Here is a 66,746-nt window from a genome sequence, read left to right on the forward strand (position 1 = left end):
GCAAATCACTTTACTTCCCTGCGCCTCAGTTACCTCATCTGTAAAATGGGGATTAAGACTGTGAACCCCACGTGGGACAACCTGATCAGCTTGTATCCCCCCAGCGCTTTGAACAGTGCTTTGCACATAGTAGCTACTTAATAAATGCCATCATTATTATTATTATTGCTTAAAAAATCAGGAAAAAAACATCGCTGTCTTTGCACTTTAGCTCACATCAATCCCATACTTCCAGTGAGTTCGTATGGTGTTGTCTTTGACTGGATCTCTCTCATCTCTGGAATCCTGTATTTATTCCTTCCTCTAGGACATCTCTACTTGAATTCCCCATCTTGAACTAAATATATTCAAAACTGAACTCTTCATCTTCCCTTCCAAACCCTGTCCATTACCTAACTTCTCCATTCCAGTTGATAACACTACCACCTTCCCGGCCTCTCAGTCTGATAGCCCTATTGGCATTTTACTTGACTTCTCCCATAGTGTAACTTTAACTGTGTAAAGTTACACAGGCTGGGAGTCAGAAGGTCTTGGGTTCTAATCCTGACTCCGCCACTTATCTACCATGTGACCTTGGGCAAATTACTTCACTTCTCTGTGCCTCAGTTTCTAAAATAGTGATTCCCTCCTAAGAGGAGTAGCATGGTTCAGTGGAAAGAGCATGGGCTTTGGAGTCAGAGGTCATGGGTTCAAATCCCTGCTCTGCCAATTGTCAGCTGTGTGACTTTGGGCAAGTCACTTCACTTCTCTGTGCCTCAGTTACCTCATCTGTAAAATGGGGACTGGGAGACCCCCATGGGACAACCTGATCACCTTGTAACCTCCCCAGTGCTTAGAACAGTGTTCTGCACATAGTAAGTGCTTAATAAATGCCATTATTATTATTATTATTAAGACTGTGAGTCTCATATGGGACAGGAACTGTGTCTAAACTAATTATCTACATCAGACCATAGAACAGTGCTTGGAACAGTAAGTACTTAACAAATACTACTATCATTATTATCATTATTATTATTTAAACCAGCTGAGCTAAGGCTAACCACAGTCCTGACCTCAAGGGTCCTGGAATCAGATGCCACAGTGGAGTCAGAGACCCAGACAGAAGCAGTCAACACCAGAACATCAGAATATCAGTAAACAACAGAAAAGCCCCCTCTAGGCTGCAAGCTTGTTGTGGGCAGGGAATTTGCCTGTTTGCCTGTTTATTGTCATACTACTACTACTACTACTAATAATAATAATAATTAGAGAAGCAGCGTGGCTCAGTGGAAAGAGCACGGGCTTTGGAGTCAGAGGTCATGGGTTTGAATCCTGGCTCTGCCACTTATCAGTTGTGTGACTTTGGGCAAGTCATTTCACTTCTCTGTGCCTCAGTTCCCTCATCTGTACAATGGGGATGAAGACTGTGAGCCCCCCGTGGGACAACCTGATCACCTTGTTATAATAATAATAATAATAATAATAATAATAATAATAGCATTTATTAAGCACTTCCTATGTGCAAAGCACTGTTCGAAGCGCTGGGGAGGTTACAAGGTGATCAGGATGTCCCTCAGGGGGCTCACAGTCTTAATCCCCATTTTACAGATGAGGGAACTGAGGCCCAGAGAAGTGAAGTGACTCGCCCAAAGTCACACAGCTGACAAGTGGAGGAGCCGGGATTCGAACCGATGACCTCCGACTCCAGAGCCCGGGCTCTTTCCACTGAGCCACGCTGCTCCCCGAGCTTGTATCCTCCCCAGCGCTTAGAACACTGCTTTGCACATAGTAAGCACTTAATAAATGCCATTGTTATTATTAATCCCCATTTTACAGATGAGTCAACTGAGGCAGAGAGAAGTTAAGTGGCTAGCCCAAGGTCACACGGCAGAAAAGTAACGGAGCCGGGATTAGAACCCACATCCTCTGACTCGCAAGCCCGGGCTCTTTCCACTAAGCCACGCTGCTTGCTCTGCACACAGTAAGTGCTCAATAAGTGCGATTAACTGACTGACATCAGCCAACTGTGGGGGTTCCCTGTAGAGAAAGAGGGAGAATGAAGGGTGGAGCAGTGAGGGAACCAGACTGCCTGATGCCTAGCCTAGGAGATAGAAAAAGACCTCTCCCGGACATGTCAATCAATCAATCAATCAATCAATCGTATTTATTGAGCGCTTACTATGTGCAGAGCACTGTACTAAGCGCTTGGGAAGTACAAATTGGCATCACATAGAGACAGTCCCTACCCGATAGTGGGCTCACAGTCTAAAAGTCCCCTCTCTTCCTGTCACCTGCACCAGAAGCCTGTCCCTGCAGCTGGCTGAGCAATTACCAGGCCCTCTGCTGTCTGAGACAGCCTTCATTATTCATTCATTCAATCATGTTTAATAATAATAATAATAATAATAATAATAATGGTATTTGTTAAGCACTTACTATGTGGCAAGCACTGTTCTAATCACTTGGGGGAATACAAGGTAATCAGGTTGTCCCACGAGGGGCTCACAGTCTTAATCCCCATTTTGCAGAAGAGGTAACTGAGTCATAGAGAAGTTAAGTGACTTGCCCAAAATCACACAGCTGACAAGTGGTGGAGCTGGGATTAGAACCTATGACCTCTGACTCAATCAATCAATCAATCAATCGTATTTATTGAGCGCTTACTATGTGCAGAGCACTGTACTAAGCGCTTGGGAAGTACAAATTGGACTCCTAAACCCATGCTCTTTCCACTGAGCCATGCTGCTTCTCTATTATTATTATTATTAATAATAATAATAATGGCATTTATTAAGCACTTACTATGTGCAACGCACTGTTCTAAGTGCTGGGGAGGTTACAAGGTGATCAGGTTGTGCCATGGGGGGCTCACAGTCTTAATCCCCATTTTACAGATGAGGGAACTGAGGCAGAGAGAAGTGAAGTGACTTGCCCAAAGTTACACAGCTGACAATTGGTGGAGCCAGGATTTGAACCCATGACCTCTGACTCCAAAGCCCGGGCTCTTTCCACTGAGCCACGCTGCTTCTCTAAGTGCTTACTGTGTGCAGAGCACTGTACTAAGCACTTGGAAATGTACGATACAACAATAAAGAGTGACAATCCCTGCCCACAGTGAGCTCACAGTCTAGAGGGGAAAGACAGACAACAGTACAAGTAAATAGACATCAATACAAATAAATAAAATTACCGATATATGCATCATCTTTCCCCCAGAATGCCTCTCCCAGGAAAGGGAAGTCTGTGATTGTTGTAGCATTTGTTAAGCACTTACTAGGTGGAGGGAGAACAGATATGTAATCCCCATTTTGCAGCCAGACCTCTCTCTTGTCCCTGTAACAGTCCCTTGCCGCCACTCAGGAGGTCCCCCTCTGGACTATAAACTCCCTGTGGACAGGGGCATGTCTACCAACTCTGTTATATTGATTTCTCCCATGTGCTTAGTACACTGCTCTGCACACAGTAAGTACTCCATAAATACGATTGATTGATTGACAGAGTCCCCAGTCAGCACTCAGATCAGCTACACCCAGGGGAGCATAGCCTAGTGGAAAGAAACAGGTCCACGAGTCAGAGGACTTAGGTTTTAATTCTGACTTCTCCACTCACCTCTTGTGTGACCTTGGACAGGTCACTTAACTTCTCTGTACTTCAGTTACCTCATCTGTTAAATGAGGATTGAGACTGCAAGCCCCTCACTGGACAGGGACTGTGTCCAACTCCATTTGCTTGTATCCACCCCAGCACTTAGTACAGTGTGAGGCACATAGTAAACACTTAAATACCATCGTCATTATTATTATTATATCTCACTAAACTCTCTTTTACTTGTTTTGATGTCTGTCTTCCCCCTTCTAGACTGTAAACCCTGTGTGGGCAGTGATTGTCTCTCTATTGCTGAATTGTACTTTTCAAGTGCTTAGTACAGTGCTCTGCACACAGTAAGTGCTCAATAAATACAACTGAATGAACGAATGAATTTCCCCTATTTGCCCTCCCTTCTGCATCACTCCCTCTTTTTGCCCTCCCTTCTGCTTCACCTAAATAATAGTAGTAATGATTGTGATATTTGTTAAGCACTTATGTGCCAGGCACTGTACTAAGCTTTGGGGTGAATACAAATAATCGGGTTGAACATAGTCTCTGACCCCCATAGGGATCACAGTCTTAATCCCCGTTTTATAGATGAGGTAGCTGAATCATAGAGAACTGAAGTGACTTGCCCAAGGACACACAGCAGATGACAAGTGGCAGAGCCAGGATTAGAACCCATGGCCTTCTGATTCCCAGGCCCATGGCTGTGCACTTGGGTTGAACCCCTTAAGTATTTTGATTTTCACCCCTCCCTCACCCCCATAGCATTTATGTACACATCCATCTGTAATTATTTTAATACCTATCTCCCCCTCCAGTTTGCAAGCTCCTTGTGGACAGGAATCATGTCCAACAATTCATTTGCATTGTACTTTCCTGTGCGCTTAGTAGTGTGCTGCAGTCAGTCAATCATATTTACTGAGCACTTACTGTGTGCAGGGCACTGTATTAAGTGCTTGGAAGAGTAATACGCAATAGAGTTAGGAATCATAATTCCTGCCCACAAGAAGCCTGCAATATGTTTGAGTCTGTCTCCCCCATTAGACTGCAAACTATTTGAGGGCAGAAAATGTGTCCTTTATCTCTTTTGTATTCTGCCACGCACTTAGCACATGCTCACAAATAATAGGTACTTAATAAACACTGTTTTAAAAAATGAAAGGCATTTCATGCTTTAATTTAAAACAAAAAAAGCAAAAATGAAATCAATTCAAAGGGGCCAACTAAGGGAACAGTCTTATGTTCAAGGCACGGGACCAAAATCAAATCTTGAAGAACAGAAAGAACCTAAGATGTTGATTTACTAATAAATTCTTAAGGAAAAACAAAACAGCCTAATCCAACTGCACATTAGCGAGACGTATTTCTAGATTGCAAGTTCCAGTAGAGACTGTGTACAATTCCCATTTAGTGTGCTTTCTTCTTCTTCAAACGTCGAGTCATTTCCAACCCATAGTGACTCTACGGACAAACCCTCTTCAGAATATCCCATCTTCTGTCATAAAGTCATTCTGGTATGTGTATCTATAGCATTTTCTTGGTAAAGATATAGAAGTGGTTTACCATTGCCTTTTTCCGTGAGTCTCTGCCATTGTCTTTGATCAACGTTTTGATCACTTCATCATTTGCCTTTGACTATTTCTAGTGCCACTGCTGCCCAGCACAGGTGAAACTGTGTTCTTTCTTAGCACTGAGTAAATACAAGAAAATGCAATTATTAATACTAAACTTTCTACACGTATGGACCGCTTAGCATTGCCCACATTCTCTGACATTGTTTTCTCCAAAGAAAAGAATGTTACTTAGTGATTGGGCCTACCTTTTTTAATCACTAACTCCAAGAACTTCAAACTGCTCAAAAATGAATGTTAATAGTAAAAACAGAAGCAATCTAATTTTGACAGATATATCAAAAAGGATTAGCAACTGCTCACTTTTATTATCATTTTCATGGATCACCTGAAGCCATTGGTTTGAGGCAGGCCTGAAACCTATGTTTTCCCATAAATTTGTGCCATCCTACACCTTCCTCAAACCAGAATCTGAATCTCCTGGTTTGACTCACACTATAACCCAACCCAAATACTTCACTCCATTAACACAAACCCAGGGAACTGTGTCTACTTAATCTACTGTACTCTCCCCAGCACTTAGTAATGATAATAAAAACAATAATAATAACAATAATAAGGGTACTTGTTAAGCACTCTTACTATGTGCCAAGCACTGTTCTAAGCTCTGAGGTAATAATAATAATAATGATGATGACATTTATTAAGCACTTACTATGTGCAAAGCACTGTTCTAAGCACTGGGGAGGTTACAAGGTGATCAGTTGTCCCACTGGGGGCTCACAGTCTTAATCCCCATTTTACAGATGAGGTAACTGAGGCACAGAGAAGTGAAGTGACTTCCCCAAATTCACACAGCTGACAACTGGCGGAGCTGGGATTTGAACCCATGACCTCTGACTCCAAAGTCCGTGCTCTTTTCCACTGAGCCATGCTGCGTTGCAAGGTACATACAAATTAATCAGGTTGGACACAGTCCCTGTCTCACATGGACTCTTAATCACTTAATTAATGAGATTAAGGTCCCACATGTTCCTTTTAATCCCCATTTTACAGATGAGGTAACTGAGGCCCAGAGAAGAAGTGAAGCGACTTACCCAAGGTCACACAGCAGACAAGGGCAGAGCTGGGATTAGAACCCAGGTCCTTCTAACTGGGTCCCTCTAACTTCCACGCCCATGCTCTACCCACTACCCTGTACAGCGTAAGTAAAGTGCTCTGAACAGAATGAGTGCTCAATAAATACCATAGATTGAGACACATTTTTCTACTCTATTCCACTCCCTCAACAGAAAGAATGGGTGCAAAACCTGAAATCATTGTTCTGTTCTTCCTGCATTCAAAACAAACCAAAACTTGGCTTGCACCACCAACCCGCAGCCCTGGATCATCTCCACAGTATGTTTCCTCCACACAAAAGGGATATTTCTGCTAGCAAAATTATCTCAGGACATCTGCCAGCCCCAGAGAAAAAGGTTCCTTCAAAAATCAGGCCAGCATTTCCCACGGCAGAGTGCTTTTTAAGATGTTCTATTGGATTGTCTCCAGTCTCAGTGGCATATTCCCTAGCTCTGGGAACTGCTCTTCAGAAATGATGGCACTGACATTGCTCCTCTCCCAAAACCATCTACTAGATAATAATAATAATAATTATGACACTTGTTAAGTGCTTACTATATGGCAGTCTCTGTTCTAAGTGCTGGGGTAGATACAAGTTAATCAGACTGGACACAATCCCTGTCCCACAGTGGGCTCACACCCTTAATCCCCTTTTTACTTGCTGAAGGTCACACAGCAGACATGTGGCAGAACCAGGATTAGAACCCAGGTCCTTCTGACTCCCAGGCTGTGCTCTATCCACTAAGCCACTCATGTTTTCATGATGCAATATGTATTCAGCATTAAGCTTCACTTGCCTCCAACCTTGGCTTGAAATCCATTCATTTATTAGCTTTACTAATTGTAAGTCTCCATTGGTTCGTCCTGGATCTGATCATTCTTTTCTTGTTTTCTCTAAAACACACTTCACTGCATAAAAAGAAGAGTCACTTACCTGATACTTATGAAAATAGATTTTCAGTGGCCTGAGACATCAGTGTCCTGAGACATTGAAAAGGAGATTTCAGGAGGAATAGCACAGAGATTCCTGTAAAATCAGGTCCATAAGGACGGACAAATTCTTCAGGATCCCTCGATGTTCTTGACATTGTGTTTATCCAAGGATCCCCTTCCCCTCTGATGAATCCCTCAAGATCTTGTTCCAGTAAACAGCAGCCAAGTTAGGCAGCAGAATGGAAGAGGAGGCACTGAAGCAAGGGTGGTAGAGAAAGAGAGGACCCATTGTGAAACTTATCGGTGACTATTTTAATTAGCACTGCCGAAGTTTCTGAACTGGCCAGAGGTGCAATCTGATCTACCACAGATCGAGCTGAAGATGTGTGCAAGAGAAATCCCCATCTAAATTTTGCTTTCATATGCTTCATTTAAGGGGGAAGAGTCTTTTTAATAGTATTTGTTCAGCATTGTTCTAAGCACTGGGGTAGATACTAGTTTATCAGGTTGGACACAGTGCTTGTCCCACCTGGAGCTCACAGTCTAAATTGAAGGGAGGACAATTTAATCCTCATTGTAAGATGAGGCAACTGAGGCACAGAGAAGTTAAGTGACTTGGCCAAGGTTACACACCAAGTAATTAGCAGATTCGGGATTAGGTCCTCTGATTTCCAGACCCGGGTTCTATCAACTAGGCCATGCTACTTCTCCATTTTAGATTCATCATCTTGTAATATGGTGATATCAAGAGGATAAATCTCAGCTCGCAAAAGAGCTCAAAATGCCAATCAGTCTCAGTGGGTCCAGGAGATCCTGTGAGAATCAAGCCAAGCACAACCTGAAGGAAGCCAAAAAGAGTAAGACTTTACCTTTCTTCCTTTGGTTTTCTTCTTGATTCAGAGCTGGTCAGATGGATATGACCACCTGATTTCAGATTCTGAGAAAACACATCTCCCTCATTCACAGTTTGGCCCGATTCTTGTTTCCCATCTTTTGGAGAAACACAGACTCTGCTCAGATGTGAAGAACATTTAGCTACTGGCTAATAGAAGGAATTCCTCTCCCCTCATGAAGTCTATATCACTAAGGAACAAGACAGCAATGTAGTATTCAGAATTCTTATAAAGCTCTATTCATAGTCCCCCTTTACACTGCAAACTCACTGTGGGCAGGGAATGTGCCTACCAACTCGGTTATATTGTGCACGTAGTACAATGCTCTTAACACATCCTGAAAGCATAGAGAAGCAGTGTAACAATGGATAGATGGGAGTCAGAAGGATCTGGGTTCTAATCTCAGTTCCACCACTTGCCTGCTGTGTGACCTTGGGCAAGTCAGTTAACTTCTCTGGGCCTTGGTTGCCTCAGAAGTAAAATGGGGATTAAGAGTGTAAGCCCCATATGGGACAGGGACTGTGTCCAACCTGATTCAATAGTGCTTAGAACAGTGCTTGGCACATAGGAAGCACAAAGTCGCATGGCTTAGTGGAAAGAGCACGGGCTGCAGAGTCAGAGATTGTGGGTTCTAATCCCGACTCCGCCACTTATCGGCTGTGTGACTTTGGGCAAGTCGCTTCACTTCTCTGTGCCTCAGTTACCTCATCTGCAAAATGGGGATTAAGACTTGTGAGCCTTGTATCTATCCCAGTGCGTAGAACAGTGCTTGGTAAATAGCGCTTAACAAATACCATTATTATTATTACTACTATTATTACCATAATTATTATTATTAAAGCAAGTTATCACTCTCCGATGGCACCCTCATTCAAATCTAGCTCACAACTAGTTCCCACAAAGACAATATTTCTAGTAAAAAAACATTTCGGAAGTAAAGTTCCAGTCTTGGGGATTTTCTCGTCAGGAACTGAAGTGAGTTTCACAGGACCAGCTAAATTGGACAGTCAGGCTATTTATCATCATCATAAGGAATGAACTGGTTTTTCCAGATTCCAGTCTTTGTTTCCCCTGGGCTGCAGTTATCTGGCTGGGGCAGGCTAGTTGGGTCCACATTAGATCCATCCTGCTCTGGTTGTTGACACAGCAAACCTTGTGATGTGGTGATGACAAGAGGATAAATCTCCCTCCAACCCTCACAGCTCGTAAAGGAGCTCAAAATGACCAGTCAGTCTCAGGGGGTCCAGCAGCTCCTGCAAGCAGAGAAGCGGGCCAAAGACAAACTGGAAGAAGCCAAAAAGCGTAAGGTTTTACCTTTCTTCATTTGATTTTTTTTTTCTTGATTCAGTGATGGCCGGAGATGATATTCACCCCAACCTCAGCCTGCAGCACTCATGTACATATCTATAAATTACTCATTTATATTAATGTCTGTCTCCCCCTCTAGACTGTAAGCTCATCGTGGGCAGGTAAATGGGCCTGCCAACCCTGTCTTATTGCATTCTCCCAAGTGCTTAGTACAGTGCTCTGCATATAGTAAGTGCTTAATAAATGCTACTGATTGCTTTTTGTTTTTTTAATGGCTAGTGGTGCGGCTGAAATTAGAAGCCAGGTCCTCTGACCTCCCAGACCTGTGCTCTTTCCACTAGGCCATGTTGCAGCGTGGCTCAGTGGAAAGAGCAAGGGCTTTGGAGTCAGAGGTCATGGGTTCGAATCCCGGCTCTGCCACATGTCTGCTGTGTGACCTTGGGCAAGTCACTTAACTTCTCTGAGTCTCAGTTACCTCATCCGTAAAATGGGGATTAAGACTGTGAGCCCCACGAGGGACAACTTGATCACCTTGTATCCCCCTCAGCGCTTAGAACAGTGTTTTGCACATAGTAAGCACTTAACAAATGCCATCATTATTATTATTATTTATGGATGGTGGGCAAGGTTATTCCTGAATGTAGAGCTGAAATTGTAAGCTTGTTGTGGGCAGGGATTGTATCTGTTTACTGTTATATTATACCCTCCCCAAAGCTTGGTACAGTGCTCTGCACACAGTAAATGAATACAATTGAATGAATAAATGAGTGAAGGTAGGAAAAGATGTAAGCCCCACAGAAAAAAATCCCAAAGATAAAATCGGGCGATTACCTAAAATGTCTTTAAACTAATTTTGAAATTATCATGGAAAAGTGTTACGGGCTCTGTGAGGACTTTATTTCATTCATCAATATAAACATCTCCTTTTTTATGGTATTTGTTAAGCATTTAATATGTGCTAAGCACAGTACTAAGCACTGGGGTAGATAAAAGTCCATATCCCACATGGGGCTCAGTCTTAATTCCATTTTGCAGATGAAGTAACTGAGGCACAGAGAATATAAGTGATTTGCCCAAGTTCACACAGCAGATGCGTGGCAGAGTGGGGATTAGAACCCAGGTCCTTCTGACTCCAAAGCCCGTGCTCGAACCCCCAGGCTTTACTGCTTCTCTAAATTTCTCTAGGTTTCCTTTAAAGGCACACATATATTTATCCTAGTCTTACTTAGCAGAATTTGATTTTAAGCAGAATTTTGAACTTTTGATTGTTGATACTATAATGCCGTGTTTATTTGAAAATCTAAATATGACAGGAAACTGCAGGAAGCCACAGATAGAGGAGTGAATCAAAGTCTATCCATTATATCTCCTTATGGAGCAGACATTTGAGTTAATGATACAATTAGACTGACAGAGTCCTGAGTTCCTCAGGCTCTCCCCTATGTAGTGCTTAATTCATCTGCAGTACGACCTTCAGGGGAAGAAAGATTCCTCCTGACCAAGGGATTTCCCGGGTCAGGTTATATCGTGACATTTGAACCTGAGTTATTAACTTTTAACCTTTCATAGCATAGGGCTACAGAAAAAAAATCTTCAGAACCAGATCCAATCTTTGAGAGTGAGCACTAGATCATCCTTAGATATGAGAATCAAAACTGCATTTAGCTTATATCAATTTGATAGCATTGTTCAGTTAAAAGAATGATTTTCCCATTTTTTAAATTTAATGGTATTTTTAAAGTACTTACTATGTGCCAGGCACTGTATTAAGCACTGGGATAGATACAGAATAATCGGGTTGGACTCAGTCCATGTTCCACAAGGGGCCTAGAGTATTAATCCTAATTTTACAGGTGAGATAAATAAGGAACAAGGAAATGTAGTTACTTGCTCAAGGCCACACAGCAGACAAGTGGCAGAGCCTGGATTAGAACTCAGGTCCTCTGACTCCCGATTCCCAGGTCCATGCTATTTCCACTAGGCCACGCTGCTTCTCCTTCAATCTGTTTCAAAGATTACCCAAAATCATTGCTCATCAGTTTGTTCATTTTGGAAAAAAGTACAATTCTCAAATCATTTCATATGTGAAGGAAAAAAAAGGAAGATAGTTCTTCTGACAGAGCTAGACTGATACATGAGTCTTGTGACCTAGAAAAGTGGGAAAATGTACGTGTTGTGTGTACTTACCCACAGATGATGATAATAATAATAATGATGGCATTTATTAAGTGCTTACAGTGCGCAAAGCACTGTTCTAAGCGCTGGGGGGATACAAGGTGATCAGGTTGTCCCATGTGGGGCTCACAATCTTCACCCCCACTTTACAGATGAGGGAACTGAGGCACAGAGAAGTCAAGTGACTTGCCCAAAGTCACAGAACCGAAAAGTGGTGGAGCGGGATTAGAACCCATGACCTCTGACTCCCAAACGCGGGCTCTTTCCACTGAGCCACGCTGATGATGGGATTTTTAAAGTGCTTACTATATGTCAAGCACTGATTAAGCATCGGGGTAGATACAAGGTAATCAGGTTGGACACAGTCCCTGTCCCAGATGGGGCTCACAGTCTTAAACCCCATTCTACAGATTAGGTAACTGAGGCACAGAGAAGTGAAGTAAGTTTCCCAAGGTCACACAGCAGACAAGTCTGTTTCAACCAACAGATTTTTATTTCCACACTACTCTCTTTGGTAATTTTATGGTAGCTGAGAAATACACTCAAGTGACAACAGAAGTCTCTCAGAAGCACCTCCAGAAACAGCTTTCTTTTTTCTGGTTAATAGCCTTATTTTGACATTTATCAGGACCTCCTTTTCATTTCATCCTGCAGAGAGGTTCAGCCTCCTCTGCTTGGGTTTAGAAACTGCCAGTTCTGAGGCAGTTTTCACTTGCAGATCCCACTCATAAATTAGCCAACAACCGCTTACATTTGCAACACAAAATACAAACTAACCTTTCCCTGCCCCTACCCCCACCCCCACTGGAAAGCAGCTCATTCCAATTCCACCGACACATAGAGACTACCTGTTTCGGTTTTCGATACCAGGTATCATGTAGTTGGCCTCTTTATATTGCTTTTATTAGTAATCTTTCGTTTCAAGGATGATGAATTTCAAAATAGCTTCACTGATCAAAGAGAAACGTTGGCTCTGCACTCACACATCTTAGGGTGGCTCTGAAATTTACCTTTCTGGCCCTAGGTGGGTTCTGACACCTCATATTTCTCATCCGCCTCCAGGACTCTCCATAGGGATGTTCTGCCAGCAGTTTAAGATCAACACAGCAAAAACAAAATTCAACTTTCCTTCTAAACCTACGCCTTTTCAATCAGCACATCTCTTCATGCCTGAGAAAACCACACTCATCCACTTTTTGAGTCAAGCAGAAATCTTGCCCATCAGCTGTGAGTCTCCCGATCAGCTTTCTCCCAGATACTTACCAGCTCTCTTCTCCAAAAACTTTCCAATCCTCATGCCTTGTTTCTCCAGGGCTCACCTTCTCACTGTGCTTCCCTCTCAACTCTTCCACCTCCAAACTCTTGCTCATACCATTCATTCTTCCTGGAATTCCCTCTCCTTTTCATTCATTCATTCAATCATATTGATTGAGCATGTACTGAGTGCAGAGCACTGTACTAAGCGCTTGGGAAATACATAAATTCACCAGACTAGCACTCTCCTCACCTTCAAAGTCCTCCTCAAAGCTCAGGAGACATCCCCTGGTTATCTCCACATTTACAATGCCCCCCTAGGGTTTATGTAGGTTCATTCATTCATTCAATCATATTTATTGAGCTCTTTCTGTGTGCAGAGCACTGTACTAAGTGTAAAAGTAACATTTCTTGCCTCTATTTATCCATCCAGAGGTTTTCTCTTTCTTTCTTTCAATCATATTTATTGAGCGCTTACTGTGTGCAGAGCACTGTACTAAGCACTTGGGAAGTTGGCAACATATAGAGATGGTCCCTACCCAACAACAGGCTCACAGTCTAGAAGTCTATTATCAATCCTGCTGTTGGTCTTGTGGAAAGAGCATTGGTCTGGGATTTAGGAAACCTAGGTTCAAGTTCTGGTTCTAGTCCAGGTTTGCTGATAGCTAGTTAATATGGGTGAAGCTCTGACATACACTTTGCAAAGTATTTCATGCCTAATCACCTACCAAGCAACATGACTTAGTGGTAACAGCATAGCCAGGGGGGGCCAAAAGACCTTGTCCCCATCCTGGCTTGGCCACTTGCCTAATGTTTGTCCTTGGTAAGTTGCTTATTTTTCTCTGTACCTCAGTTTCCTCCTCTAGAGAAAACTGTTTTCCCTCCTAATTAGATGATTATCCCCTTGGGGAACAGGAAATGTATCTAACCTAACTTGTATGTGCCCCAGTGCTTAGAACAATACTAGATATGAAATAAGTGCTCAATAAATACCACTATCATTGTTAATTCATTGCACCCTCTGTCCCAGAGGAAACATAATTGTGAAGTCGGTGCAAGCTACTAGCACTATAATCAGTTACATGGCCCTACAGGACTCATTTGTCATATGTGGTGTAGTGGCAGACTGCCAGTCTGGATGCTGGAGGATCTGGGTTCTTGTCAAAGCTCTTCCACTGCCCTGCTGTGTGACCATGGAAAAGTTACTTCTCTGAATCTCTGTTTCCTCACCTGTAAAATGGGGATAATAATACTTGCCTTTCATAGTTACCTCACAGGGTTGCTATGAGGGCCAAAATGAGGAAATTAATATGAGAGTGCTTTGGAATAAAAGTGCTATACAAAACCAATATTTTTTTTAATCATTCCTGACAGGAGATTCAGTATAATTTGACTAGTAGCATTTATCAGCAGTTCATTCATTCATTCATATTTATTGAGCACTTTGTGCAGAGCACTGTACTCAGAACTTGGGAAGTACAAGTCAGCAACATATAGAGACGGTTCCTACCCAACAAGGGGCTCCTCCATCTCCTCTATTAGAGGGCTCTCCCACTTTCAGTCTCTGGCTAGGGAGGAAATATCTTGAGGGTAGGGACCATGTCATCTGTGAAACTGGACTCTCCCAACTGCTTTACACAGTACAGGGGGTCCACCTCATAAGGGCAACAGCAGAGATTGGTGCCACAGCTGGTTTTGCTCAGGCCACATCTCTGAGAAGATTTGAGTGTTCCCAATCAAGGAAAACTCCAAAATGATGGCTTTTGGGCCCATTACCTCTTTAAAGCCTATACCTCCACAATCTTCATCCCCATGTTAAACTCCTGTGCCCTTTATCCAATATATACTTCACTTAGTTGCCTGTATCATTTTCCTACGAAAACATTGAGTCCATGTTTTCCCATTCCTCAAGAACCTCCAGTGGTTGCCCATCTACCTTCACATCAAACAGAAACTCCGCATCGTTGGCTTTAAAGCACTCCACCACCTTGCCCCCTCCTACTTACCTTGCTACTCTCCTACTACAACCCAGCCTCCACACTTCACTTCTCTAATGCTAACTTCTAAATGTACCTCGATCACATCTATCTTGCTGCCAACCTCTCGCCTACCTCTACCTCTGGTCTGGAATGCCCACCCACTTATATCTGACAGACAATGACTTTCCCCACTTTCAAAGCTTTACTGAAGGCTCATCTCCTCCAATAGGCCTTACCTGACTAAGCTCTCCTTTCCTCTTCTCCCAATTCACTCTATGTCACCCTGACTTGCTCCCTTTTTTAATCCCCCCACCAGTCCCACAGCACTTGCGTACATATCTGTAATTTATTTATTTATATAAATGTCTGTCTCCACCTCTAGACTGTAAGCTCACTGTGAGCAGGGAATGTGTCTGTTTATGTCACACTGTATTCTTCCAAGCACTTAGTACTGTGCTCTGCTCACAATAAGTGTTCCATAAATACGATTGTCTGAATGACTGACTGATTTTACCCCATCTTCAAATTGAAAAGTTAACAGCACTGTTGCCTAGTACTCTGAACACAGTAGGACCTCAATTAATATTATCAATTGATAGATTATGTCCTTGACGTGGTCTGATGTTAACTTAAACAAGGCCACAGTGTTTCTCTAGAAGCAGCAGGGCCTACTGGATAAAGCGTGAGTCTGGGAGTCAGGGGACCTGGGTTTTAATTCTGGCTCAGCAGCTTGTCAGCTGTATGATTGTGGTCGAATCACCTAACTTTTTCTGTGCCTCAGTTCCCTCGTCTGTAAAATAGGGATTAAGACTGTGAGCCCTATGTGGGGAGGGACTGGGAGTCAGAGGACCTGGGTTTTAATTCTGGCTCAGCGGCTTGTCAGCTGTAATATCGTGGTCGAAGCACTTAAAATTTTTTCTGTGCCTCAGTTCCCTCGTCTGTAAAATAGGGATTTAGAATGGGAGCCTTATGTGGGAAGGGACTGCATCCAACCTGATTATCTTATATCTAGACCTCAGAGTCTAATACAATGCCTACCACAGAAGTGCTTAACAAATACCATAAAAAAACCTCTAAGTGTGACAGCCATTACCACCCCACATCAACCTGAAGCAGAAACAGAGCATTAATTTTTTTCCTAAGCGGTTTTTCCTTCAAAATATCCAAAAAAGACCTTTTTCTTTTTCCAATCAATAGACAGAGCCCAAGCTGCCAATCCTACAAAGTGAAACAGCAGTGCCTGCAAGAACAAAGTACAAATACACGTCCATCTTCTGCTTTGTCTGAATGCATACATTGTCAGTGCATATTGTCCTGAAGGTATCCTAATGAGATCTGAGTCTCTGGTGTGTCCATCCTTCTGAACTCCTTAGGAAGTGGGGTGGGGAGAGACACTAATATGAACATATTGCTTTCCATGATATGCCTGCCGGTTACTTCCTTAGAGAAAGTAAATCCGATTGTAGAGTGTGTAGACCTCCTTGTACGAATAAGAAGAAGCAACAGACTAACATGGGCAAACATGATCCATTCATTTTGGGTCTGCTACTGGTTGGAGGGCAGATATAGAGTTATTTTCTGCCCTGGGAAATAATCAGGTGCAACGTATGCGCTCTCACACACATCGGCAGCTGCTGAGTTTATCCAGAAAATTGCTGCCCCAGAGGCTATGTTCCTTTAACTTTCTTATTTAATTGAATGAGAAACAGCAGGTGATTGTCTCTGATACCACCAGTCACGGCACAGCAGTCACGATAAGGTGAATCGGAAGCCTGGCTAGCTATTCATCTCCTCTGGTGTCCTGGATTTTGCTGTCTGATAGGGGCACACTCTTTCATCTCAAAAAACTTTAGTTGGTTCAGCCGCTTGGCTTTCAGAACTTCAGAAACAATATCCTTTGTCGATGACTGTTTCTGAGCTATATTCTCTATCCTTTGTCTAATACACCTGGACTGTGAGCCCCATGTAGGACAGCGTCTAGGTCCATTCTGATTCTCTACCACCGTGCTTGGTATATAGTAAGCACTTAACAAATATGTGAATTATTATTCTTATTGCCATTTGGGTTCAGACTGTGAGTTCCTTGAGAGCCAGGTGCCGTGCTTAATTTCCATCTGGGGTATTCTTTCTCAGCATGCAATCACTTTATAATAGTGATGGCATTTGTTAAGCACTTACTATGTGCAAAGCACCGTTCTAAGCACTGGGGAGATCACAAGGTGATCGGGTTGTCCCACGGGGGGCTCACAGTTTTAATCTCCATTTTACACATGAGGCAACTGAGGCACAGAGAAGTGAAGCCACTTGCCTAAAGTCACACAGCTGACAATTCGCAGAGCCGGGATTTGAACCCATGACCTCTGACTCCAAAACCCGTGCTCTTTCCACCGAGCCACTAATCATATTTATTGAGTGCTTACTGTATGCAGAGCACTGTAATAAGCACTTGAGAACATACAATAAAACAGAGTTGATAAACATGCCCACAAGAAGCTTATAGATTAAATTAAATTATGGATATATACATAAGAGCTACAGGATTGAGGGAAGTTTGATTAAGCATGCAAATTCTAGTGCAATGGTGACACAGAAAGGAGTGGGAGAAGAGGAAATGAGGGCTTAGGGAAAGTCTCTTGGAGGAGATATGTTTTTAATAAGGCTTTGAAGATGGGGAGAATGAATGTCTGTTGGATATGAAGAGGGAGGGTGTTCCAGATCAGAGGCAGGATAATAATAATAATGATGATGACATTTATTAAGCACTTACTATGTGCAAAGCACTGTTCTAAGCACTGGATGTAAGTGAGGATCGGCAGCAAGTTGAAAAAATAATATTACTACTACCAAGCTTTAATGAGTGCGTGCCACTAAAATAATCATGATTCGAGTAACATGTCTGTGTCTTTTTTTGGTGTGGTATTTGTTAAGCGCTTACTATGTGCTGAGCACTATATTAAGCGCTGGTGTAGATACAGGCAAATCAGGTTGGACACAATCTTGTTAAGCACTTACTATGTGCCAAGCACTGTACTAACCGCTGGTGTGGATACGGGTAAATCGGGTTGGACACAGTCCCTGTCCCACATGGGGCTCACAGTCTCAATCTCCATTTTGCACATGAGGTAACTGAGGAACAGAGAAGCGAAGTGACTTGCCTAAGGCCACACAGCAGACAAGTGGTGGAGCCAGGATTAGAACCCTTGACTTCCTGATTCCCAGGCCCGTGCTCTCTCCACTCTACCAAGCTGCTTCCCTCTCACTATATCACCAAGTAGTTGCTTTCAAAATCATCCACTTTTCAGGAGTGCTGTGAGGGCAACGGCCTGAAAGTGGAAGGGAGGTTAACAGAGAATCAGGAAACCTCATCCCCTAACTGACGTTCTCTGTTCACGCTCAACCTCTCCACAGCTCAGTTCCATCATCTAAAAAGAGGGGCCAAATGGAAAGAAAACGGACCTAGGGGCCTGGGGATCCAGGTTCGAGTCCCAGATGTGCCACTGCACTGGCCTTCTTTTTTTATTTCTTACGGTACTTGTTAAGTGCTTACTATGGGGCAGATACAAAACTTATCAGGTTGATCACGGTCCCTGTCCCATGTAGGGCTCACAGTCTTAGTCCCCATTTTACGGATGAGGTAACTGAGGCACAGAGAAGTGAAGTGACTTGCCCAAGTCACAAGCAGAAAAATGGAGGAGCCAAGATTAGGACTCCGAGACCTGTTCTCTACCCATTATCTTGGGCAAGTCACAACCTCTCTTCAGACTTCAGCTTCCTTACCTGTAAAATGGGGATGATAGATTGTGAACCCCATGTGGAACAGGGGCTGGATCCAATCTCTTAACCTTATATTGACCCCAGTGCTTAGCACATTGTAAGTGCTCAGTGAAGGTGATAATTACAATAAATGATGATAAATCCACCATATAATTCCTTAGGACTGTTAACAAGATTCATTGAGAAGCAGCATGGCTCAGTGGAAAGAGACCGGGCTTTGGAGTCAGAGGTCATGGGTTCAAATCCCAGCTCCTCCAATTGTCAGCTGTGTGACTTTGGGCAAGTCACTTAACTTCTCTGGGCCTCAGTTACCTCATCTGTAAAATGGGGATTAAGAAAGTGAGCCCCCTGTGGGACAACCTGATCACCTTGTAACCTCCCCAGTGCTTAGAGCAGTGACAGTGCTTTGCACATAGTAAGCGCTTAATAAGTGCCATTGTTATTATTATTAGATAGCTTTAATCAATCAATTTTGACTGTACTTATTGAACACTTCTTGTATGCAGAGCACTGTACTAAGCATTTGGGAGAGTACAGTATGAAAGAGTTGGTAGACACATTCCCTGACTACAGTGAGTTTAAAGTCTAGAGGGGGAGACAGACATTAATATAAATAAATTACAGATAGGTACATAAGTGCTGTGGGGCTGAGGGAGGGGTGAATAAAGGAGTGCAAATCCAAGTGCAAGGATGACACAGAAGGGAATTGGAGGAGAAAATATTTGTGTAAATATTTACACAGTTTGTGCAAATTGCTTTTAGTTCCTGAGGAAAGAGGGTTATATCCATTAAATACTCTATCTTTCAAATATTAAGGTTAAACACCATGGCTTAGTGGAAAACACACAGAACTAGGAGTCGGGAAACCTGAGTTCTAATACCAGCTCTACCACCTTGTCTCTGTATGATCTTGGACAAGTCACTTAACTTCTCTGTGCCTCTGTTTTCTCATCTGTAAAGTAAGGATTAAATACCTGTTCTCCATTTCTCTTAGGCAATACAGCCTAAACAAGACAGTGATTGTGCCTAGTCTGATTATCTTATATCTTCCACATAGTAAGCACTTAACAAACACTAATATTATTAGTAATAATAATTAAAAAGTTAAATCCTCGCTCTTCCAGAAAATCCTTTGTTGCATGGTACTTTCCCCAGCACTTGGTACAGGGCTCTGCATATAGTTAGTGCTCAATTAGTACCACTGATGATGATGATAAAGAGACCAAAGTTATCAGACACCCCAATTTCAGTGGCAAAGCAACAGACTGTGGAGTCTGCCTTGCCTCCCATGGCCCGAAGAATCTAAGGAGGGAATTGAGGTTAGGTATTGCCAGCAAGCATACATTTTGGCAGAGGGAAATAGTTCCACGGAGAATGGGCTACCCATGCTGACACCCATCTCCCTCCCCATTTTTACTTGTTGTTTATTGTGGTACTTGTTAAGTGCTTACTATGTGCCAGACACTGTACTAAATGCTGGGGTAGATAGAAGTTCCTCGAGAAGCAGCGTGGCTTAGTGGAAAGAGCACGGGCTTGGGAGCCAGGTCATGGGTTCTAATTCCGCCTCCGCCACTTGACAGCTGTGTGACCTTGGGCAAGTCACTTCACTCCTCTGGGCCCCAGTTACCTCGTCTGTAAAATGGGGATGAAGATTGTGAGCCCTATGTGGGACAACCTGATTATCTTGTATCTACTCCAGCGCTTAGAACAGTGCTTGACACGCAGTCAGTGCTTAACAAATATTATAAAAAAAAAATTCATCTGATTGGACCCAATCCCTGTTCGACATATCTAAGTCAGAGGGATGAGGGGAAGGGGGAAGAGAGACGTGGAGAACTGCCATGACTGCTAAGCGAACCCTGGCCCGTGGGTTTAGTCAGTCAGTCCTATTAATTGAGCGCATACCATGTGCAGTGCACTGTACTAAACTCTTGGGAGAGTACAATATAACAATAAGCAGATACATTCCCTGACCACAGTGAGCTTACAGTCCAGAGGACAAGCTTACAGTATAGAGGTTTAGGACTTTAGCAGCTCTGAGGTGGGGGCCAGGAGCCGGTTATGGCAGCACCACCGCTGTAGCCTGGGCTCAGTCCATGCTGGCTCCCATAACCTGGCCTGTCATGACCTGGGACACGCTTCTGCCAGAGCTGTGTGAGGAAGCCACAATGGCACAAACATGGGAAGCCGCAAGGGAATGATTAAGTGCTTTTACTTGCTCCACTGCTTCTCTCTCTCTCTTCCGTTATCCTTTTCTCTCCTTTCACTCTCCCATTCTCTCTATCTCTCTCACCCTCCTTTTCCTCACTTAAACCTTCTCTGTCCTCCCTTTTCTCCTCTCCCTGCTCTGGCTTGATCATTTTTCAAGACCTGCCGCTTTGGACGCCACTTCCATCCTGCCCTAGGTTACAGGACTCCTGGTTACCTATAGCTATAACTCGAAGCTTGACCAGATCTTGGATTTTAAATTCCTAAAGAGAGTGGAAGGGCTGTATTATTTCAATGTATGAATGTATAAACTACGGCTCTATGGAGCTTTAGAGTGTTTGAGGCTTTGTGTGGAAGTATACACTCTCTAGACTGTAAATTCATTGTGGGCAGGTAATCTGTCTGATTACTGTTGTATCATACTCACCCAAGAATTTAGTACAGTGCTGTGCATGAAGTAACTGCTCAATACACAATCAAAATAATAATACTAATAATAACAGTACTTGTTAAGTGCTTTCTATATGCCAGGCATTTTTCTAAGCACAGGGGTAGATACAAGGTAATTAGGTTGGACACAGTCCCTTGTCCCACATGGGGCTCGCAGTCTTAATCCCCATTTACAGATGAGGTAACTGAGGCCCAGAGAAGTGAAGTGACTTGTCCAAGTTCCTACAGCAGATAAGTGGCAGAACCAGGTATAAATCTCATGACCTTCTGAGTCCCAGGCCTGTGCTCTATCCATTATGCCATGCAGTGTTTACTAGTTTTATAGCTCATGGTTGGGGTTACAAAAATTGGGCCAGAAATAAATTGCACCTCAATTTTACTTAATGCTGAATTCTTAGACTTTGATTTTAATTTAAGAGGAAGCCACTTTAGTGTGGCTCAATGGAAAGAGACTGGGCCTAGGAGTCAGAGGACCTGGGTTCTAATCCCGGCTCTGCCACTTATCTGCTGTTTGACCTTGGGATAGTCACTTAACTTCTCTGTGCCTCGGTTTTCCCATCAGTAAAATGGGGATTCAATATCTGTGAGCCCCATTTGGGACAGGGACTGCATCCCACCTGCCAATTTTGTATCTTCCCCAGCATCTAGTACAGTCTTTGGCACATAGTTACTTCTTAACAAATACCTCAATTATTATCATCTTTGGTTTACCACCACTTCCCAGCTTGCCAGAGCATAGCAAGCATTGGAAACCTACTTTGACAAGCTCAATGCTCAATCCTACTCATCTCCATTTAGCTGATTTTTTTTCCTTATAAGCCAATAAACTGCAGAATTGCAAGTCATTTTGGTAAAGGCTGAGTTGTTAGTGTGCCTTGGAGTTTGGCCAATGTTCAACGGGATCTGGGTGATGTTGTCCACAGGGTTGCTGACTGCAAATCAACCTGAAAAATCTGATCCACCAATGTTTTTCTCAGCAGCAACAGCTAAAATCAGGCCAACGCAGTGTAATGAGAGAGGCTAATTATTTTACTTAAACCTGGAACTATAATAGAAAATTGTTTCTTATGTTACATTGAGGGAATTCGTTAGAAAATGCCTCTGGCTTTCTTTCAACAGGACTTCCACCTTTCAGGTGTGATTTGTAATAAGGGCTGTAATGGTAGAAATACAATCTTCTACAGGAGTCAGGAGAGACCAGAGCAGAGACACCATAGTGCCACATCTCCTGGACTGGTACTAGCACTGTTTGGTCATGTAGCTTTGAGCTGTGGTTGCCATGGAAGCGGCTCAGCCCGAGGCTGTGAGGCCATACCCCGGACACAGGTGTTTGAGCAGGAGCTGCAGACACCCACAATAACAATGATAATAATAATAATAATGGTGTGTGTTAAGTGCTTACTATATGCCAAACACTGTACTAAATGCTGGGTGGTTACAAGCAAATCGGGTTGGACACAGTCCCTGTCCCACATAGGGCTCACAGTCTTATGCCCCATTTTACAGATGAGGTAACTGAGGCAAAAAGAAGTGACTTGCCTAAGTCACACAGTGGACAAGTGGCAGAGCTGGGATTATAGTAATAATAATAATAATTATGGTACTTGTTAAGTGCTTACTATGTGCAAAGCACTGTGCTAAGAGCTGGGGAGGTTACAAGGTGATCAGGTTGTCCCATGGGGGGTTCACAGTTTTAATCCCCATTTTACAGATGAGGTAACTGAGGCCAGAGAAGTGAAGTGGCTTGCCCAAAGTCACACAACTGACAAGCGGTGGAGCCGGGATTTGAACCCATGACCTCTGACTCCAAAGCCCGTGATCTTTCCACTGAGCCATGCTGCTTCTCCATGACCCATGACCTTCTGGCTCCCAGGTCTGGGGTCAATCCACTATGCCTTGCTGCTGAGTTCTGACTTCCAACTGCGCCCCCAAACTTCTGGGTTGAGGTTTGAGGAGGTGAGGGGAGTACAATGAGAAGGTGGTCCCTCCTTTCAGGGCCACAGGGCGGAGGCAGGGGGGTGCTGCCCATGCCTGGCACTAGTAAGAGCCAGAAAAGCAACAGAAACAACCTCTTTTTTTCATGGAATTTGTTAGGCTCTTACACTACGTCAAGTGCTGTTCTAAGTGGTGGGGCAGATTACAAACAAATCAGATTTGACACAGTCCCTGGCCCACATAGGGCTCACAGTCTTAATCCCCATTTTACAGATGAGGCACAGAGAGGTGATGTGACTTGCCCAAGACCACATGGCAGACAAGTGGTGAAGCCGGGATCAGAACTCATAACCCGTTGACTCCCAGTCCTGTGCTCTAACCACTTCGCCATGTATTGAATCTGAATTAGTACTTCCTAAGTGTTTAGTACAGCGATCTGCACACAGTAAGTGCTCAGTAAATACGATTGAATGAATGAATGAATCCCCATTTGACTGTTGAAAAAACTGAGGCACAGAAAATGATGATGATGATGGTATTTGCTAAGTGCTAACTATGTGTAAAGCACTGTTCTAAGCACTGGGGGGATACAAGGTGATCAGGTTGTCCCACGTGGGGCTCACAGTCTTTTAATCCCCATTTTACAGATGAGAGAACTGAGGCACAGAGAAGTGAAGTGACTTGCCCAAAAGCACACAGCTGACAATTGGCGAAGCTGGGATTTGAACCCATGACCTCTGACTCCAAAGACCGGGCTCTTGCCACTGAGCCACACTGCTTCTCTAGAGAAGTGAAATGGCTTGCTCAAGGCCACACAGCAAGCAAGTGGCAGAACCAGAATTAGAACCCAGGTCCTTTGGCTCCCAGGCCCGTGCTTTATCCACTAGGCCATGCTGTGTCCTCTTCCTCCTCCTCATTGTTTCTTAGCTAGTCTCCAAGACCAGGACCAAGGCTACTCTTCTGCCCATGTCTCCTTACCTGCCTGATGTGTCGCCTGTCCCTGGAGACTTCTGGCTTGATTTGTAATAATAACTGTAACTGTAGTATTTGGTTAAGCACTTACAATGTGTGCCAGACACTGTACTAAGCGCTTGGGTGGATACAAGCAAATCAGGTTGGACACTGTCTCTGTCCCACACGGTGCTCAGTCTCAATCCCCATTTGACAGATGAGGGAACCGAGCTCTAGAGAAGTGAATTCTCTAGAGAAGTTCTTTTAGACTGTGAGCCCACTGTTGGGTAGGGACTGTCTCCATATGTTGCCAACTTGTACTTCCCAAGCGCTTAGTACAGTGCTCTGCACACAGTAAGCACTCAATAAATACGATTGATTGATTGATTGATTGATTGAATTGCCCAAGGTCACACAAAAGAAAAATGGCAGAACCAGGATTAGAACCTTCTGAGTCCCGGGCCCATGCAGCTTTCAGCATTACTGTCACCTATTGATGAGGGTTATTAATAATAATAATAATAATAGCGTTTGTTAAGCGCTATGTGCCAAGCACTGTTCTAAGCACTGAGGGAATACAAAGTAATCAGGTTGTCCCACATGGGGCTCACAGTCTTCATCCCCATTTGCCAGAAGAGGTAACTGAGGCACAGAGAAGTTAAGTGACTTGCCCAGAGTCACACAGCTGACAAGTGGCAGAGCCAGGATTAGAACCCATGACCTCTGACTCCCAAGCCTGGGCTCTTTCCACTGAGCCACGCTGCTTCTATAACAGGATCTGGGGGTCAGGGAGGCATCTTTAGACTGTGAGCCCACTGTTGGGTAGGGACTGTCTCTATATGTTGCCAATTTGTACTTCCCAAGCGCTTAGTACAGTGCTCTGCACACAGTAAGCGCTCAGTAAATACGATTGATGATGATGATGATCCTGCAAGATAGTCGAGAGTCAGCAGTTTGCCAGAGAAGGGGGGTTCACCCCCCAGGTAAGCAGGGGCACCCAGTGGAATGGGACGGGGCACCTCTGATTCATTCATTCATTCAATCATATTTATTGAGCGCTTACTGTGTGCAGAGCACTGTACTAAGTGCTTGGGAAGTACAAGTTGGCAACATATAGAGACGGTCCCTACCCAACAACGGGCTCACAGTCAAGAAGGGGGAGGCAAACAAAACAAAACAAGTAGACAGGTGTCAATACCATCAGAATAAATAGAGTTATAGCTATATACACATCATTAATAAAATAAATAGAATAGTAAATATGTACGAGTAAAATAAATAGAACAATAAATCTGTACAAACAGATTCGATTCACCCCACAGCTAGGTGATTACGGTGGGAACATCACAGGTCCTGGGTTGGCTCGTGGCCACATCTTGCCCCAAGAGGGTGTCACCTGTTGCACGGCAACGGGTTCAAATATCGGCACAGTGGGAGTGAGACACTGGAGCCAGAAAGGCTGAGCCATACAAAATTAATTCCATGTCGAGTTATTCACAGGCAGTGAATTAAACTTCCCTTTTGGGAGGAATACACTTAATAAGCTCTCTTCCTCCCTCCAAAGCCCCACTGAGAGCTCACCTCCTCCAGGAGGCCTTCACAGACTGAGCCCCCTTTTTCCTCTCCTCCACCCTATCCCCCCCGCCCTACCTCCTTCCCCTCCCCACAGCACCTATATATATGTTTGTACCGATTTATTACTCTATTTTACTTGTACATATTTACTATTCTATTTATTTTGTTAATGATGTGCATCTAGCTTTATTTCTATTTATTCTGATGACTTGACACCTGTCCACCTGTTTTGTTTTGATGGCTGTCTCTCTCTTCTATACTATGAGCCCGTTGTTGGGTAAGGACCGTCTTTATATGTTGCCAACTTGTACTTCCCAAGCGCTTAGTGCAGTGCTCTGCACACAGTAAGTGCTCAATAAATACGATTGAATGAATGAATTTAGTTTGGCACCTTTGGGCCTACGACATCATGCATTCGCTCAAAGTGAAGACTTCCTTCTCAGGAGGAATACATTTATTTAGTTACTTGCATATGGTGAAACGCCTAGCTCCTGCTCAGTGATGCTTCCTACTCAGAAAGAATTCACTTATGTCTTTCTTTCATATGACAAAGCACCCAGTTCCCTCCCAGGAATGCTTCCCACTTGAGAGGAATTCACTTATACATTGCATGCATGTGGCAAAAGCGCCCTAACTTCCAGGCAGGCCCATGATCACTCTGTGGGACATTCCCCTGTCCCACGGCTTCTAACACAGTACAATCAGACCGGGCATCCCACGCTCTGGGCAGGGGCACGTCTCACCCGCTCCCTAGAACATTGGAGGCGGCATTTATTTATCACCTGTCCTTCTGGGCTGTTCGGGCTTCCAGTTTCCACTTGTCCAATCTCCAAACCCCCTTCCCTGCTCCTCCATACCTCATTTGATTGACACGGAGATGAGGAACACCAACCTCTGCTTTCCTGGCTGTGGGAATGTCTAACGGTTTTGATTTCAGCACCCACCCACACCTCCAAGTCCCACCTTGCTAGTTCAGGAAGTCACAGAGAGTATTTTGATCTTGAGATGGCGAGTGCCCTGGTTCACCTTGGTAGAGAGAACAAGGGGCTGATCAGCCCTCTTGGTTCCATCTTTGGCCCATTTCCAGCTCAGCAGGGTGGAGCAAGTTGGCTTCAACCCTTCCTGCTCTGAAATCTGTGGGAGAAAAGCTAATAGCACCAGCCCCAGGCTGCCACAATAATAATAATAATAATAATAATGGCATTTACTAAGCACTTACTATGTGCAAAGCACTGTTCTAAGCGCTGGGGAGGTTACACGGTGATCAGGTTGTCCCACGTGGGGCTCAGTCTTAATCCCCATTTTACAGTTAAGGTAACTGAGGCACAGATAAGTTAAGTGACTTGCCCAAAGTCACACAGCTGACAATTGGCAGAGCTGGGATTTGAACCCATGACCTCTGACTCCAAAGCCCGGGCTCTTTCCACTGATCCACGCTGCTTCTCCATGGCCATGGCCATGTATCAACTCCACAATGTGCCCACATTGTGATCCTTTCAAAATGTTCTAACGTTCTCACTCCTCACCTGCCTCTGCAGGAAAGGGCAAGAGGCTAAAGCAGGCCAAAGAAGAAGCCACGGCCGAAATAGACCTCTATCGGATGCAGCGAGAGAAGGAGTTCCGGCTCAAACAGTCTTCCGTACGTAAAACTCAGGGGTTCATTTCTGTTCAGTATTTTGCCAAGATTAAATATGCGACTGCGGACTTTTAACTAGGGTAATATTTTTGGATGGGTATTTAGGGAAAAGGGCTCAGAAGACTTGATTTGTCACTGGATACTTATCCTCTGGTGGCATTTGTTAAAGTCTTACTATGTGCCAAGCAGTCTACTAAGCTTTGGGGAAGATATGAGATAATCAGGTTGCACACAATTCTTGACCCACATGGGGCTCGCAAGCTAAGAGGGAAAACAGGTATTTAATTCACTTTTTACAGACGAGCACACTAACACAGAGAAGTTAAGTGATTTGCCCAGGGTCACAGAGCAGGCAAGTGGTAGAAGTGGGATTAGAACTCAGGTCTACTGATTCCCAGTCCCGTGCTCTTTCCATTAAACCATGTGATTGAATCCTCCGTGAGCTTTCTGACTACCTCTGTTTCAGAGGAGAATTGACTATTTTTTTTGACTTGCGATGCCTAGCAGAAAGAGCACAGGCCTGAGAGTCAGAAGACCTGGCTTCTAACCCTGGCTCTGCCACTTGTCTGCTGTGTGACCCTGAGCAAGTCAACTTCGCTTCCCTGTGCTTTAGTAAGAGAAGCAGCGTGGCATAGCGGCAAGAGCCTGGGCTTGGGAGTCAGAGGTTCTGAGTTCTAATCCCGGCTCCATCACTTTTCAGCTGTGTGACTTTGGGCTAGTCACTTAATCAATCAATCAATCAATCAATCGTATTTATTGAGCGCTTACTATGTGCAGAGCACTGTACTAAGCGCTTGGGAAGTACAAATTGGCATCACATAGAGACAGTCCCTACCCAACAGTGGGCTCACAGTCCAAAGGGGGGAGACAGAGAACAGAACCAAACATACCAACAAAATAAAATAAGTAGGATAGAAATGTACAAGTAAAATAAATAAATAAATAAATAAATAAATAAATAGAGTAATAAATATGTACAACCATATATACATATATACAGGTGCTGTGGGGAAGGGAAGGAGGTAAGACGGGGGGATGGAGAGGGGGACGAGGGGGAGAGGAAAGAAGGGGCTCAGTCTGGGAAGGCCTCCTGGAGGAGGTGAGCTCTCAGCAGGGCCTTGAAGGGAGGAAGAGAGCTAGCTTGGCGGATGGGCAGAGGGAGGGCATTCCACTCTGTGCCTCGGTTACCTCATCTGTAAAATGGGGATGAAGACTGTGAGCCCCCCGTGGGACAACCTGATCACCTTGTAATCTCCCCAGCGCTTAGAACAGTGCTTTGCACACAGTAAGTGCTTAATAAATGCTATCATTATTATTATGGGGATTAAGACTGAGTCCCATGTGGGACAACCTGATTACCTTGTAACTACCCCAGTGCTTAGAACAGTGCTTGGCACGTAGTAAGTGCTTAACGAATACCATCATTGTTCCTATTTTTACTATATTCTACATGTCTACCTGTCTACATGTTTTGTTTTGTTGTCTGTCTCCCCCTTCTAGACTGTGAGCCCATTGTTGGGTAGGGACTGTCTCTACATGTTGCCAACTTGACTTCCCAAGCGCATAGTACAGTGCTCTGCGCACAGTGAGCGCTCAATAAGTATGATTGAATGAATGAATGAATATTCAGTTTCTTCATCTGAAAAATATGAATTAAATCCACGTGAATTAAATCCTTCTCCTTCCTACCTAGGCTGTGAACCCCATCGTGGACAGGGACTGGGTCCAACCTGGTTATCTTGTATCTACCACATCGCTTAGTACAGTGCTTGGCACAATGTTAAGTGCTTAACTAATACTGCAGTTATTATTGTTATTCCCAACAAATGCCGGCATTACAAAATGGAGATGGTGAACCCAAGGGTCCCTCAGCAGCTTTTGGAAATTGAGCAGAATAATCAGTTCTTCTCTAGTTGTAGTAATAATGGTAATAATAATGATAATAAACATGGCATTTGTACTGTACTATGCACTGGCATAGATACAAGATAATAAGGCCCCACATTGGGTCTCAGTCTAAGTAGGAGGGAGACCGGGTATTGAATCTCCATTTCGCTGATAAGGGAAATGAGGCACAGAGAAGTGAAGTTATCTCTCCTTCTCTGCCATCTTGCATTTCCTCTTGCCTTCAGGACATCTCTACTTGGATGTCCCACTGTTACAAACTTAACATGTCCAAAACAGAGCTCCTTATCTTTCCACCCAAACCCTTTCCTCCCCATGACTTTCCCATCATCCCCATCCTCCCTGTCTCACAGGCCTGTAACCATGTCATTACCTTCAACTCATCTCTCTCATCCAACCCACAGATTCATTCTGTCACCAAATCCTGTTGGTTCAACCTTCACAACATGGCTAAAATCCACCCTTACTTCTCCATTCAAACTGCTACCATGTTAATCTGAGCACATATCCTATCCAACCTTGATTACTGTATCAACTTCCTCTCTGACTTCTATCTCTACACTTCACTTTGCTGCCCAGGTCACTTTTCTATAAAACTATCCAGTCCATGTCTCCCCACTCCTCAAGAACCTCCAGTGGTTGCCCATCCACCTGCATATTGAACAGAAACTCCTTACCATTGGCTTTGAAGCACTCAATTGCTTTGCCCCTTCCATCTTACCTCACTGCTTTCCTATTGCAACCCATCCCACACACTTGGCTCCTCTAAAGCCAACTTAATCATTGTACCTCAATCTCAACTATCTCACCACTGACCCCTCACCCATATCCTGCCTCTAGCCTGGAACGCCCTCCCTCATCATATCCGACAGACTGTCACTCTCCTTACCTTCAAAGCCTTATAACAATGATAATTGCATTTTTTAAGCCCTTACTATGTGCAAAGCACTGTTCTAAGTGCTGGGGAGGTTACAAGATGATCAGGTTGTTCCACAGGGGGCCTCTCAGTCTTCATCCCCATTTTACAGAGGAGGGCACTGAGGCACAGAGAAGTGAAGTGACTTGTCCTAAGTCACACAGCTGACAATTGGCAGAGCTGGGATTTGAACCCATGACCTGTGACTCCAAAGCCCGTGCTCTTTCCACTGAGCCACGCTGCTTCTCAAAGCCATATCTCCCTCAAGAGGCCTTCCCTTATTAAACCCTCATTTCCTCTTTTCCCACTCCCTTCTGCATCATCCTGGACTTGCTCCTTTTATTTCCCCTGCCTCACAGTACTTACGCACACAGCTGTAATTCATTTGTTCAAATTAATGTATAATAAAAAGACTATAAACTCTCTGGGGGGAGGGAGGTTTCAACCAACTCTGTTTATACTGTACTTTCCCAAGTGCTTAGTACTGTGCTCTACAAACGGTGAGAGCTCAATAAATGTGATTGATTAATTGAAATGACTTGTCCAAGGTCATACAGCAGGTATGTGGCAGAGCTGAGATTAGAACCCAAGTCCTCTGACTCCTAAGGTCATACTCTTTCCACTAGGCTGCATTGCTTCTATCAGTAATAGCAGGGCATTCGTCAAGAAATTTCATGAACCTCAGGTGAAGGAAAACTATCGAACTCACATCTATCCCAACACTGTACATACACGCAACCATTTTTTTTAACATCACATCGTCGTGTACCAATAATAATAACAATGGTATTTGTTAAGTGCTTGTTAAATACCAAGCACTTTACGAAGTTAGTATAAGACAAACAGGTCGCACATGGGCCTCACACTCTTAAGTAGACGGAGAATAGTTACTGAATCCCACTTAGAACAGTGCTTTGCACATAGTAAGCGCTTAATAAATGCCATTATTATAATCCCCATTTTCAGATGAGGGAACTGAGGCACAGAAAAGCCAAGTATATGTCCAAGGTCACACAGCAGGTAACAGGCAGAGCTGGGATTAGAACCCAGGTCCTCTGACGCCCAGACCAGTGCTCTTTCTACTAGGCTACACTGCCTCCATACATAGGTATGTTATCAAGGAACATCCCCTGATGACCCGGTAGCATTCTATTCCAAACTTGTAGTGCAAAAACATGTTGAGGAAGAACGTAAATCATTTATTCAAATATCTGGGGTTTGGGAAAGCCAAAACACATTTTGATGACTGATTTACCCCCTAAATTTTAAACCCTCGTGCTGAGCAAAGGAAATGTAAGCCACATGTTTCTGATTCATTTATATTTCACTCATCACAATGCTATTTCCTATGAGGTATTTGCTGTCTTGGGGAGTATAATATTTTCCAAATACAATACTTTTCTTTGGACTATGAAGCCACTTCTGCCAGCATTTGACTCACAACTCCTACCTGGAGTTTGACTGGACTGTGCAATTGATTGGACTGTGAAAGTCTTGGTGTGTACAATCATACAGCAATGTATTATTCTGAATCATCTGGTTTTGGGCCACTGTTTACTGTCCAAGACTGCCCCTGCCCCTATATGACCTAGTGGATAGAGTGTGAGCCTGGGAGTGAGGAGAAACCAAATCCTAATCCCGGTTCTGCCATTTGTCTGCTGGATGACTGTGGGCAAATCACTTAACTTCTCCGGGCCTCAGTTACCTCATCTGTAAAACTGGGGACTAAAGGCCTGTTCTGCCCCTAAGAGTGAGTCCCTTATAGGTCAGGGACTATGTTCCAATCTCATTGTATTGTACCTACCCCAGTGCTTGCCACGTAATGAGTGCTTAACAAATACCACAATTATTATTGTTATTATTACCTAGGAGGTAATGGGTGAGTGGAGGGGCATGCACCCACGGGGACAGGAATCAATTGATCATTTATTGATCACTCACTGGATGGAGAGCACTGTACTAAGCATTGGGGAGTATAAAATAATTGGTAGTCCCTTTCCCTGCCCATAGTGAGTTTACAGTCCAGAGGAAAACGGAATTGGGGACCAGAGAGGGCAGGATGAGGAGGTTGAGAGCTGGGAGTGGAGAAAGAAAGGTCTTACCTGTCTCCTCGACAAATGAAGAGAGCTGGACCCAAGTCATTTCATGAGGAAGTGATTTCCAGGGAGCTGTTTTGGAACTTCATATATTTTAGAACAATTAAAATGAGCCACTTTTTTTAAAGGGTATTTGTTAAGCACTTACTATCTGCCAGACCCTGTTCTAAGCACTTGGGTAGATATAAGGTCATCAGGTTGGACATAATCCACATCCCACATGGGGCTCACAGTCGTAATCCCCAATTTACGGGTGAGGTAACTGAGGCACAGAGAAGTGAAGTGACTTGCCCAAGTTCACTCAGCAGACAAGTGGCAGAGCTGGGACTAGAAGCTGCTTATCATCTATGGTAAATACTGAGTGCTTACTATGTGCAGACCTGTACTATGCTTAGTGGGGACTAGGGTGATGTCCAGACCAGCAAGGTGATGTATGAACAGCAGCCTAGCCTAGTGGATAGAATATGAGCCTGGGAGTCAGAAGGTCATGGGTTCTAATCCTGCTCTGCCACTTGTCTGCTGTGTGACCTTGCACAAGTCACTTCACTTCTCTGTGCCTCAGTGACCTCATCTGTAAAGTGGGGATCGAGACTTTGAGCCCCAAATGGGACAGGAACTCTGTCCAACTCGATATACTTGTATGCACCCAGCTCTTAGTACAGTGTCTTGAACATAGTAAACATTTAATACCATTATTATAATTATAATATATTATATTATATTATATATATTATATATTATATTAATTATAATATAATTATATTATTATTATTAATAATAATAACCCATGGATGTTGTAAGCCTCCGCTGGGCTCTGAGAGTCTGCGATTTTGCCCTTGCAGATAATGGGCTCCCAAAGTGACCTGTCCATGAAAATAGAAGAGCAGACTGTTGGGAAGATCCATGACCTCATGGGTAACTACAACAAGTGCATGGAAGCCGTGATGATGCAGCTTCTGAACATGGTGTGTGACATCAAACCAGAAATCCATACAAACTACCGAGCTGATGCTTAGTGCTGCCCTGAGGGATCAACTGATGAGCTTTCAGTGTCTCTGACTGCTGGGCGCCAAGGCAGGGAAGGAGCCTCTGAAGATTCAGAATCCTAAACTCAAACCCGGCATGGAAATGAGGGCTTTAAATCCCCACAAGGGCTTTAGTGAAAGGGGATTGGCTGCTTTTTTTGTTACCCCTGAAAGACTAGGACCCCATCCTTGCAAATGGCAAGTCCACCCTGGAAAGAAACAGATTAATTAATACTTCATATTAAACTCTAACTGACAGTTACAAGTCTCTAGTAGGTGCTTTTCTCTTCCTTTTCTCGCTCAAAAAGTGTCAAACAGTGGTATTTATTGGGTACTTACTGTGTACAGAGCACTGTACAAAGCACTTGGGAGAGTACAACACAACAATATAACAGAAAGGAGGAGGGAGAAACTGAAGAGGAGCAGGGATTTTAGGGGGATCACATCTGGCAGATTCAATCTTCTCAATAAAATACGTAGCTAGGAAATTAGGGGCAAGGAATGGGGGAGGCGGAGAAGGAAGGGGGTTTGATGAGGGCATTAAACATCTGGAAGAATTTATGAGGACAATGGGCATGGGTGTCAATAAGGATGGAGAAATAATTTTGCCAGACAGAGGAGAGGGCAGAGTTAAAGCACACAAGGATAAATTTGAGGTGATGATGATGGTATTTGACACAGTTGGACACAGGTGGACACAGTTGGCCTGATACTTAGATTTCCACCAGCAGTGCTCTGTGGTTCATACACAGGAGCCAAATAAGCAGGCCGTTGCAGTGATCCAAGGCTCTGGGTTAGTGGTACAAGATTGACGAAGGGTTCGGTGAACAAGAGTTGAGTTCAATAGAGAAGGTGGTTTTGAGGATGTCAATTTGGTCATCAAGGGAAGGCAGCATGAGTATGAAGGCTAAATGGGGCATGATGAAGAGAAAATTGGATGTGTCAAAAGATTGAAGGTCTACATAGGGGAACAGACTGATTTGTGGAAGAGAAGGCAGGTGAGGGGGCTGTGGTCAGATACAGGGATTTCAGGGTTAGTGGGGGTAGAGATTGGGATGTTGTGTCATCTTTCCCAGCCTACATGGGTTGCAAAATAACCAGAAACATCTAAAGTGGCAAGCATTCATTTTGCTCAATAGGTGACAGTTTCTTGGGAGAATAAAAGGGTGACAAAGCAATATCTTAAAACTCACAAGGACTTGGGAATTGCCAAGAGGGAGGGTTTGGGGGAAACACACACTATAAAAGGGACTGAGGACAGGCTCTGTAAAAGAGATGGGGAGATACATTGTAGAAGGATTGGGAATCCAGGATAAAAGTGTTGTAGACACACACCGTGAGGGGACTGAGGACTTCATTATCACCACTTGGGACATTCTCTGTTAAAGAATTGGGGACATATGTTGTAAAAATGAAATTATGGTATGTTTTAAGCACTTACTATGTGTCAAACACTGAAGAAGATACAAGTTAGTTGGACACAGTCCCTGTTCCATTTAGGACTCACACACTTAGTCCCCATTTTCCAGATGAGGTAACTGAGGCCCAGAGAACTTAAGTGACTTGCCCAAGGTCACACAGCAGATATGGGACAGAGCTGAGATTAGAACTGATGACCTTCTAACTCACAGGCTCATGCCCTATTCACTAAGCCATGCTGCTTCTCCCCAAGGGATTGAGGATATGTATAATAAAATACAATAATATAATATAATATAATATAATATATAATATAATATAATATAATATAATAAGATCAGATGGTGCAAAAGGAATCCACAAAGTAACTGCACCTCTATGGAGAGTGATGCTGCTAACTGATGAATCCCATAAAGACTTGCAACCTCAAGGCCAGTGTAGCAGGCTGACAGCACTTTCCCAAGTTCTTTAAGCATAGCTTTTGCCTGTACTAGGGAAGAGGGAACAGAGCAGGAGAAAACAAGTAAGAGCGCGTACCTTCCTTTACCTCCCCCTTTTTTTTAGCGTTTATTAAGCCCTTACTATGTGCAACGCACTGTTCTAAGCACTGGGGAGGTCACAAGGTGATCAGGTTGTCCCGCAGGGGGCTCACAGTCTTAATCCCCTTTTTCCAGATGAGGTAACTGAGGCCCAGAGAAGTTACGTGACTTGCCCAAAGTCACACAGCTGACAAGTGGTGGAGCCGGGATTTGAACTCATGACCTCTGACTCCCAAGCCCGTGCTCTTTCCACTGAGCCACGCTGCTTCTCCATATCTGCCTTATACTGATATAACAATATCAGAGGACCTGGGTTTCAATGCTGGTTCTGCCACTTGTCTGCTGTGTGGCCTTGGGCAAATCACTTAACTTCTCTCTGCCATAGTTATCTCAGCTGTAAAATAGGGATTAAAACTGTGAGTTCCCTGTAGGGGACATGAACTGGGTCTAACCTGATTAGCTTGTCTCTATTTTATCACTTATTATTGTGTGTGGCACATACTAAGTGGGCTCAAGAATCAAAATGGCAACAAAGCTCTCCATCACCTCTCCCACTCCTACCTCACCTCCCTTCCCTCCTTCTACAGCCCAGCCCGCACACTCTGCTCCTCTGCCGCTAACCTCCACACTGTGCCTCATTTTCGCCTGTCCCGCCGTCGACCCCCGGCCCACGTCCTCCCCCTGGCCTGAAATGCCCTCCCTCCACACATCCGCCAAGCTAGCTCTCTTCCTCCCTTCAAAGCCCTACTGAGAGCTCACCTCCTCCAGGAGGCCCTACCAGACTGAGGCCCCTTTTCCCCTGCTCCTCTTCCCCTCCCCATCGCCTCCACTCCCTCCCTCTGCTCTACGCCCTTCCCCACTCTGTATATTTGTACATATTTATTATTCTATTTATTTTATGAATAATGTGGATATATCTATAATTCTATTTATCTATTTTGATGCTACTGATGCCTGTCTACTTGTTTTGTTGTCTTTCTCCCCCATCTAGACTGTGAGCCCGTTGTTGGGTAGGAATTGTCTCTATGCCGAATTATACTTTCCAAGCGCTTAGTACAGTGCTCTGCACACAGTAAGCGCTCAATAAATATGATTGAATGAATAAATAGTAGATTGAGCAAGGGCCTGGAAGTCATAGCGACCTGGGTTCTAAAACTGGCTCTGCCACTTGTCTGCTGGGTGACCTTGGGCAAGTCACTTAACTTCTCTGTGCCTCAATTAACTCCTCAATTAACACAGTAGGAAATGGACTGTGCCCAATCTGATCTACTTGTACCAACCTCAGCACGTTGTGCAGTGTCTGACACATGCTAAATGCTGAACAAATACCATTAAAAAATACCTCGAGTTAACTTCATTTTGGAAAGCAAGGGTGTAAGAGAAAGGGGAATGTGGAGACTTTGAAAGGAGCAAACTATTTTTTTCACAGAAAAAGGAAAGGGATTTGAATCCTAGAATGACTAGGGAAAAGGGAAGAAAAAGGTATTTTAGTGTTTGAAAGTCCTAGCTAAAGGTGTTTCTTGTTTAAATGAAATAACCAGTATTGAGTATTCCAAATTAGCATCCCTTGCTTCAGTAAGTGAAATTTAGTGAATTCAGTACATTGGCACAAAGAAAGTTTCAGTAAGTTCTTTTTCAACAATTTATCATGTATCTTACTATATGTCATTTGTGTCTTACTATTCATTCATTCATTCAATCAATCGTATTTATTGAGCACTTACTGTGTGCAGGGCATCAAGAAGCAGCGTGGCTCAGTGGAAAGAGCACGAACTTTGGAGTCAGAGGTCATGGGTTCAAATCCCAACTTTGCCACTTGTCAGTTGTGTGACTTTGGGCAAATCACCTAACTTCTCTGTGTCTCAGTTACCTCATCTGTAAAATGGGGATGAAGACTGTGAGCCCCACATGGGACAACCTGAATACCTTGTATCCCCCCAGGGCTTAGAACAGTGCTTTGCACATAGTAAGCGCTTAATAAAATGCCATTATTATTATTACTAAGCGCTTGGAAAGTACAATTAGGCAACAAATAGAGATAATCCCTACCCTACCTAGTCTTAAGAAATAAAAGATCATAACATTAAGTACAGTACCTTGGTCCTATTTCCTTGTGTAATTCATAGTTTATAGAAATAACACAGAAAGTACCTTGGTCTTGTTTCCTTGTGTAATTCATAGTTTATAGAAATAACACAGAAAGCTGTTTTCTAAGGAAAAACAGAAATATGCCCAACTACACAAATTAAGTTGCATGCACATTTGTTTTGATCACTCTATTTGTAAATATTTTCAGCCTACATCCCCCATTAGAATGTAACCTCTTTGTGGACAGGGAACATTCCCCAGTGCTTAGTATGGTGCCTGGAACATAATAAGTGCTTATTATCAGTTATTATTATTATTACTACTTTTTTTTCCTGTACTCCCCAGCACTGCATCAAGTGGGTATTCAATGGATTATACTACTGCTACTATAAAAGTTAATGATATCGAACACACACATTTTAGGAAGGTTCAGTATGCAAATAAATGACCTTGGGAAAGTCCCCTAACTTCTGTTTGCCTCAGTTTCCTTATCTGTAAAATAGGGTTTCAATTTCGATTCTCCCTCCTACTTAGACTGTGGGCCCCTTGTGGGACATGGACTTTCCTGACCTGATTATCTAGCATCTATCCCCATGCTTAGTGCAGTGTTTGGCACACTGTGACACTTAACAAATACTAATATAATTATCATCATCATCCTCAACATCATCATCAACATTAAGAGCTATGTTTTAGTACTTGTCACAATAAAGAGATGGGAGATTTTCAAATAAACTGGACTGATTAGAACTGGATAGATCATGAAAGAACCCTTCTTAAATGCTTTAGACTTTCCTTTCAGACTCTCCCCAGAATACCAAGGAAAACACAAGTCCAGGTCGCCAAGCTGTCCCCAGATTAGGTTGAGATAAGATTAATCAATGGCATTATGAGATGCAGGAATTAAAATATCTGTTCAGGTAAAAAGTGAAAATTCAAACATAGAGTCACGATTTTCCTTCCAAAGAAAGACTAGGTTATATATTTATTATCTACATCAAGAAATTGCTAATTTTGAGAATGAACACATTGTTGGGGCTAAATTTATTAGGCAAAAACCAATAATCAATCGATCAATCAATGTCATTTACTAAACACTTGCTGTGTGTACAGTACTGAACACAGCAAGGATCTCAAATATGTTACTCTTCTGAAAACTGGAGACAAAAAATGAGCTCATGAAGAAACATATCTTGGACCTCAAAGATTGCAAAAGGAAAACTAAGCTGCATAATTAAAAAAAGGGGAAAGCAGCATGATTTAAGTTATTTGGGTCCAACAAGGTGCATAATGATTTTCTACAGTGTTTGTCCTGTCAGAGTTACCCAGATTTGAGTCTGGATGTACAAAAAGTATTCTCCTTGGAGAAAAGGTATGTTGCACGGATCTCTCAATAGCTGCTGGGATAGCCAATACTAGGGCCATTCTATTATATTAATCAATTAATAATAATAATAATAATAATGGCATTTATTAAGCATTTACTATGTGCATAGCACTGTTCTAAGCACCACGGGGGTTACAAGGTAATCAGGTTGTCCCATGTGGGGCTTACAGTCTTAATCCCCATTTTCCAGATGAGGTAACTGAGGCACAGAGAAGTGAAGTGACTTGCCCAAAGTCACACAGCTGACAATTGGTGGAGCCTGGATTTGAATCCATGACCTCTGACTCCAAAGCCCGTGCTCTTTCCACTGAGCCATGCTGCTTCCCGAATGAAGCTGCTCAATAAATACAATTGAATGAATGAATGAAAGGTACTTATTGAGTACTTACTGTGTGTAGACCACTGTGCTAAGCACTTGGGAGAGTATGATACAACAGAATTGATAGAGATGTTCCCTGCTGACAGCAGCATAACAACAGTTAGGCATGGCTTAACCTGAGAGATTTCATCTGTTTCATTCTAATAATAATAATAATAATAATGACTGTGGTGTTTGTTAAGCTCCTACTCTGGGCCAAGCACTATACTAAGCGCCGGGATGAATGCAAACAAATTGGGTTGGACACAGTCCCTGGCCCACATAGAGCTCACAGTCTTAATCCCCATTTTACAGATGAGGTAACTGAGGCACAGGGAAGTGAAGTGATTTGACCAAGATCAAACAGCAAGTTGAAGAGGCTGTTGTGCCTTATCATGAGATTATGGCCAGAAAAGAGGCAGCAAATGAAACACTGATTGCTCTTGTCTAGGTAGTGGCTATACTGACCTTTGAGAGTGAAGAAAGGTGCCATGGAGTTGGATGGGTGTATTTGGTGTTAATATCTGTAAATCATATGCATATCTGTAAATTATTTCTTAGTTTTAATGTTCACCTCCCCCTCTAGACCATAGACTCCTTGTAGACAGAAAACATGTCTACCAACCCTGTTGTATTGTAATCTCCCAAGTCCCAAGTGGTCTGTACACAAAGAGATCAATAGATACCATTGAATAACTGCTTAATTGGTGTGGGAGCTGATATATTGGTGAAATTAATGTTCAGAGTGGAAGTGGCAGTTGGGAGAAAAACACAATGGAAGCTCTGTGATTTTTGTCCATATTTGATGGGTTTTATTTCAGTGGTTCTAAAGTTGTTTGCTCCTCTCAGGGTCACACCTGGAGAGCTTCCAGTACTTCACCAGTCTCAACTATGGGAGGGAGAGTCCAACAGACACATACCCATTCCAATCCTAGCTTGGACAGTGGCTGGCGAGTCACCTGTGCTGGGCAACAGCGGCATGGGAGAGATTCGAGGGTGGAGACTCAAATTTACTGCGCGGAAAGAGGCAGTGGTAAACCACTTCCATACTTTTATGAAAAAAACTCTGTGGATACACTACCAGAACAGTTTCAAACGGAGGTGGGGTGTTTTGGGAGAGATATGTCCATGGTGTAGCTATGGGTCTGAGACGACTCGACAACTCAAGACAAAGTTTTTACCAACTTCGTTAACAACTTGGTTCTGGGGGGCCTTCTTGCTCCTGTGCCAGCCAAGAGCCTGGCAAAGATTTCAGAAAAGTCAGGTTTTCTCTCACCCCTGCCAAACTATAACCAATAGCTTCTGTTGAATACCTGCTATTGGCAAGGTGCTGTATTAAGTACTTGAGAGAGGAAAATAGATTTAGAAGATATAAACCTTGCCTTCAAAGAGTTTACAAGGAGTTCATAACCTAGCAGGGGAGACTTCCACAGACTAAATTATAGCTAGGGGGAAGAACAGAATGGAAAGCAGATATGGGGATGAGCATTTAACTCAGAAAATGTAATTGTATATATGCAGAAGTGTAAAGTCTGGTTGTGAATACATGAGTACTGAGGTGGAAATTGGGAGGATCAATCTGGTTAGAAGGAAAATTAATCAGGAAAATCCTCTTGAAAAAGGTGGGATTTCAGAAGGGATTTGAAGATAAGGAGAAGTGTGGTTTAGTGGTTTTGAAGCAGTGGGAGTTTCAGGCAGGAGAAAGGACTTGAGCAGAGGTAAAAAAAGACAGAAGGAGTGAGAAAAATATAGAATGAATAGACTAGCTTGCGTGGAAGGAATAGTGTGAATTAATGTGTAGTGGTAGAAGATATTAGATAATTAAGTGAAATTTAATGGAGTGCCCCAAGGCCAATGGCTATCAATGGCTATTCAGTTAATCAAAACAGGGACTGTATTGAACCTAAATAACTTGTGTCTACGCCAGTGCTTAGAAGAGTACTTGACACATAGTAAGTGCTTAACAAATACTATAATAATAAATGTGCTTATTCCATGGGCTGATTGAGAATAAGAATAATAATTGCTTACTATGTTCCAGGCACTGTACTAAGCACTGGGATAGATACAAGATAATAGGGCTGGACATAGACCCTGACCCACATAGGTATCTCAGTTTTAATCCCCATCTTTACAGATGAGGTAACCGAGGCACAGAGAAGTGGAGTGACTTTCCCGAGGTCACACAGAAGACAAGTGGCAGGGCTGCGAATAGAACCCAGGTCCTGTTGACTCCCAGGACTGCTCTTTCCACTAGGCCATGCTGCTTCTCAAGTATATTGCTTGGGGGGAAACAGACACTGGATTATGATCATGACCAAATTAACCCTAACTAAGCTCCTTTTTATCCTAGATATGGCTTGGTTTCCCCTCTCAGGCTCGCACCTGAAGAGTTTCCAGGACTCTACCAGTCTCGACTACGGGAAGGACAGTCAAGCAGAGGCCTATCCATTCCATTCCTAGCTTGGGCAGTGGCTGGCAAGTGGAAGACAATCTACTACAAGTCAAAACTCACCTGCGCTGGGCAGCAGAGGCATGGGAGAGAGTCGAGGGCAGAGACTCAAGATTACTTTGCAGAAGGAGACAATGGTAAACCACTTCCTTATTTTTACCAAGAAAACTCTACGGATACACTATCAGAACAATTGCAGATGGAGGTGGGGCATTCTGGGAGAGATGTGTATAGAGAAGCAGCATGGCTCAGTGGAAAGAGCACAGGCTTTGGAGTCAGAGGTCATGGGTTCAAATCCCAGCTCTGTCAATTGTCAGGTGTGTGACTTTGGGCAAGTCACTTAACTTCTCTGGGCCTCAGTTTCCTCATCTGTAAAATGGGGATTAAGACTGTGAGCCCCACGTGGGACAACCTGATCACCTTGTAACCTTCCCAGCACTTAGAACAGTGCTTTGCACACAGTAAGCGCTTAATAAATGCCATGTGTCTATGGTGTTGCTATGGGTCAGACACAACTTGACAGCACAACTCTAACTCGACGGTTAGAGAGAAATACATTGCCACGTGAATATCATTCTGGCTGGATCTCAGAAATAGATGTCAGATGGACCACCAAGTGCCAAACTAACACCCCACCAAACCAAACTGAAAAACTTCCTCAGTTCAGCCTGCAATATAGCTCCATCCCTAAAAGATGAAGCTTTTTACCCTACTGTCCAAATGCTAGTGCTCTTCTAGACTATTCCAAACAACTCTTAGAGGGGGGTTTTCCCTCAGTTAGATTGCCATCTTAATAACAGCATGTTTAGAAGATCACTATAATGCTCTTGCCATCTGGGCAAGATTCCCTAGGATGAACTTCCTATCTGTCCCCACTCAAGGCCCTACTGAGAGCTCAAGGCCCTACTGAGAGCTCAGCTCCTCCAGGAGGCCTTCCCAGACTGAGCCCCCTCCTTCTTCTCCCCCTCCACTCCCTCTCCATGCCCCCCAGCTTACCTCCTTCCCCTCCCCACAGCACCTGTATATATGTATATATGTTTGTATGTATTTATTACTCTATTTATTTTATTTGTACATATTTATTCTATTTTGTTAATATGTTTCGTTTTGTTCCCTATCTCCCCCTTCTAGACTGTGAGCCCACTGTTGGGTAGGGACCGTCTCTATATGTTGCCAACTTGTACTTCCCAAACTCTTAGTACAGTGCTCTGCACACAGTAAGTGCTCAATAAATACGATTAAATGAATGAATGAATGAAAAGTCTATACTTCACTCTGTTGGCCAGTTCATTTTTCTGAAAAAATGCCCAGTCCATGTTTTCCCACTCCTCAAGAACAAAAAATGTTCAGTCCATGTTTTCCCACTCCTCAAGAACAAAAAATGTCCAGTCCATGTTTTCCCACTCCTCAAGAACCTCCAGTGGTTGCCCATCCACCTCTGCATCGAACAGAAACTCCTTACCATGGGTTTCAAAGCAATCACCTTGTCCCCACCTACCTCTACTGTTCTTAGAAAGTACATGAGGAATGTACTCATGAGGAAAAAATGAGGAAGTACCACACACTCTGCCCCCAAAAAGTTTGCATGCCTGAGTGGTTCATGCACTTAATAACCATCTGCCTGTGGAATTGAAAGAGTTTCCCAATAGATTAGAATTGCAAGAGTTTCCCAGTGTATTAAAACTCCATTCGGATATCAGTTTCCAGATGCCTTGTTGCATCTTCAAGCACAGCTGCCCTAGAATTCATGGGAGAAGACTGGATCATGTACTTTGCTGGGGATGGGAAAAGGATCAGACAAAGCCATCTCCAATTCTGAACCAGGCAGGATAATCTCAGAATCTTGAAAAACTTCTCAGGCTGCCAAACATTTTCAGTAGTTTCCAGGGCTTGGATCTACTGATGGCCTCAAATACTTTTGTAAGGTCTGTGAAAACTGTGTAGAGCTCTTGATGTTTTTTCCCTGGATTTCTCCTGTAAGTGATGTGCAACAAAGAGCTATTCCTCTGTGATCTTAGGCTACATTGTAGTTCACAGAGCACCTGGTTAACAAACCTAAACCTACAACGCGCACCTAGAAATTAATTCTCTTCTTTCCTTTTTTCCCCAGTCTGGGGCTAATTGGCTACAGTGAAGTATTCTCACCACAAAAGCTTCACCTGGAAGTGCCATTTATAAGATTCAAACATTACCAGCTAATAAGCCCTGTAGAAATAGATCTTCTCTAGCTAGCTTAGACTGGATGACCTAGAAGTGGTGTGGCTTAGCGGAAAGAGCATCAGACTGGGAGTCAGAGGATCTTGGCTCCTCAACTTCTCTGTGCTACAGTTCCTTCATCTCTAAAATGGGGATTACAAGCCTGTTGTCCCTCTTTCTTAGGCTAGTAGCCCTGTGTCGACCCAAACTATATCTAATCTGATTGCATTTTATCTACCCCTTTAGACTGTAAGCTCATCCTCTACAATGTAAGCTCGTTGTGGGCAGGTAAGGTATCTACCAAGTCTGCTGTATTGTAGTCTCCCAAACAAATCAAATCAAATCAATCATATTTATTGAGCACTTACTGTGTGCAGAGCACTGTACTAAGTGCTTGGGAAGTACAAGTTGGCAACATATAGAGACAGTCCCTACCCAACAGTGGGCTCACAGTCTAAAAGGGGGAGACAGAGAACAAAACCAAACATACTAACAAAATAAAATAAATAGAATAGATATGTACAAGTAAAATAGAGTAATAAATATGTACAAACATATATACAGGTGTTGTGGGGAAGGGAAGGAGGTAAGATGGGGGGATGGAGAGGGGGACGAGGGGGAGAGGAAGGAAGCGGCTCAGTCTGGGAAGACCTCCTGGAGGAGGTGAGCTCTCAGTAGGGCCTTGAAGGGATGAAGAGAGCACTGCGCTCTGTGCACAATAAACACTCTATACCACTGATGATGACTTGGAACATAGCTCAGTTCATAGAAAGCACTTAACATGCTACAGTTATTATCCAATCCCAGATTAGATTTGAAGCCAAAGTTAAAAAAGAAATGGATTGACTTAATAATAATTATGGTACTTGTTAAGCACTTATTATGTGCCAGGCACTGTAACAAGCACTGGGGTGGATACAAGCAAGTCAGATTGAACACTGTCCCTGTCCCATGTAAGGCTCACAGTCTCAATCCCCATTTTCCAGATGAGGTACCTGAGTCCCAGAGAAGTGAAGTGACTTGCTCAAGGTCACACAACAGACAAATGGCAGAGTCAGAATTAGAACCCATGACCTTCTGACTCACAGACCCTTGCTTTATCCACTATACTATGTTGCTTCTCCTGCAGTTCTCACAGTGAAGATTCTCATCTAATTAATTTTAGACTCTTGGTGGATTATGTGCTCCTCTGACCTTCTTCACTCCTCTTCCAAGGAAAGTCATTTTGCCTGGAGAACTTCCTTGTGGTCTTTACAGTTATGTAGACCCTAACTGAGCATGCCCCAGTGATCTGAACGAATATACAGTGCTTCTTTAAGGGACCAACTCTCCATTTCCCTGAACTTTCTGTAGCATTCTTACAAGAACAATCCCTTAACTTATCTCCTTCCTCCTTTCAGAACCATCCTTATTAGTTTAACATAATAATAATAATAATAATAATAATAATAACAATGATGGTATTTGTTAAGCACTTACTATATTCTGTTCTAATCACTGGGGGAGATACAAGGTAATCAGATTGTCCCATATGGGGCTCAGAGTCTTAATCCTCATTTTACAGTTAAGGTAACTGAGGCACAGAGAAGTTAAGTGACTTGCCCAAAGTCACACAGCTGATAAGTGGTGGAGCTGGGATTAAAACCTACAACTTCTGACTTCCAAACCCACGCTCTTTCCACTAAGCCACACTGCTTCTCACATGTAAAAAGCAGTGCTGTCATCCTTCAAGACTCACCTGAAGTTTTCTTATAAAGTGTCAATTTGGAATATTATTATTATTATTATTATTAAAGGAAATGCTTATACATTCAATGTTGCATTTTTATAACACCCTTCATTAAGGAAAATGTCTACTGTAATATTCAATACATATACACACATATGTACAACCTGTTTCTTCTGATACCAAAATTCCATGTATTCAACAGTAACAATTATAATTGTGATATTTTTAAGTACTTACTATGTGCCAGGCTCTGTTCTAAGTGCTGAGGTGGATACAAGCAATTCGGGTTGGACACAGTCCCTGTTCATTCAATCATACAATCGTAGTCATTGAGCACTTACTGGGTACATTTTAGAGCAATGTATTAAGCACTTGGGAGAGTACAATACAACAATAAACAGACACAATCCCTGCCCACAGGGAGTTTACAGTCTTCAGGGCGGGGAGACCATCATTAATATAAATAAACTACAGATATATACATAAGTACTGTGGGACTGTCCTATCCTATATGGGGCTCACAGTCTTAATTCCCATTTTACAGATGTGGAACCTGGGGAACAGAGAAGTGAAGTGACTTACCCAAGGTCACATGGCAGATAAGTGGGGGAGTCAGGATTAGAACCCAGGTCCTTCTGAGTCCCAGACCCTTGCTCTATCCACTAAATCAGGCCCACATACTGAACATAGGTTTCCTAATTCCCTCTCAATGCTTGGGACCAAATATATAGTGAAAACCCACATTCAAGGAAAATTAGGTGCATCAGACTTTAGGAGAATGGTCAAGTATTCAAAAAATATAAAATCTGAAGAATTAAAAATGACTTCCCTAGGGAGGGGAAGGAGAATTTTCCTTTTGGAGTATTCTCCCAGGTGTTTAGTATAGTGCTGCCAACTTAATGCTCTGTGCACAATAGTGCTTAACAAATACCATAGAGTCATTCATTAGATTAATCAGTCTCATAATGAAGGTTCAGTCAGCCTTACTGAAAAGTGAAATGGATGTTCCAATCCCCACTGTTAGTCGAAAAATGTAGCAGCACAGGAAAGCTTCTCATATTGAATCAATTTACTTATCCTGGTTGATGGATCGGAGATCTTTGCTATCTATATACTTCTGTATCACTTTGGTAATTCCTTATTCATACAAAAGTCAAGTAACAATTTCCTATACAAAGCACTGAACTCATATTTTCCAGGCACTCCCACAGTTACCTGTCCTTTCCTTGTTTACTGCTCTTCATTTTATGATGGTAAAAGACACTTTATGCTCTAAGGACTTTCCTGAGGAGTGACATTACATGTTTAGAGTATATAACCCAACCAACATTATTGTAAGCGCCTAAAAAATATGGCAAGGCTGTAGTATTTATGTAATCTGCAGTGCATTCCCTGACACGACTATAGGTGGGATTTGAGGATACCTTGAAACTTTATTATCTTACTGATGATGACGATGATGGTATCCATTAGCGCTTACTGTGTGCTAGGCACTGTTTTAAGCGCTGGGGTAGATACAAGGTAATCAGTTTAGACACAGTCCTAGTGTCATGTGGGGTTCATAGTCTTAATACCCATTTTATAGATGAGGTAACAGGCCCAGTGAAGTGAAGAGACTTGCCCAAGGTCACACATCAGACAAGTGGGAGAACCTGTGGCTTTCAAACTCCCAGGCTCATGTTCTATCCACTAGTCCTTGCTGTTTACTGGGAGAACTCATTCATTCAATCATATTTATTGAGCGCTTACTGTATGCAGAGCACTGTACTAAGCGCTTGGAAAGAATATTCCTATTGTTTAAAACTGGGGTGAGGGGCAGGAATCTGGTCTTGAAGATCTAGATAGACCAAGCCCTCTTCAGAGTCTGTACCAACTAGAGGGCAGGGGACTTGTATCATAATCATAATAATGATAATAATGGTATTTGTTACATACTTACTACGTGCCAAGCACTGTTCTAAGTGCTGGGATAAATACTAGCTATTCAGGTTGTCCCACGTGGGTCTCACAATCTTTATCCCCATTTTACAGATGTTGTAACTAAGGCACAGAGAAGTGACTTGCCCAAGATCACACAGCAGACAAGTGGGGGAGTCAGAATTAGAATACACATCCTCGACTCCCAAGACCGTGCTCATGCTAGGTTTTGCTTCTGATGCTCTTTCCTAAGTACTTAGGCCAGTTCTATGCACTCAGCAGGTGATCAATAAATACCACCCATGTTGGTGATGATGAGGATTCAATTAATTGATCAGTGGTATTTACTGATCGCTTACTTTTTGCAAAGCATTGCACTAAGTGTTTAAGGGAATCAAATAGTTAATAGACATGATCTCTGTCCTCAGGAAACTAATATTGGGGAGTCTTTTAAAAAAAGGTATTTGTTATGAACTTAGTATATGACAGGCACTGTACTAAGCGCTGAAGTAGATCTAAGCTAATCGGGTTGGACACAGTCCGTAGCCTATGTAGGATTCACATTATTAATCCCCATTTTACAGATGAAGTAACCAACGCACAGAGAAGTTAAGTGATATGCCCCACATCACACAGCAGACAAGCGGCAAAATTGGGATTAGAAGCTAGATCTTTTCGACTCCCAGGCCTGTGCTCTTTTGATTAGGACACATTACTTAAAGGTTAATGGAGGTGTTTACAACCTAGTGGAGAAATTTACAGTCTAAAAGCAGAGTTTACAGTGTAGAGGGGAGTTTACAATCTAGTGGAGGAGCTAATGGTCTAAATTGTAATGTGTGAACGTGGATGTATTTGTGTTTTTTTGTTTTAATAATTGTGGGGTCTTTCATTTCATTTACTTGAGTAAACTAATAAAATGAAACACCACTAATGTTTTAATAGCTGTTCACACCCTCTTTAATTACTCATCCTGAGAAAACATTTGCAAATAGAACAATAATAATCTCACAAAATCTTCAGGGGAGAGGACGCCTTTATAGGCTTAAGAATTTGTGCTAAAATGCACCTGTATACTCAGTTTATGGTTATGAGGAGCTAACAATCTAGTGGAGAATCTTATAAACTAGTGCGGGGTTTATAATCTAGTGGAAAAGCTTACGGTCTAGTGAAAGAGTTTACAGACTAGTGGTGGAGCTTACAGTCCAGTGGAGAAATTTAGTCAAGTGGCAGAGTTCATAGTCTAGTTGGGTGTTTACAATCTAGTGGAGGAATTTACATTCTAGTGGTAAAGTTTAAGTCTATTGGAGAAATTTACCATCTAGAGAGGAGTAATAATCTAGGTCATGGGTTCTAAGCCAGATTCCACCACTTGTCTTCTATGTGACCTTGGGCAAGTCACTTCACTTCTCTGGGCCTCCATTACCTCATCTGTAAAATGGGGATTAAGACTTTGAGCCTCATGTAGGACAGGGACTTTGTGCAACCTGATTAGCTTGTATCTACCCCAGGTGCTTAGAACAGTGCCTGTAGCACATAGTAAGCACATAAATACCATCATTATAAGATCACCAGTAGATTGTAAGATTCTCACTAGACCCTAAACTCTTCCACTAGACTGTAAATGTCTCCAGTAATAATAATAATAATGATGATGATGCCATTTGTGATGGGGCATTGTCCGCCCGCCACCTAAAGCTCAACATGTCGAAGACTGAGCTCCTTGTCTTCCCTCCCAAACCTTGTCCTCTCCCTGACTTTCCCATCTCTGTTGACGGCACTACCATCCTTCCCGTCTCACAAGCCCGCAACCTTGGTGTCATCCTCGACTCCACTCTCTCATTCACCCCTCACATCCAAGCCGTCACCAAAACCTGCCGGTCTCAGCTCCGCAACATTGCCAAGATCCACCCTTTCCTCTCCATCCCAACCGCTACCCTGCTCATTCAAGCTCTCATCCTATCCCGTCTGGACTACTGCACCAGCCTTCTCTCTGATCTCCCATCCTCGTGTCTCTCTCCACTTCAATCCATACTTCATGCTGCTGCCCGGATTATCTTTGTCCAGAAACGCTCTGGACACATTACTCCCCTCCTCAAAAACCTCCAATGGCTACCAATCAATCTGCGCATCAGGCAGAAACTCCTCACCCTGGGCTTCAAGGCTGTCCATCACCTCGCCCCCTCCTACCTCACCTCCCTTCTCTCCTCCTACTGCCCAGCCCGCACCCTCCGCTCCTCCACCACTAATCTCCTCACCGTACCTCGCTCTCGCCTGTCCCGCCATCGACCCCCGGCCCACGTCATCCCCCGGGCCTGGAATGCCCTCCCTCTGCCCCTCCGCCAAGTTAGCTCTCTTCCTCCCTTCAAGGCCCTGCTGAGAGCTCACCTCCTCCAGGAGGCCTTCCCAGACTGAGCCCCTTCCTTCCTCTCCCCCTCGTCCCCCTCTCCATCCCCCCGTCTTACCTCCTTCCCTTCCCCACAGCACCTGTATATATGTATATATGGTTGTACATATTTATTACTCTATTTATTTATTTATTTATTTTACTTGTACATTTCTATCCTACTTATTTTATTTTGTTGGTATGTTTGGTTCTGTTCTCTGTCTCCCCCTTTTAGACTGTGAGCCCACTGTTGGGTAGGGACTGTCTCTATGTGATGCCAATTTGTACTTCCCAAGCGCTTAGTACAGTGCTCTGCACATAGTAAGCGCTCAATAAATACGATTGATTGATTGATTTGTTAAGTGCTTATTATGATGTGTCAAGCACTGTTCTAAGTGCTAGGGGAGATACAAGGTTACCAGGTTGTCCCAGGTGAGGCCCACAGTCTTAATCCCCATTTTACAGATGAGGTAACTGAGGCACAGAGAACTTAAGTGACTTGCCCAAAGTCACACAGCTGGCAAGTGGCAGAGCTGGGATTAGAACCCACAACTTCTGACACCTAAATCCATGCTCTTTCCACTGTCATGCTACTTCTCTATAGTCTAGTGGACAATCTTACAGTCTAGTGGAGAGTTTATAACCTAATGGAGATCCTTATAATCTAGTGGGGACCTAATAATAATAATAATGGCATTTATTAAGCGCTTACTATGTGCAAATCACTGTTCTAAGCACTGAGTAACCTAGTGGATAAGTTAACAGTCTAGTGGAGGAGTTTAAAAATCTAGTGGAGAAGCTTACAGTCTAAAGGAGGAATTTACTGTCGGGTGAATCCACATTACTGTTTTACAGAACAAGGCTATGTCATTTTCCCTCTAAATTCTTTGCCAAACACTTAATGCACTGAAGTGGACTCCGCCACATGTCTGCTGTGTGACCTTGGACAAGTCACTTAACTTCTCGGAGCCTCAGTTACCTCATCTGTAAAATGGGAATGAAGACTGTGAGCCCCTCGTAGGACAACTTGATCACCTTGTATCCCCCCCAGCGCTTAGAACAGTGTTCTGCACATAGTAAGAGCTTAACAAATGCCATTATTATTATTATTATTGTTAAGTGGATCTAGGTTTATGGCACTGCTCTATTTCATTTAGCAAGACACCATCACAGACTGATTATACAGGTGAATTTTAGCACAAATTTTTAAGACTATAAAGGCATCCCCATCTCTGAAGATTTTGCAAGATTATAATTGTTCTATTTGCAAATGTTTTTCGGGTTGAGTAATTAAAGATGGGTGTGAACGGCTATTAAAATGTTGGTGGTATTTCATTTTATTATTTTCATCAAGTAAATAAAATAAGACACCACAATTATTAAAACAACACAAATACATCCACATTCACACATTAGGTGATTTTTAACACCTCAGGATTTAAAAAAAAAATAAATTTTTTTCAAAACACACCTGCAGTCTCCCAAAATAGTAAATGCAGACTCTCATTAGGAATGTTTCAGAGTAATTAAAATCCAAAAATAAACTTGGACTGCATTTGCAGTGATATTTTCAATTGATACAGAGCCTTTTCAAATGGGTCTGTGAGAGGGATGCGATTTGCATAAGAGGCTTTTGGTTGCTTTAGGAATTTGTCTGAGCCTCGTACCAGTTCTACCAATCCTAATTATGATAATTATTATTATGGTTATTTGTTAAGTGTTTACTATGTGCCAGGCACTGTACTAAGCACTGGGGTGGATACAAGCAAATTGGGTTGGATGCAGTCCCTGTCCCATGTGGGGCTCACAGTCTCAATCCCCACTTTACAGATGAGGTAACTGAGGCACAGGGAAGTGAAATGATTTGTCCAAGGTCACGCAGCAGACAAACGGTGGAGCCAGAATTAGAACCCATGACCTTCTAACTCTCAGGCCCATTCTCTATCCACTACGCCATGCTGCTTCTCAGCCTTGAGGAGAAGGAATTAAAGTGCAATCCAAAATGACTCTGCCTCCTCCTGCCAGTCATATGAGGCAATCTGATGCCAGTCTGGTATCTGTCCCCCATGCCTGCCCCAGTTCTTCTCACTCCCACAGTAGCAAGCATGGTAGTGGCAGTGGTGGCCAGTGCTGGCAATTCTCCGTGCCCTGCCAGGAGAACCTTGACTCTGGTGGCCCAGACTGGGGATCCCCTTGCCCCTGCTAGGGGGTCAGCTGCAGTGTCACCCCCACACTTCAATTTCAGAGGATGAAAGCATGTGCTTTGTCCCCAGTGGGTCGTTCCCATGCCCACGGCCGGCTTGGGTTCCCTTCTCCCCAGCTTCACAGAAAGGCCCACTTCTCTGTTCCCTGGCGCTTCCCCTTGCTTGGCAGAGTGGACAACTGAGTAATTCAGACTTTGAATCCGATCGATCAATAGCCATTAAAATCTGCCATTTGTCATATCATCTTTTAGACTGTGAGCCCACTGTTGGGTAGGGACTGCCCCTATATGTTGCCAATTTGTACTTCCCAAGCGCTTAGTACAGTGCTCTGCACATAGTAAGTGCTCAATAAATACGATTGATGATGATGATCTCGAGGGAATTGGCCTGAATAACATTTTGTAGAGCAAAATGAGTCAACCCATCATGGAACCAAGCATTTGTTTTCAAAGCAGAAACACTTTCAGTGCTCAGAACACTTCCACTCCTTGCTAGAGGAAATAAACACAACCTCTTAGGACTTTTGGAGCCATGATTTGTTTTCCCATGGCCACTTCTAGCTTCTTGGTCTTAACATCTGTGAGCAACTGTTTTCAGTTCAACCTGTTTTCTATTACAGTTTCTTCAGGAGGTAGTTCACATTTCTTTTCCAAGAAAAACATTTTGGGGGAAGCAATTTACTGAGAGTAGCGTTGGATCTCCAACTACCCTGGAGTGGTATTTCACTCCCCTTTGACAGGTGGGGTGAAAGAGAAGCAGCGTGGCTCAGTGGAAAGAGCCCGGGCTTTGGAGTCAGAGGTCATGGGTTCAAATCCCAGCTTTGCTACTAATCAGCTGTGTGACTTTGGGCAAGTCACTTCACTTCTCTGAGCCTCAGTTACCTTATCTGCAAAATGGAAATAAAGACTGTGAGCCCCCCATGGGACAACCTGATCACCTTGGAACCTCCCCAGTGCTCAGAACAGTGCTTTGCACATAATAAGCATTTAATAAATGCCATCGTTATTATTAGTATTATTATTTGGAGTCAGAGGTCATGGGTTCAAATCCCAGCTCCCCCAGTTGTCAGCTGTGTGACTTTGGGCAAATCATTTAACTTCTCTGTGTCTCAGTGACCTCATCTGTAAAATGGGGATTAAGACTGTGAGCCCCCCGTGGGACAACCTGATCACCTTGTAACCTCCCCAGCGCTTAGAACAGTGCTTTGCACATAGTAAGCGCTTAATAAATGCCATCATTATTAGGTGGGGCTGCTGGGGCAAGGGGTGATTGGGTAACTTGCCCAGGGTCACTCAGAGGGTGATAGAGCCAGGATTGGAATCCAGGTCCTCTGACTTTCAGGCCTGTGCTCTTCTCTTAATCTAAATGAGGATGTCATTTGGCACAAATTGATGACTATAAAATAGCTAAGAATGAGAAAATAGATATTAAACAGTAAGCACAAGTGCATACAAAAATCAGTAACCAAATGCAAAAACCCCTCTCTCCTTCTAGGCAGTAAACTGATAGAAGGGAAATGGGTCTACCAACTCTGTAATACTGAACTCTCCCAAGGGCTGAGTATAGTGAACTTCATACAGTAAGCACTCAATAAATATGATTGATAGATTGATTGATGAGGGCTGAGGGAGTTGGAGAGACAGCACGACCAGGAATGTAGGCATGTGGAACATCAGGGTCTAGAGGAAAGAGCATGAACCTGAGAGTCAGAGGACCTGGGTTCTAATCCCAGCTCCGCCTCTCGTCTTCCATGTGACCTTGGGAAGGTCACTTCATTTCTCATTGCTTCGGTTTCCTCATCTATAAACTAGGGATCAAATCCTAATACCTCCTACTTTGTGCACAACAGGTGAGGCATGGACTGAGTCCAACCGGACTAATTTTTATCTACCCCAGCGCTTGGAACGATGTTTGACAGATAGTACATGCTTAACAAAACTGTTAAAAAAAAAAAAAACAAAAGGAGGGGGATTAATCAGTGACTGCATCCTAGAAGCCTTGACTTTTCTTGAGGAATGTGTTTTCTCAAAGCTGAGTGGGAGAAGGGATTCTGTGTAAAAAGCTAGAGTCAGGGGAGAAGGAATAACAGCAGCCTAAGGAGAAGGTAACAAGTAGCATGTTTTCCATTACAGGAAGAGTTGAGCTGACTCTCCAGGTCAGGACGATCCCCTGACACCCCTAGCCCCAAGCAAGGGAGCATTTCTAAAAATATATTTTCACTCAACTCACTGACGCTCTGATTTCTGCTCTGTTCATAATAAAATGTCTTGAGATTTTGTGAGAGGAGATTAGGACCAGTGAACCACAGCACAGGTTGTCACTCCTTTCCTCTCTTGTTCAGTTCCTCAGTTTTTTTCCTCTACTAGCTTGAGAGCTGCTCCCTATGTATTCTTTCTTTTTTGGATCTTCTTAGATCCTCATAGATTGTGAGGGAGAGGGTCCACTTCTAATTATCACTTATGTATAGTTTTCCTGTACCCTCTCTCGGGCTCGCACCAGGAGAGTTTCCAAGTACTCTACCAGTCTCGACTGGGAGAGTCAAGCAGAGGTCTATCCATTCCATTCCTAGCTTGGCCACTGGATGACAAGTGGAAGGCAAACTGCTACAAGTCAAAACTCACCCGTACTGGGAAGCAGCAGCCTGGGAGAGAGTCGAGGGCGGAGACTCAAGTTTCCTGCGTGGAAGGAGGCAATGGTAAACCACTTCTGGATTTTACCAAGAAAACTACATAGATACACAACCAGAACGATTGCAGATGGAGATGGGGCTTTCTGGGAGAAACGTGCTCCTCGTGTTGCTATAGATCAGAAACAACTGGACAGCATAAGACAAGACAGGAATAGTTTTCCAGCACTTAGTATAGTGCTCTGCACACAATGGACATTTAATAAATATCATTACTACTATGATAACTACTATCCCGCCTATCTTTCCTTTTTACAACCCTAACTTTCCTTCTGGTCAGCCAATCTGCCCTCCCTGTTCCCAGTGGCTTTCCTGCCACACCTTACCTGTCTCCATAGCCCCCCACCCTGCCTCTGTGTTCCAGTTTCTTTTTCCTGGTTTTAATCATAACAGTAGCTCTTGTTACAAGGCTGGTTCCCCTCTTCTCCTTCCCAAGCTGGCATTCTGCTGGATCAACTAAACTGAAAGAGACAGGAATAGGGCAGGATGGAGGCAGTGGCAGAGGCATTCCACTCAGCCACTATCACAGATCTGACAACCAAAGGTTAAAAAGAATTGCCTTGAATAGTGGCAATAATAATAATATTGGTATCTGTTAAACATTTACTGGTGTGTTCTAAGCAGTGGGGTAGATACAAACTAATCAGATTGGACACAGTCCTATCTCACATGGGGCTCACAGTCTTAATCCCCATTTTACAGATGAGGTAAATGAGGCACAGAGAAGTTGTGACTTGCCCAATGTCACACAGTAGACAAGTGGTGCAGCTGGGATTAGAACCCAGGTCCTTCTGACTCCCAGGACAATGCTTTATCCACTAGTTCACACTGTTTATTGGATGCCTTCTGTGTGCAAATCTCTGTACTAAATGCTTGAGAGAGTACTCCAGAAGCAAAACACATTGATCCTGCCCTCGAAGAACTTACAGTAGTACAGTGAAGACATTAATTATTTACAGATAGTGGGAGTACAAAGGGCACAAATAAACATAACATATTTGGTTACAACTTCTCCACTTCGCATATTTCTTGTAACACTAAAACAGGGATGGGGTCACTACATACATTATTACAAAAATTACATAAATTACAAGGGGAGGAAGAGAAAAAAGAAGAAAAACAGGGGAAAAGAAAGGGAGAACGAAGATTAAGGTAAAAGAACACTTGAGATTGTGTCTCCTGCTTCTATTACACTCTCCCAAGTGCTGTATACAATTAGGCATGCAATGAATTTAGTATCCCCACCCTTGCTGCCCCTCTCAGGGTTGCACCTGGAGAGTTTCCAGTACACTACTAGTCTCTTCTATAGGAGGGAGAGTCAAGCAGAGGCCTATCCATTCCATTCCTGGTTTGGCCAGTGGCTAGCACGTGGAAGGTCTTCTGCTACAAGGCAAAATGCACCTATGCTGGGCAGCAATGGCATGGAAGAGAGTAGATGGCAGAGACTCATGTTTACTGCGTGTAAGGAGGCAATGATGAACCATTTCCATAATTTTACCAAGAAAACTCTATGGATATGTCCCAAGGTGACCTTGGGGTACTGACCATCTCAAGGTCAAATGCTATCTCGTGGCCACCTGAGCCAGCAGGTGGAACTTGGAAGTGAGGGTGAGAGACCATCCCCACAACCAAACCGCTAGATTGGTCGCCCAAGCTGGGAATACAGAAGGTGTCCCTCGCCCCCCTGCCAATCAAATCAGGTATGGAGGAGGTGGGAGGGCAGAGATTGGATAAACTGAGGCCAGAATCTGGAATGGTCCAGGAGCACAGGTGATAAATACCTGTCACTTCTGACCTTCTGGCGGCAGAACACTAAGACACACAGCAGCAGGAAGAGCAGCCGCAGCAGCAGCACGGCCCACGAGTCTTTCTCTGCCCAGGAGGCCAGACGATGCCCACTCTGTAACCAGAACCAACACACTGTGGGAAGGGCCGTGGGACAGGTGAGTGTCTCGCTGAACATTCATGGGTGGGAGCCAGGTGCCCCGCTGTGGATTGGGAACATACGCGGATTCCTCCCAAGTAGGGCGAGCACATGGTGAGAGCTAGCCGCCCACCATATGCACGGGTAAGGTAATTGATTCCTCCCATGTGGGAAAGCACGTGGATTCTTCCCAAGTGGGAAGTGCATATGGATGAGAGCTATCCGCCTCACCCATGCGCAAGTAATATGAGTGTGTTCCTCCCACTAGGGAAGCTCGAATATTACTAATTAATCACATTCCTCCCAAAAGAGAAGCTCAGTTCCTTACGGCTAAACAATTAAATAATTCAATTCACCTCGTGGAATGAATCTGATATAAAACTCAGGCTTTCTGTCCCCGGCGCCCCCCCTCTCCCTCTCTACGCCAATTACCGAACAAACCCATCCCGAATGACGGGTGACAGGATACGCTACCAGAAGGATTGCAGATGGAGGTGGGGCATTCTGGAAGAGATGTGGCCATGGCGTCACTATGGGTCAGACATGACTTGGCAGCAATAGACGACGACAGTCCTTGCTGGATCGTCCTGTTCTCACCCTTCTGCTACCAAAACTTGGCAATTTTAAGGCATTAATGCTACCCGTACACTTTGCTGTCTCAGCTCTTCACCTCCTGGCCCCCTGCAGTCTTCATAGCTCTTAACAGAGTCCTTGGCACAGAGTAAGTGCTTAATGCATACCATAATTATCAATGTGAAGAGAAAAATGATGATGAAGATGTTCCTTGAGGGAAAGGAACATGTCTATCAACTCTATTGTATTAAACTAGCCCAAGCACTTAGTTCCATGCTCTGCAAACAGTGCGGCAAATAATATCACTGATTAATTGCTTGACTAAGAATTGTATTAATAAGCTAGCTATCAAGACCTGCTTCTTCACATTCGCACTCTGCCTCTCCTCCTCCTCCCAAGCATGCACAGCTATTGCATTATGGGCAGAGAACATGCCCACCAACTCTATTGTATTGTGCTCTCCCAAGCACTTAGTACAGTGCTGGGTATACACAGTAAGTGCTCAATAAATATCATTGATTGATTAACTGATGTGGTGCAAAAAAAGCCATCATTTTTCCTACTCTGAAATTGGGATTGGGTGATTATGCATTGGTGACAACTATGCAATTAAGTATGGTAATTCTTGCAGGCAGTGACATAAGTATGCCAGGATTGTACCCTAGGGTTTAATACATTCCTTGGTACACAGTAAGCACTTAATGAATGCAATAATAATAATAACAAAATAATCAGATGCACTGGAAGTTCTCACATTTGCCATACGTTGCCGGTCTCTCCAGCCCTCCATCCTGCTCCCGTGTTCCAGTTGTTTTCTTGGTTTTCCTCAGAGCAGCAGCTCTTGTTATGGGGGTGGACACTGTGATCTTCCCCTCTTCCCTTTCCCAGTTAGCAATTCCATCGGTTCAACCCGGCTAAAAGGGACAGAGATGGACCAGGGGAGGACGGGGCAGCAGTGGCACCCATAGGACAACTGCTCCTTAAAAACGTGTTTTAAGTCTAAATGCTGTGGGTGGGGACCGGTTTTCCCAGAAGACTAGAGTTACAAATCATTCAATCAACCATATTAGCTGAGTGCTTACTTTAAAAAAAAATGTATTTGTCAAGCACTTTGTGCCTGGTACCGTACTGATTGCTCGGGTAGATATGAGCAAATCAGTTTGGGCATAGTCCATATCACACATGGGGTTTACAGATGAGGTAAATGAAGCACAGAGAAGTTAACCGACTTGCCCAAGGTCATAATTGTATACTCAAATACATATTAGAAAACAGCTATACTAATGCATTTATATTGTGTTAGAGGTTCTATAAGGTAGCCCACTTCTACTTCTCTTTTCTCTCCTTCTTACCTAACCTCAGAAATCATCTATTACAACTCAGCCCACACACTTCACTCTTCTAACTCCAACTTTGTCACTGTACCTCGAGCTTGTCTCTTTCACCAACTTCCCCTTGCTCACGTCCTCTCTCTTTTTTGGAACTCCCTCCCCCTTCAAATTCAATTGTATTTATTGAGCGCTTACTGTGTGCAGAGCACTGTACTAAGCGCTTCAAATCCAACAGCCCATCACTCACCCCAGCTTCAGAGCCTAACTGAAATTGCATTTCCTCCAAGAGGCTTTCTCTAACAATCCCTCATTTCCCTACCTTTTCGACCTCCCGTCTAACATTGTTTATGCACCTGGTTCTGTACCCCCTTAATAATAATAATGACAATGGTATGTGTCAAGCACTGTTCTAAGCACTGAAGTAGATACAAGTTAATCTGATCAGACAGTCCTTGCCCCACATGGGGCTCACAGTCTAAGTAGGAGGGAGAACAGTTATTGAATCCCCATTTTACAGTTTAAGGAAACTGTGGCATGGTGAAGTTAAGTGATTTACCTAAGGTTCCGCAGCAGGCAGTGGAAGAGTTAGGATTCAAACCCAGGTCCTCTGCCTCCAGGCCTATACTCGATCCACTAAACCATGTTGCACCTTATGCTTTGATACTTACTCCACCCCAGCTTCACAGCACTCCTGCACATATATATCTTTATACCCTGCTATTCCCTTATATGTAATTTCTTTTAATGTCTGTCTCCCTCACTAGACTAAGCTCCTTGAATGCAGAAATCATCTCTACTAAATCTGTTGGATTGTAGTAGTAGTGGCAGTAGTATTTCTAAAGCACTTATTGTGTGTGGAGCACTGTATGAAGTGCTGCGAAGGAGTGCACAGGCTTGTCGGTTCAACTTTCACAACATCGCTAAATTCTGCCCTTTCCTCCCCATCCAAACTGCTAGTAGGTTATGATCCTATCACTTATCCTCTCCCTCCTTGATTACTGCATCAGCCTCCTTGCTGATCTTCCTGCCACCTGTCTCTCCCCATTCCAGTCCATACTTCACTCTGCTGCCCAGATCATTTTTCTGTAAAAACATTCAATCCATGTCGACCCACTCCTCAAGAACCTCCAGTGGTTGCCCATCCACCTCTGTATCGAACAGAAACTCTTTACCATCAGCTTTAAAGCAATCAATACCTGGCCTCCTCTACAACCTAATCTGCACACTTCGTTCCTCTAATGTAAGCCTATTCTTTGTATCTCAGTCCCACTTATCTCACTTCCGAACTCTTGCCCAAGTCCTGCCTCTCTCCAGGAACATGCTCCCTCTGTCTGACAGACAACACTCTCCCCACCTTCAAAGCCTTATTGCAGGTACATCTCCTCCAGCAGGCCTTCCCCAAGCCCTTATTTCCTCTTTCCTCACTTCCCTCTGCATCACTCTTGCATTTGGGTTTGCTTCCTTTATTAACTCATCCCTCAGCCCCGTAGCGCGCACTTATATATCAGTCATTTATTTATTTATATTAATGTCTGTCTCCCCCTTTAGACTGTGAACTCATTGTGGGCAGGGAATGTGTCTACCAACTCTGTTTTATTGTACTCTCCCAAATGCTTAGTACTGTGCTCTACATCCAATCATCAATCAATTGTATGGCGCTCAATAAATCTGATTGATTGATTGCATTAGACACAGACCCTGTCCCTCAAGGCACTCATAATCTATGAATAGTGTATGGGTGTGGGAAGAAGACAGACACTTCTTGAATAATTAAACATGAAAATATTAAAACAGCATAAAGGACAGAGACAAATACGCAATATGTGAGAAACAGCATTGCATAGTAGATAGAGCACAGCCCTGGAAGGTCATAGGTTCTAATCCTAGCTCTGCCACTTGTCTGCTGAATGACCTTGGGCAAATCACTTAATTCTCTGTGCCTCAGTTAACTCATCTGTGAAATGGGGATTGAGACTGTGAGCCCCACACAGGACAGAGACTGTGTCCAATCTGATTAGCTCTTATGTATCCTAGTGCTTAGAACATTATGTTGACAACTTGTACTTCCCAAGTGCTTAGTACAGTGCTCTGCACACAGTAAGCGCTCAATGAATATGATTGAATGGATAAATGAATGAATGAACAGTGCTTGGCAGCTGCTGTGGGACTTTGGGCAAGTCACTTAACTTATCTCTGCCTCAGTTACCTCATCTGTAAAATGGGGATTAAGACTGTGAGCCCCCCAAGGGGCAATCTGATCACCTGTAACCTCCCCGGAGCTTAGAACAGTGCTTTGCACATAGTAAGCGCTTAATAAATGTCATCATTAGTATTATTATTTATTCATTCAATCATATTTATTGAGTGCTTACTGTGTGCAGAGCAGTGTACTAAGCACTTGAGATGTACAAGTTGGCAACATATAGAGACAGTCCCTACCCAACAGTGGGCTCACAGTCTAGAAGAGGGAGAAAGACAACAAAACAAAACATATTAACAAAATAAAATAAATAGAATAGATATGTACAAGTGAAATAGAGTAATAAATACATACAAACATATAAACATATATACAGGTGCTGTGGGGAGGGGAAGGAGGTAAGGCGGGGAGGATGGGGAGGGAGCGGGGGAGAGGAAGGAAGGGGCTCAGTCTGGGAAGGCCTCCTGGAGGAGGTGAGCTCTCAGTAGGGCTTTGAAGGGAGGAAGAGAGCTAGCTTGGCGGATGTGGGGAGGGAGGGCATTCCAGACCAGGGGGATGACGCGGGCCGGGGGTCGACGGCAGGACAGGCGAGAACAAGGCATGGTGAGGAGATTAGTGGCAGAGGAGCAGAGGGTGCGGGGTGGGCTGGAGAATGAGAGAAGGGAGGTGAGGTAGGAGGGGGCGAGGTGATGGACAGCCTTGAAGCCGAGGGTGAGGAGTTTTGGCCTGATGCATAGGTTGATTGGTAGCCGCTGGAGATTTTTGAGTAGGGGAGTAACATGCCCAGACCATTTCTGCACAAAGACGATCCAGGCAGCGGCATTAAGCATGGATTGAAGTGGGGAGAGACAGGAGGTTGGGAGATCGCAGAGGAGACTGATGCAGTAATCCAGTCAGGATAGGATGAGAGATTGAATGAGCAGGGTAGCGGTTTGGATGGAGAGGAAAGGGCGGATCTTGGCAATGTTGCAGAGGTGAAACTAGGCAGGTTTTGGTGATGGATTGGATGTGAGGGGTGAACGAGAGAGCAGAGTCGAGGATGACACCATGTTTGCGGGCTTGTGAGACGGGGTAGGATGGTAGTGCCGTCAACAGTGATGGGAAAGTCAGGGAGGGGGCAGGGTTTGGGAGGTAAGATAAGAAGTTCAGTCTTGGACATGTCTTTATCATTACACTGCTCTGCATGTAGTAAATGTTCAATAACCCGTTGTTGGGTAGGGACCATCTCTATATGTTGCCGATTTGTACTTCCCAAGCGCTTAGTACAGTACTCTGCACGCAGTAAGCACTCAATAAATTTGATTGAATGAATGAATAAATACCATTGATTGGTGGGTTGCAGGGGTTGGCCACCTGTCTTTGCAGAAGAGGGGAACAGAATCCAACCTCAGAGCAACAGGTGTGAAAAGAGCTATACATTTTAGGCAGCTTGGGCTAGGGGAGAGAGTACAGGCTGGTTGCCAGAAGGACATGGGTTCTAATCCTTTCTCTACCGCTTGTCTGCTGTGTGACTTTGGTTAAGTCACTTTGCTTCTCTGGGCCTCAGTTACTTGATCTGTAAAATGGAGATTAAGACTGTGAACTCTATGTGAGACAGAGACTGTGTCCAACCTGATTATTTTGTATCTACCCCAGAGCTTAGTACAATGTCTGGCATACAGTAAGTGCTTAATATTATTATTATTATTATTATTACCTCCTTGCCCCCCCACCCATGACATGAGGCATCATCACATCATGCTGTGCATTGGTGTTGTCTGACAGATTGGAAAGGCAATAGAGTTCCGGGCAGGAAGAAATGTGAAAAAGGGAAGGAGAGTTGAGGGTGACTCAGGTTAGCATCAAAAGAGGAATTTTCCCCTAGAAAAACACTCTCAAAAATGTCCCTTGCACCACCCAGACCTGGCTTGGGCCTCCTTGGTGCTTTGTCAAGTGGCAGTGAGATCCACCGCCTATTGAAATTATATCTCAAAACCCCCAGAACCAGGGCAGCAGCCTGTGGATTTCCTCTGAAGCAACAGCTTCCCTTTCACCAGAAAAGATGAGACGTTTCTAATGGATGAAAAGGCACCTTTCAAGAGGGAAGCATTATTCTTTTAGACTTTGAGCCCACTGTTGGGTAGGGACTGTCTCTATATGTTGCCAACTTGTACTTCCCAAGCACTTAGTACAGTGCTCTGCACACAGTAAGCGCTCAATAAATACGATTGATTGATTGTTTGATAGTATGGAAAGTTTCAAGTGCCATGCATTCTCCTTTATAATAATAATAATAATGGCATTTATTAAGCACTTACTATGTGCAAAGCACTGTTCTGAGCCCTGGGGAGGTTACAAAGTGATCAGGTTGTCCCACAGGGGGCTCACAGTCTTCATCCCCATTTTACACATGAGGTAACTGAGGCACAGAGAAGTTAAGTGACTTGCCCAAAGTCACACAGCTGACAATTGGCAAAGCCGGGATTTGAACCCATGACCTCTGACCCCAAAGCCCAGGCTCTTTCCACTGAGTCACGTTGTTTCCTTCCCTAGTTAAGCTGTGGATTCACCTATTCCATTCAGTGGTTCTCACCCGATGACACTTGCTGCCATGTAGAATTAGCCAATGGAGTAGACGCTACAGTTTGATATTTATGTCTGTCTTCTCCTCTAGACAGTAAGCTCGTTGTGGGCAGGGAATGGGTCTACCAACTCTGTTGCATTGTACTCTCTTAAGAGCTCAGAAAAAGTGCTCTGCACACAGTAAGTCCTCAATAAATTGCATTGATGATGATGATGATGATGATGATGATGAAAAGGAAATTTCTCAGTGAGAAAGGACAGGGCTGAGGCATGCTTCAAAACTCCATCCCAAAACGTGGGATATAGCAAACTAGCTCAGCAAAATAAGGACATCCTCTGGTACATGTGAACTGGTCAGGCCTTGAGAAAGGATAGGTGAAAATTGATCTCTTTTATCACTAGAATTCATCACAAAATTTACTGGGACAGAGTTGTGTAGTAGAGAAGCAGTATGGCCTAGTGGAAAGAGCATGGGCCTGGGAATCGAAAGACCTGGGTTCTAATCCCGGCTCTTCCAATGATCTGTTGTGTGACCTTGGGCAAGTCACTTAACTTTCCTGGGCCTCAGTTCCCTCACCTGAAAAACGGAGAATACCTGTCCTCTCTCCTACTTAGACTGTGAGTCCCATTTGGGACCTGATTACCTTGAATCATCATCATCATCATCAATCATATTTATTGAGCGCTTACTATGTGCAGAGCACTGTACTAAGTGCTTGGGAAGTACAAATTGGCAACATATAGAGACAGTCCCTACCCAACAGTGGGCTCACAGTCTAAAAGGCGGAGACAGAAAACAAAACCAAACATACTAACAAAATAAAATAAATAGAATAGATATGTGCAAGTAAAAAAATAAATAAATAGAGTAATAAATATGTACAAACATATATACATACAGGTAACATATATACATATATACCTACCCCAGCCCTGAGTACAGTGTTGGGTCAATCAATCAATCAAATTTATTGAGCACTTACTGTGTGCAGAGCACTGTACTAAGCGCTTGGGAAGTACAAGTTGGCAACATATAGAGACGGTCCCTACCCAACAGTGGGCTCACAGTCTAGAAGGTCCATAAGCACTGAACAAATACTGCCATTATTAGTGCATGGCCTAGAGGAACGGCCTGGGAATTAAGATACCAGTGTTCTAATCCCAGCTCTGCCAGTGGGTTCCTGTTTGTCCTTGGACAACTTAAATAATAATATTAATAATTTGGTGTTTGTTAAGTACTTATTTTGTGCCAGGCACTGGGGAGGGTACAAGAAAATCAGGTTAGACATAGTCCCTCTCCCCATGTGGGGCTCACACTCTCAATCCCCATTTTACAGATAAGGGAATTGAGGCCAAGAGAAGTAAAATGACTTACCCAAGGTCACAAGCAGACAAGAGGCAGAGTCCACATTAGAACTCATGACCTTCTGATTCCCAGGCCCGTGCTCTATCCATTATGCAGCGTGGCTCAGTGGAAAGAGCCGGGCTTTGGAGTCAGAGGTCATGGGTTCAAATCCAGGCTCTGCCAATTGTCAGCTGTGTGTCTTTGAGCAAGTCACTTAACTTCTCTGTGCCTCAGTTCCCTCATCTGTAAAATGGGGATTAAGACTGTGAGCCCCCCCGGGACAACCTGATCACCTTGTAACCTCCCCAGTGCTTAGAACAGTGCTTTGCACATAGTAAGCACTTAATAAATGCCATCATTATTATTCTTATGCCACGCTGCTTCACAGAAGGTGGGGGAGGAAGAGTGCCGGGGGGACAGAGGGAGTGAGGTGGGGATGGAGACTCTGCAGCCACTGATTCCCTTCAAAGCTCTACTGAGAGCTCACCTCCTCCAGGAGGCCTTCCCAGACTGAGCCCCCTCCTTCCTCTCCCCCTCCTTCCTCCCCCTCCCCATCCCCTCCACCTTACCTCCTTCCCCTCCCCACAGCACCTGTAAATATGTTTGTACATATTTATTACTCTATTTTATTTGAACATATTTATTCTATTTATTTTATTTTGTTAATATGTTTTGTTAATATGTTTTGTTCTCTGTCTCCCCCTTCTAGACTGTGAGCCCACTGTTGGGTAGGGACTGTCACTATATGTTGCCAACTTGTACTTCCCAAGCACTTAGTACAGTGCTCTGCACACAGTAAGTGCTCAATAAATACGATTGAATGAATGAATGATTCCTTTGAATATTTTTATATTTTCAGGCTCCAGTTCTGTCTCGGTTCTCTTAAAGATCTAAAAGCCCCATCTCCCCGCCATAGTCTTGCACACAAAAGGCAGGGAGTGGCTTTCTCGGAAATAGTAATTTGGAGCAGCCGGTCCAAGCTGTGGGCTTTCTGTAACCGATATGTGAGAGACCCCAATAAACTGAACCCCAAGAGCACGGATCCGTGAGTCAGAAGGACCTGGGTTCTAATCCCGACTCTACCACACGTCTGCTGTGTGACCTTGGGCAAATCATTTCACTTCTCTGGGCCTTAGTTACCTCATCTGGAAAAAGGGATAAGAGTGTGAGACTACATGGGACTTCATTCACTCATTCAATCATATTTATTGACTGCTTACCGTGTGCAGATCACTATACTAAGCGCTTAGGAGAGTATAATATAACAATAAACAGACATTCCCTGCCCACAGTGATGGTCTGGAACACCCTCTCTCTTCTAAACCTACAGACAACCACTCCCTGCTTCAAAGTCTTATTGAGGGCACATTTCTTCCAAGATGCCTTCCCAGACTAAGCCCCACTTTTCCTCATCTTCCACTCCCTTCTGCATTGCCCTGACTTGCTTCCTTTGCTCTTCCCTCTGCCCAGCCCCACAGCCCTTATGTACATATCTGTAATTTTATTTATTTGTATTGGTGACTGGCTCCCCCTCATCTAGACTATAAACTCATTGTGGGCAGGGAATATCACTGCTTATTATTGCATTGTACTTTTCCAAGCACTTAGTACAGTGCTCTGTACACAGTAAACGCTCAATAAATACGATTGAATGAATAAACTGGGTCGACAGGGACTACGTCCAACCTAATTAACCTGCATCTATCCCAGTGCTTTGAACAGTGCTTGAACAGTGCCTGGCAAATAGTAAGAGCTTAACAAGTACCATAGAAAAGCAGCATGTCTCAGTGGAAAGAGCATGGGCTTTGGAGTCAGAGGTCATGGGTTCAAATCCAGGCTCTGCCAATTGTCAGTTGAATGACTTCAGGCAAGTCACTTCGCTTCTCTGTGCTTCATTTACCTCAGCCGTAAAATGGGGATTAAGCCTGTGAGCCCCCCGTGGGACAACCTGATCACCTTGTAAGCTCTCCAGCGCTTAGAACAGTGCTTTGCACATAGTAAGCGCTTAATAAATGCTGTCATTATTATTATTAAGTTTCCAGCATGTCCTCTGACACACCTAATCTACTAATCCATCAATCCATAGCACATCCTCTTCTGGGAAGGAACAGGTTTACCAACTCTGCCTTATTGTTACAAGGTTGTCCCTTGGAGGGCTCACAGTCTTCATCCCC

At 43.7% G+C, this 66,746-nt stretch overlaps 1 protein-coding gene and 1 non-coding gene across 2 annotated transcripts; both read left to right on the forward strand.

The window, feature by feature from the left end:
* The first annotated feature begins 9,254 nt into the window (after nt 1-9,254).
* ATP6V1G3 (ATPase H+ transporting V1 subunit G3) lies at nt 9,255-33,533 on the forward strand. The gene is made up of 3 exons (XM_038745603.1): nt 9,255-9,394; nt 27,240-27,340; nt 33,097-33,533. The coding sequence occupies exons 1-3, from the start codon at nt 9,313-9,315 to the stop codon at nt 33,268-33,270; spliced, it is 357 nt and encodes a 118-aa protein (XP_038601531.1). The 5' UTR covers nt 9,255-9,312; the 3' UTR covers nt 33,271-33,533.
* A 7,904-nt stretch (nt 33,534-41,437) lies between these two features.
* Nucleotides 41,438-41,575, forward strand: LOC119927978. The gene has a single exon (XR_005450940.1). It is a non-coding gene; the product is annotated as a small nucleolar RNA SNORA7 (small nucleolar RNA).
* Nucleotides 41,576-66,746: the final 25,171 nt, after the last annotated feature.

This window comes from Tachyglossus aculeatus, chromosome 4 (assembly GCF_015852505.1).
Source record: "Tachyglossus aculeatus isolate mTacAcu1 chromosome 4, mTacAcu1.pri, whole genome shotgun sequence".
NCBI lineage: Eukaryota > Metazoa > Chordata > Mammalia > Monotremata > Tachyglossidae > Tachyglossus > Tachyglossus aculeatus.

Bases quoted from the DNA above. Each gene is read 5' to 3' on its own strand.
- ATP6V1G3 (XM_038745603.1), top strand. From the start codon at position 9,313: ATGACCAGTCAGTCTCAGGGGGTCCAGCAGCTCCTGCAAGCAGAGAAG. The intron at 9,395-27,239 runs GTAAGGTTTTAC...CTGCCTCTGCAG, and splicing joins ACTGGAAGAAGCCAAAAAGC to GAAAGGGCAAGAGGCTAAAG. The intron at 27,341-33,096 runs GTACGTAAAACT...TTGCCCTTGCAG, and splicing joins TCCGGCTCAAACAGTCTTCC to ATAATGGGCTCCCAAAGTGA.